We start from the raw sequence: 72089 nt of genomic DNA, 5'->3' as shown, positions 1-72089 counted from the left end.
ACATAAGGCAAATGCTAACAGCCATAAAAAGGGAAATTGACAGTAACACAATAATAATAGACATTAATTAACACCACACTTTCACCAATGGACAGATCATCCAAAATGAAAATAAATAAGGAAACACAAGCTTTAAATGACACATTAAAAAAGATGTACTTAATTGATATTATTAGACCATTCCATCCAAAAACAACAAAATACACTTTCTTCTCAAGTGCTCATGGAACATTCTCCAGGACTGATGATATCTTGGGTCACAAATCAACCCTTGGTAAATTTAAGAAAATTGAAATCGTATCAAATATCCTGTCTGACCACAACATTAAGAGACTATATATTAATTACAGGAAAAAAACTGTAAAAAATACAAACACATGGAGGCTAAACAATACACTAGTAAATAACCAAGAGTTTACTAAAGAAATCAAAGAGGAAATCAAAAACTACCTAGAAACAAATGACAGTGAAAATACAACGACCAAAAACCTAAGGGATGCAGCAAAAGCAGTTCTAAAAGGGAAGTTTATAGCAATAAAATCCTACCTCAAGAAACAAGGAACATCTAAAATAAACAACCTTACATTATACCTAAAGAAGTTAGAGAAAGAAGAGCAAAAAGAACACAAAGTTAGGAGAAGGAAAGAAATTGTAAAAATCAGATCAGAAATAAATGAAAAACAAATGAAAGAAACAATAACAAAGACCAATAAAACTAAAAGCTGGTTCTTTGAGAAGATAAACAAAATTGATAAACCATTAGCCAGACTCATCAAGAAAAAAAGGGAAGAGATTCAAATCAACAGAATTAGAAATTAAAAAGAAGAAGTAACAACTGACACAGCAGAAATACAGAGCAACAGGAAAGACTACTACAAGCAACTATATGCCAATAAAATGGACAACCTGGAAGAAATGGTCAAACTCTTAGAAAACCACAACCTTCTGAGACTGAACCAGGAAGAAATAGAAAATATAAACAGACCAAATCACAAGCACTGAAATTGAAACTGTGATTAAAACTCTTCCAACAAACAAAAGCCCAGGACCAGATGGCTTCACAGGTGAATTCTATCAAACATTTAGAGAAGAGCTAACACCCATCCTTCTCAAACTCTTCCAAAATATAGAAGAGGGAGGAACACTCCCAAACTCATTCTATGAGGCCACCATCACCCTGATACCAAAACCAGACAGAAGTCACAATAAAAGAAAACTACAGGCCAATATCACTGATGAACATAGACACAAAAATCCTCAACAAAATACAAGCAAACAAAATCCAACAGCACATTAAAAGGATCATACACCATGATCAAGTGGGGATTATACCAGGAATGCAAGGATTCTTTAATATATGCAAATTGATCAATGTAATATACCATACTAAAAAATTGAAGGAGAAAAACCATATGATCACCTCAATAGATGCAGAAAAAGCTTCTGACAAAATTCAACACTCATTTATGATAAAAAAAAAAACCTCCAGAAATTAGGCATACAGGGAACTTACCTCAACATAATAAAGGCCAAATATGACAAACCCAGAGCCAACATCATATTCAATGGTGAAAAACTGAAACCATTTCCACTAAGATCAGGAACAAGACAATGGTGCTCACTGTCACCACTATTATTCAACATAGTTTTGGAAGTTTTAGCCACAGCAGTCAGAGAAGAAAAAGAAATATAAGGAATCCAAATCAGAAAAGAAGTAAAGCTGTCACTGTTTGCAGATGACATAATACTATACATAGAGAATCCTAAAGATTCTACCAGAAGACTACTAGAGCTAAGCAATGAATTTGGTAATGTAGCAAGATACAAAATTAATGCACAAAAATCTCTTACACACCTATACACTAATGATGAAAAATCTGAAAGAGAAATTAAGAATACTCTCCCATTTACTACTGCAGCAAAAAGAATAAAATACCTAGGAATAAACCTACCTAAGGAGACAAAAGACCTGTATGCAGAAAACTCTAAAACACTGATGAAAGAAATTAAACATGATACAAACAGATGGAGAGATATATCATGTTCTTGGATTGGAAGAATCAACATTTTGAAAATGACTATACTACCCAAAGCAATCTACAGATTCAATGCAATCCCTATCAAACTACCAAGGGCATTTTTCACAGAACTAGAACAAAAAGTTTCACAATTTGTATGGAAACACAAAAGAGCCTGAACAGCCAAAGCAATCTTGAGAAAGAAAAACAGAGCTGAGGGAATCAGGTGCCCTGATTTCAGGCTAGACTACAAAGCTACAGTAACCAAGACAATACGGTACTGACACAAAAACATATATATAGATCAATGGAACAGGATGGAAAGCCCAGAGATAAACCCACACAGAGATGGGCACCTTATCTTTTTTTTTTTTTTTTTTGCGGTATGCAGGCCTCTCACTACCATGGCCTCTCCTGTTGTGGGGCACAGGCTCCGGATGCACAGGCCCAGTGGTCATGGCTCATGGGCCCAGCTGCTCTGCAGCAGGTGGGATCTTCCCGGACCAGGGCACGAACCCGTGTCCCCTGCATCAGCAGGCGGACTCCCAACCACTGTGCCACCAGGGAAGCGCCCAGGCACCTTATCTTTGATAAAGGAGGCAAGAATATACAAAGACAGTCTCTTCAATAAGTGGTGCTGGGGAACCTGGACAGCTACATAAAAGAATGAAATTAGAATACTCCCTAACACCATACACAAAAATAAACTTAAAATGGATCAAAGACCTACATGTAAGACCAGATAATATAAAACTCTTAGAGGAAAACATAGGCAGAACACTCTATGACATAAATCACTGCAAGATACTTTTTGACCCACCTCCTAGAGTAATGAAAATAAAAACAAAAATAAACAAATGGGACCTAATGAAACTTAAAAGCTTTTGCACAGCAAAGGAAACCATAAACAAGATGAAAAGACAACCCTCAGAATGGGAGAAAATATTTGCAAACCAATCAATGGACAAAGGATTAATCTCCAAAATATACAAGCAGCTCATGCAGCTCAATATCAGAAAAACAAACAACCCAATCCAAAAATGGGCAGAAGACCTAAATAGACATTTCTCCAAAGAAGATACACAGATTGCCAACAAACATATGCAAGGATGCTCAACATCACTAATCATTAGAGAAATGCAAATCAAAACTACAATGAGCTATCACCTCACACGGGTCAGAAAATGCCATCATCAAAATATCTATAAACAATAAATGCTGGAGAGGGTGTGCAGAAAAGGGAACCCTCTTGCACTACTGGTGGGAATGTAAATTGATACAGCCACCATGGACAACAGTGTGGAGGTTCCTTACAAAACTAAAAACAGAACTACCATATGACCCAGCCATCCCACTACTGGACATATATCCTGAGAAAACCATAATTCAAAAAGTGACATGTACCACAATGATCACTGCAGCAGTAATTACAATAGCCAGGACATGGAAGCAACCTAAGTGTCCATCGACAGATGAATGGATAAAGAAGATGTGGCACATATATACAATGCAATATTACTCAGCCAAAAAGGAAACAAAATTGAGTTATTTATAGTGAGGTGGATGGACCTAGAGTCTGTAATACAGAGTGAAGTAAGTCAGAAAGAGGAAAAACAAATACTGTATGCTAACACATACATATGTAATCTAAAAAAAACAAAAAAAAACTGGTCTGAAGAACCTAGGTGCAGGACAGGACTAAAGATACTGACGTAGAGAATGGACTTGAGGACATGGGGACGAGGACGTGCAAGCTAGGACGAAGTGATAGAGTGGCATGGACATACAGGTACCACCAAATGTAAAATAAATAGCTAGCGGGAAGCAGCCACATAGCACAGGGTGATCAGCTCCGTGCTTTTTGACCACCTAGAGGGGTGGGATAGGGATGGTGGGAGGGAAACACAAGAGGCAGGGGATATGGGGATATATGTATATGTATAGCTGATTCACTTTGTTATAAAGCAGAAACTAACACACCATTGTAAAGCAATTATACTCCAATAAGTACGTTAAAAAAAATTTAAGTACATATTGAAATTATACATCATGATGCATTCCATCAATTCTCAGCAAAATTCCAAGAGACATAATTTGATAGATGGCTCATGAACACCTAGAAAAGGAAATGGCAATCACCGAGAGCCACTTTAAGTTCACTAACAATAAATTATACCAAATTAATTAAATTATTTAGACATAGTGAATCTGCATTACAATGAGGCATTTAATGCAGTGTTTTCTTGATGTTTTTTTGGACAAGACAGAGGTGGAGAGGGTGTTTGTAAATTATGTGGATATGTGTTAGCTGAACAATTATTCTTAAACCATGATTATTACATGGCTTATTTTTTTAACCTGCTGTGATCCTTATTCACAATTTTGAGCTAAAAAAATGTATGTATACACAGAAAAGTTATGCATCAATTTGCATAAATAGCCAAATACAGAATAACAGAATATGATTGAAAAATCAGTATTTTTTTTCATTGTAAGGGTTGGAACAATGGATCAAATTGAGCAAGAAGGAATTCTAGAAGATAAAGTATAATACTTCAGTTTAAAAAGTAAACCTCACTCTCCCACAACTAGGGCACTTGCCGACTGCTGGTGGGGACCCTGATGCCCCAAGAGATGGGAGGAACTCCCAAGTGAACCAGTAGGGATGTGGGGAGACAGAGGGGGGAGGAGAAGTGGAGGCCAGACAAGATCAGTGCCCCTGAGGCTGGGGAGATCAGGAGAGGCAGGTGAGAGGGGCCCTCCAGGAAGAGCAGAGGGCGATCGCACAGACCACTCGGGCCCAGGGAGCCTACTGAGCTCCCAGGCTGGTACACCCCCCTCCAAAGACCCTCCAGGCCATGTGGGTCCTGGGGACATAGGAGGGAGGTCAGGGAGATCAGGAGAGGCAGGCAGGATTGGGGCTCCGGGAGTAGTGGGAGAGGAGCGGAAGGCATTTGCCCCGCCCAATCAGGCAGGAGAGACTGCTGAGCTCCCAGGTGAGGTACCCCGCCCTCTGAAACCAGGGTTGGGGGTCACACCTGGGCCTTTCTGTTCTGTTGAGCCTAATCCTCACCACCCACAACCCACAGGGCCTTTTCTAGCCCTGTAGTTCCTAAGCATATGCCCCACCCTCTGCCCAAACCTCACCCTTGCTTAGGCTCCGCCCTCCACAGCCAAGGACTTTTCCCTTTTTTTTTTTCTTTTCCTTCCTCCTTCTTTTTTACTATTGTGGTACTGTTGTACCTTCTGGTTGTTGATTCATCTATATTTTTATTTTTATATACTTTCTAACATATCTGTTAGTTTCCTAGTCTAATTTTATGTTTTACTTTGTTATTGTTCTCTCTTTTTTTTTCTTTTGCCACTGCACGTGGCTTGTCAGATCTTGGTTCACAAGCCTGGGGTCAGGCCAAAGCTCCTGTGGTGGGAGCTCTGAGTCTGAACCACTGGACTAACAGAAAACCTCAGACACCAAGGAATATTCATTGGAGTGAGGTCTCACGGAGGTACTCATCTCAGCACCAAGACCCAGCTCTACCCAACAGCTTACAAACTATAGTGTTTGAAGCTTCTTACGATCAGTAAGACAGGAACAGAATCTCATTCATTAAAAAAAAAAGAAAAAAGAGAGAGACAGCAAAAAAGTATGTCACAGATGAAGGAGCAAGGTAAAAATATACAAGACCAAATAAATGAAGAGAAAACAGGCAATCTACCTGAAAAAGAATTCAGAATAATGATAGTAAAGATGATCCAGAATCTCGGAAACAGAATGGAGGCACAGATTGAGAAAATACAAGAAGTGTTTAACAAAGATATAGATGAACTAAAGAACAAACGAACAGAGATGAACAATACAATAACTGAAATGAAAAATATACTAGAAGAAAACAATAACAGAATAACTGAGGCAGAAGAACGAATAACTGAGATGGAAGACAAAATGGTGGAAATAACTGCTGAGGAGCAGAATAAAGATAAAAGAATGAAAAGAATTGAAAACAGGGCTTCCCTGGTGGCACAGTGGTTGAGAGTCTGCCTGCCGCTGCAGGGGACGTGGGTTCGTGCCCCGGTCCGGGAAGATCCTACATGCCTCGGAGCGGCTGGGCCCATGAGCCATGGCCACTGAGCCTGCACGTCTGGAGCCTGTGCTCTGCAACAGGAGAGGCCACAACAGTGAGAGGCCTGTGTACCGCAAAAAAAAGAAAAAAGAATTGAAAATAATCTCAGAGACCACTGAACAACACCAAATGCAAGAACATTCAAACTATAGTGGTCCCGGAAGAAGAAGAGAAAAAGATAGGGTCTGAGAAAATATTTGAAGAGATTATAGTTGAAAACTTCCCTAACATGGGAAAGGAAATAGTCACCAAAGTCCAGGAAGCACAGAGAGTCCCATACAGGATAAACCCTAGGAGAAACACACCAATACATGTATTAATCAAACTAACAAAAATTAAATTCAAAGAGAAAATATTAAAAGCAGCAATGGAAAAAGAACAAAAAATAACATACAAAGAAATCCCCATAAGGTTATCAGCTGGTTTTTCAGCAGAAACTCTGCAGGCCAGTAGGAACTGGCAGGATATACTTAAAGTGATGAAAGAGAAAAACCTACAACCAAGATCACTCTACCCAGCAAGGATCTCATTCATGTTCTACGGAGAAATTGAAAGCTTTACAGAAAAGCAAAAGCTAACAGAATTCAGCTCCACCAAAACCAGCTTTACAATAAATGCTAAAGGAACTTCTCTAGACAGGAAACACAAGAGAAGGAAAAGACCTACAATAACAAATCCAAAACAATTAAGAAAATGGTCATAGGAACATACATATCGATAATTACCTTAAATGTAAATGGATTAAATGTCCCAACCAAAAGACACAGATAGCTGAATGGATACAAAAGCAAAACCCATATATATGCTGTCTACAAGAGACCCACTTCAGACCTAGGTACACTTACAGACTGAAAGTGAGGAGATGGAAAATGATATTCCATGAAAATGGAAATCAAAAGAAAGCTGGAGTAGCAATACTCATACCAGATAAAACAGACTTTAGAGTAAAGACTGTTACAAGGGTTTCCATGGTGGCTCAGTGGTTAAGAATCCACCTGCCAATGCAGGGAACACGGGTTCGGGCCCAGGTCCAGGAAGATCCCACATGCCGCGGAGCAACTAAGCCCATGTGCCACAACTACGGAGCCCGCACTCTAGAGCCTGCAAGCCACAGCTACTGAGCCCACCTGACACAACTACTGAAGCCCACGCACTTAGAGCCCATGCTCTGAAACAAGAGAAGCCACCGCAATGAGAAGCCCGCATGCCACAACGAAGAATCGCCCCCGCTTACTGCAACTAGAGAAAAGCCCACACGCAGCAACAAAGACCCAACGCAGCCAAAAATAAAATAAATAAATAAATAATTTTTTTTAAAAAAAGACTGTTACAAGAGATAAGGAGGGACACTACGTAATGATCAAAGTATCAATCCAAGAAGAAGATATAGCAATTTTAAATATTTATGCACCCAAAATAGGGGCACCTCAATACATAAGGCAAATGCTAACAACCATGTAAGGAGAAACAGTAACAGAGTAATAGTAGAGGACTATAACACCCCACTTTCACCAATGGACAGATCATCCAAAGAGAAAATAAATACGGAAACACGAGCTTTAAATGACACAAGAGACCAATAGATTTAATTGATATTTACAGAACATTCCACCCAAAAGTGGCAGAACACATTTTCGTCTCAAGTGCACATGGAACATTCTCCAGGGTAGATCACATCTTGGCTCACAAATCAAGCTTCGGAAAATTTTTAAAAATTGAAATCATATCAAACATCTTTTCTGACCACAATGCTATAAGACTGGAAATCAATAGCAGAAAAACAACTGTAAAAAACAAAAATACATGGAGACTAAACAGTGAGCTACTAAATAACCAAGAAATCACTGAAGAAATCAAATAAGAATTTAAAAAGTACATAGAAACAAAATGACAATGAAAACACGATGACCCAAAATCTATGGGACACAGCAAAAGCAGTTCTAAGAGGGAAGTTTACAGCAATTTGATCTCACCTCAAGAAACAAGAAAAATCTCAAATAAACAATCTAACCGGGGCTTCCCTGGTGGCGCAGTGGTTGAGAGTCCGCCTGCCGATGCAGGGGACATGGGTTCGTGTCCCGGTCTGGGAAGATCCCACATGCCACGGAGCGGCTGGGCCCGTGAGCCATGGCCGCTCTGCCTGTGCGACTGGAGCCTGTGCTCCGCAACTGGAGAGGCCACAACAGTGAGAGGCCCGCATACCGCAAAAAGAAAAAAAAAAAATCTAACCCTGCACTTACAACCACTAGAGAAAGAAGAACAAAGAAAACTCAAAGTCAGTAGAAGGGAAGAATCATAAAGATCAGAACAGAAATAAATGAAATAAACAACAGCAAAGATCAATAAAACTGAAAGCTGGTTCTTTGAGATGATAAAGTTGATAAGGCCTTAGCCAGACTCATCAAGAAAAAAAGGGAGAGGACTCAAATCAATAAAATTAGAAATGAAAAAGGAGAAATCACAGCTGACACTGCAGAAATACAAAGGATTATAAGAGACTACTACAAACAACTATATGCCAATAAAATGGACAACCATGAAGAAATGGACAAATTCTTGGAAAGGTACAATTTTCCAAAATGGAACCAGGAAAAATTAGAAAATATAAACAGACCTATCACAAGTAATGAAATTGAAACCATAATTAAAAATCTTCCAACAAGAAAAGTCCAGGACCAGATGGCTTCACAGGTGAATTATATCAAACATTTAGAGAAGAGCTAACACCAATCCTTCTCAAACTCTTCCAAACAACTGCAGAGGGAGAAACACTCCCAAATTCATTCTACAAAGCCACCATCACCCCTGATCCCCAAACCAGAAGATATCACACAAAAAAAATAAGGCTCCCCAACTTCAAACTAAACCACAAAGCTACAGTAGTCAAGAAAGTATGGTACTGGTACAAAACAGAAATACAGATCAATGGTACAGGATAGAATGCCCAGAGATAAATCCATGCACATATGGTCACCTAATTTATGACAAAGAATGCAAGAACGTACAATGGAGAAAAGACAGTCTCTTCAATAAAGGGTGCTGGGAAAAATGGACAGCTACATGTAAAAGAATGAATTTAGAACACTTCCTAACACCATACACAAAAATAAACTCCAAATGGATTAAAGATCTAAATGAAAGACCAGACACTATAAAACTCTTAGAGAAAAACACAGGGAAAACACTCTGACATAAACCATGGCAAGATCTTTTTTGACCCACCTCCTTGAGTAAAGGAAATAAAAACAAAAAGAAACAAATGGGACTTAATTAAACCTAAAAGCTTTTGCACAGCAAAGGAAACCATAAATAAGACAAAAAGACAACCCTCAGAATGGGAGAAAATTTTTGCAAATGAAACAACAAAGGATTAATATCCAAGATATACAAACAGCTCATGGAGCTCAATATCAAAAAAACAAACAATCAAATTTAAAAATGGGTGGAAGACCTAAATAGATATTCCTCCAAGGAAGACATACAGATGGCCAAGAGGCACACGAAAAGATGCTCAATATCACTAATCATGAGAGAAATGCAAATCAAAACTACAATGAGGTACCACCTCACGCCAGTCAGAATGGCCATTATCAAAAAATGTAGAAACAATAAAGCTGGAAAGGGTGTAGTGAAAAGGGAACCCTCCTGCACTGTTGGTGGAAATGTAAATTGATACAACCACTATGGAGAACAGTATGGAGGTTCCTTCAAAAACTAAAAATAGAACTATCGTATGACCCAGCAATCCCACTACTGGTCATATACCCTAAGAAAACCATAATTCAAAAAAAGACATGTACCACAATGTTCAATGCAGCACTATTTACAATAGCCAGGACATGGAACCAACCTAAGTGTCCATCAACAAATGAATGGATAAAGAAGATGTGGCACATACATACAATGGAATATTACTCAGCCATAAAAAGAAATGAAATTGAGTTGTCTGTAGTGAGGTGGATGGACCTGGAGTCTGTCATACAGAGTGAAGTAAGTCAGAAAGAGAAAAACAAGTACCATATGCTAACATATATATATATATATGGAATTCAAAAAAAATGGTACTGATGAACCTAGTTGCAGGGCAGGAATAAAGATGTAGACATAGAGAATGGACTTGAGGAAATAGGGTGGGTGGGGGAAGCTGGGGCAAAGTGAGAGTAGCATTGACATATATACACTACCGAATGTAAAACAACTAGTGGGAAGCAGCAGCATAGCACAGAGAGATCAGGTCAGTGCTTTGCAATGACCTAGAGGGGTGGGATAGGGAGGATTTGAGGGAGGCTCAAGAGGGAGGGAATATGGGGACCTATGTATGCATATGGCTGATTCACTTTGGTGTACAACAGAAACTAACACAGTACTGTGAAGCTATTATACTCCAATTAAGATTTATTAGAAAAATAATTTTAAAAATTTGAAAATTAAAAAACATAAAAAGTAAATCTCACAGCAAAGATTGTGAATAGGAAAGAAATACCCATGTCCTTTAAGGATTGGGACTATACCTCTTAGTTCAATATTCATAGATTCTAAGACAATTCCTGGAACAAAAAAGATGCTAAAGTTAGACAATTTTTTAATTAATGAGAGATTTAATATCAGCCAGTAAATAAGTGCTCACTTATATTTACATAAATACAGTATTTAACAAGGGATTCAACAATATCCTTGTACCTTACTTTGATTAGAACATCAGTGGAACACTGTGTTTGCTTAGGAGCCATATATTAATTAAGTGGAACACTGATAAATAGTAGTGATTCTGGAAGAAAATAAACAGTACGATAAACAACAACAAGACTCCTGTGTTAGTCAAAGTTCTCCAGAGAAACAGAATGAATAGGATGTATGTAACTATATCTATCTATATATATATATCTATACCTATACCTACATCCATATCTAATCTATATACAGAGAGGAAGAGATTTTAAGAAACTGGCTCATACAATCACGTGATTGTGGAAACTGGCAAAATCTGCAGAGTAGGCTGGGACCCAGGGCAGAGTTGATGTTGCAGTTCAAGGTGAAGGAAGTCTTCTGGTAGAATTCCCTCTTTCTTGGTGGAGGTCAGTCTTTTTCTTAAGTTCTTCAACTGATTAGATGAGGCCCACCCACTTTATGAAAGGCAATCTGATTCACTCAAAGCCTACAGATTTAAATGTTAATATCATCTAAAAAATATCTTTAAGCAACATGCAGATTAATGTTTGACCAAATATTTAGGTACCATGCCCTAGCACTGTTGACAGATTAAAAAAACCAAACATAATTCCACTGTCATATGATAAATCATTAAAAGGAAAAGAAAAATTTAACATTGAAAAGAGAAAATTTAGGAAGCTATGTGGCAACTGATTTAAAATATTTCAAATTTTAAAATAAAGTGGGGATTAAATTCAGCCTTTCTAATTCTAAAGTGTTATCTTAAGATGCAGGTTAAAAATTATATACAAATCTAAAGAATACTTTTAACAGTTAGACTATCTAATTTTAGATGAGAATTAGGATACACATAAAAAATATGTGGCAAGGTCTAAATCCTCAAGGAAATGTATAGTTGAATTGCGAAGAAAAAATGCAGATATTAATAACACTAATTCTTTCATTGAACAATGATTTGTTAATTACTTGTGCCAGGTAGTTTTCTACACATTAGCAATACAACAGCAAACAAGAAAATTCCCATGCCCTCATGAAGCTTATTTTGTAGTTAAAATATACAGAAAAATAATTAACATATATAATTGTAACCTACGGCATATTAAAAGTGGTAACTTTTAGGGAGATCAGGGAGTTTGGCTCCTGGTTAAAAACCTATGTGCTATTTTTCAGGCCTGACCATAGGCAATTATAAAGGCTTTATCTGGCAGGCCTCAGGGGGGAAATCTGCCCTCCCCACCCCAGACTTGGTGTACAGCCAATGCACTGCAATCAGAAAGGAGTTGTAGTCAAGGTCTCAGGTTCCCTTGGCCAGCCATTCTCTTATGCATATTCCCATTCCTAGCCCAGGCACCTTCATTGAAGGCTTTTTTTTTTGTTGGGAGCCTGCTGCCCAGGCTTTCTCCAGGCTCCTGTGTCTAAAACTCGTTATGGGAAATGGAGGTAGGTGACTTCAAAGACAATTTTCTTCTCTCTGAATTGGTACTCAGTACTTTTCCAGCCTTAATCTTTTTCTCCCTCACCCCATCTAACCCTCAGGTCCATAAAACTGCAGGAACCTTTTGTTCAGTGCTCCCTCAGCAGTGAAACAACCCCCACACATGTGCTGATCTACCTTACCCTAGACTAATGCATTTTCCATGGGGATGGAACTGGGGGAGTCCATGCTTTCTCCAGTTTAACTTCTTGCTTATGCTATAGCATTAAGTGATTAAAGATATGACTGTTACTTTCATTTTGGCTTGTAGTCTTAGTTGGCTACTCTGACACCTGATAGCTCAGCTCTCTCCAGATCAGCTGAGCCCCAGGGAGGTTATCTAGCTTCTATAACAGAATACCATAGACTAGAATGGCTTAAATGAAAATATTTATTTCTCATTGTTCTAGAGGCTGGAAGTCTGAGATCAGAGTGCAAGCATGATCTGGTGCTTGATAAAGGTCTTCTTCTTCATTTACAGATGGCCATCTTCTTATTGTATCCTCACATGGCAGAGAAAGAAATCACCTCTCCCATGTCTCTTCTTCTAAGGGTACTAATACCATTCATAAGGTCTCCACCCTCATGACCTTATTAACTCCCAAAAGCCCCATAATCTAATATCATCACATTGGGGGTTAGGATTTCAACATATGAATTTTGGAGGGAACACAACATTCAGTCCATAACAGAGACGCAATAAAATAATAAAGGAAGATAGGCATGGACGGGGCTGGGGTACAATAATGTGGTCAAGGACCCAAGAAGGTAATACTTAAAAGTAAATACTGGAAGGAGGTGAAGGAGAGAGCTTGGAGGATACCTGGGACAGAGCACTGTGGGTAGGGGAAACAGCGAAGGTGAAGGCCCTGAGGAGGATACAAGCTCTGCTAGATCCTGTACAGAAGTAAAATATTCAACTGTAATGGGATAGCAGAGGTCTTGCTTCCATAATTCTTCCCGTATAGTTAGAAAAAAGAAAAAGGATAGTTAGTTAGAAGCTAAAAAGAACATGCTGGCATTGGGGCACCAAAAATCTTCAGCAGAACTAGAGTGGAGAGTGACTCAAGGAGTAAAATGGTGAAATCAAGAGGTAAGCAGTAATTTATAAAAATTGTTTAAAGTCATGAAAATATTTTAAACAAGAAATTAATACAACAAAACCTCTGACAGTCATTATGTGATAAGTGATCATAGGGCAGCAAGGAAAACCAGTTATGAGGCTATTGTGAGACATATCTTATTGTCTAGGACTAAGGTCTTAAAATAGGGTTGGAAAAAGTAAATTCAGAGATAGCAAAGAGGGTTGGGAGATGATGAAATGTGGATGAGAGTGAAAAAAGTTAAGGATGATTGCCAGGTTTTAATTTAGACACCTGAGGGTGACATTTCTGAATAGGGAACAAAGGAGGACAACTAAATACAGTACACAAGATGATCTCCTTAATTTGGAAGTCATGCACTTGAAGTGCCTGCAAGAAATCCAAGTAGAAAAATAAATGGGATGAAATATTAACACATATACCACAAAAGGGTTCCTTGGTCAGATACATCTGGGAAATACTACATATTCTGTCCAGCTCTTGAATATCCATTCAGTTATTTATTCATTCAACCTATATTTTGTAGTTCCTACTTTGTACCACAGACTATGTTTCACTCTGGAATACAGAAATAAGGAAGATGAACATGGTACCTGCCTTCAAGGAGCTTACAACCTATGGGGATACACAAATTAAACAAATAATTATTTAAATTATAACTGGGATAATTCTACAAATGAGTAGAATAAAGTTCCAGGAGTATGTAAACAGGGGGCCTGAGGATCCTCCATGTTACTGCCACATTAATGTATTTAAATCCTACCATAGTGAAACCTCTCAAAACTATTTACATAAGAATTTCCAAGGGCTGTTAGATTTTTTTTTTAAAGCACGGAAGTTGTTCTATTTCCACTGCAAAAATGTCTACTCCATGTAAAGAGCAAACCTTGGAATGCAGTTTAGAAAACTCTTAGGAAGGAACCAAAGGCAAATTTAACAAGTAGTTGAGTCTTCATTGCTAAAATGTAGTTTTCTTTTCCGCAAAGAAAGAGCCAGACCAAAGGTATGGAGGCTGGATCTACAAGGCAGTTTTGGAACCCAGGAAGTAGAAGAGCCTGATTAGATAAGCAGCAGGCCCAGCTAAAGTAATTCCAATCAGTTGGGCACTAAGAGAAACTGTAGCTTACTTGGACTTGACCACCCAGATTGCCTCCATTTCCTACTACACACACTAAAAATGAGGCTATTCATTTTTCTATTTTTCTCCCATTCTAGGGACACAGCAAGGCTGTCATAACTCTGTTTAATGAATGAAAGAATGAATGAACTCTGATCTCTTTGGTATTTGTAATGAATAAAATATTATTGGTATTAATAATGAAATACAGTTATTTAACATCTAACTGGCACAGATTGAGATTTCATTTCTGACGTCTGGAACTGTGCTTTGAGTCATCAAAGGACTTTAAACCAGTTAAATGTTCAGACTGAATATATTTATATTATATTTTTTCCTTTTTTTGGTGGTGACTCAGCAATACTGGAGCTAGAAATATGCCCTGGGAGGATGTGAGGTTTAGTGTGCTCTCTCAAATTCTTTCCCTTCCCCTGATGCTCTTGTCCTCCCAAATATATTCTTCTAAATTCTTGACCAAAATTTTTACAAGACAATTTACTTGGGAGAAATTCTAGATACTGACCATTCATGGATCCACTAAATAAAGTAGAGTAATTAGATAATATACAATGATTAAAAATAATATTGCATTTAATGGTTTTAAGAAGACATTAAAATATTACACATAAAAATATGTATAAAAAGTAAAGTGTAAGCTCCCATTTCTATTTAAAAAATTAGTATGGGGCTTCCCTGGTGGCGCAGTGGTTGACAGCCCGCCTGCTGATGCAGGGGACACGGGTTCGTGCCCCGGTCTGGAAAGATCCTACATGCCGTGGAGCGGCTGGGCCCGTGAGCCATGGCCGCTGAGCCTGCGCGTCTGGAGCCTGTGCTCCACAACGGGAGAGGCCACAGCAGTGAGAGGCCCACGTACCGCAAAAAAAAAAAAAAAAAGAGTATGTACAGATATATAGTGTTACTTTCTTATGATTAAAAAAGTTTTCTTTTTTTATTCATCTGTATTTTCAAATTTTTCTATTTATTTTTTAATAAAATATTTGAAAATTAAATTATAAGTTTCAAATGCTTTTTAGATAAACATAGTTTGAGGTGATACATATACTTTTATCAATATGAGTTGTGTTGGATTTACAAGAATGTTTGAGTTTTATTCACTGTTAGCTTTATGTTTACAAGAATTTTTTCTGACATTTGGTAAATATTCTGCTCAATAATCTTTCCACTACCTCTCCAAACACCCTACTCTCACTAATTTTACTATTCACTAGCAAAGAACAAGCAGCATTGGCCACCATTTGCTAAGTTTCTGTGATTCAGGTAGTTATGTTCATCAAGAATTATCAGCTGCAGGCTGTACATTCAGAAAGAAACGGTCTTGGTGAAGGATCTAGGTGATAAGCCCTGAGCAGTGGAAGCCAGTTTATATGGGCATATCAAGCACTTACCAGCGCTTGAAAAGGGAGTTGATGAACAAAGCCTTTTTTAATGACTAACTCTGCATTTTTTTGCCAACTATACTTGTTCTATATAAAATAATTCATGTTTGAAAAAAGTGAGACATTAAAGTGCCAAACTAACTTTCATGAATCTATCAAGTCTCATAATAACATTCTGGAATTTTTTAATGAACACTATGTACTAACAAAAGAGAGAGAAAAATATATGTGTTAGGTGTGTGGTAAATGATGAAGTGAAGGATACAACTGGGAATAAAATTATTTCTGCTTTAGAAATATTTACAAAATAAAAATGGTTACAGACAACAAATCATAACGCAAGGTGGAATAAACCAATCTAACCCTTTGAGAATTAATGGATTTTCAGTGACAGGAAAGGAAGTAGGGAAAAGGTATTCCAAGTTCATCAGGACCAAAAGTATGAGGACATGAAAGCGTATGACATGCTTAGAAAAATGGCTAAAAGTTAAGCTTAATGGAAGAATGCTTTGGGAGATGGTCTGAACAAGCACACTGAAATCAGTTATAGCACCCTATGAATGCCATTTTAGGAAATCTGACTGTATTCCATAGGTAACACACAATCATCTAAGTTTTTTATTTGAAAAGCAATATGCATTCTAACCTACATTTTCAGAAGCTAATTCTGGAATAAGCATAAAAGGTAGAATACTATATTAAAAGGCCAAAAACAGAGATACCAATTGGAAAGTGAGTAGAATACTTTAGGTGTGAAATGCTGTCACTGCCTGCAGTATAAGAGGAACAATGAAATTAAATGACAAACTGATGAAACACTATTGTACAGGTAGAACAAACAGAACTTAGTAATTTTTCAGTGGTAAAGGTGAGGACAATGAAAGACACAAAGATAACTGAAGTTCCTTTTAAGGACTGGGAAGATGAAGTACCAGCTCTACTGGATTGAGTTTACCTTGGCTTTGAGATATCATGAAAATTCTTGGGAATTAAGGTTAGAATTTCAGGGAAAAAAAATGAAAAGTTAATAGTTATTGGCCAGAAGCCAAGGCAGGATATTTCTCAGGAAAAACAGTGTGTTAAACAATAAAAATACCGAGACCAGAAATACAGGGACAGATTACATATTTGAAGGTTAATCACAGGAAGCAGAAAATCATATATACATACAAGGCATGAGAAGAAAGATAATAAGATGAAAAAGACTACAGACTTTAAAATCAAGAATAAGAAATTAGAATGATATCACCAAGATGGCAACATAGGTTGTTCCCGACTTCACTCCCCTTCACAAGGATAACTAACAAGTGTCCAAAAACAAGATACCACGGAGAAAATACTAGAACACGGGAGTGTGGCTGAGGCACCCTCCACACACACCACAGAGACTGAGACAGACTGCATTAGAAGGTACGTGAAGCAGATACACTTTGACTACATTACCTCTCACCCAGGCCAGTGCAGCACCATGAAGAGAGGTCTCCTCTAAGTCTTCAGTTCCTCCAGTGGGAAAAGAGAACGCACAAGGGACAACCAGCTCCCCCAGTGTTGTGGGTCACTTTGCAGGAGCCACTACTCCGATCTCACACCACACTGATTGCAGGGGAATCTGCGGGGCACAACCACTGGGAATCTGACTGTGAGAGCAACAACCAGCACATGGATCTTGGCAGACTGAGTTTATAACTCTAGTGCCCAAGTAGTAATCCCAACTGGAGGTTTTGCTCATTCTTCAGAACCAAGTGGGAGGACACACTCTGACCAGTAAACTCAGAGGTGTGCCCATTTGATGATTCAGATCCTCAAACAAGTTTTGCTTAACCTAGAGCCTGGTTTGACCATACCTAGGCAAGGCGCTGAATCATAGCCCTACCCACTATGCATGGTGTCTTTAGCCCCTCTGACCAGAAGGACTAGTGACAACTCCAAGAAGCACTGCAGCCCAGTGATGCTCCAGCTGAGAAGAGGGTGAATAGAGCTGATCACCCCCAGAGCAAAGCCAGTGCCAGGTGTGGAGGCTTTCCCTGCTATACACAGGCAGGGGAATTAATTCATACCAAGGCTGAGAGTACCTCCCAGACCCTCTCAACTACAGAGCCTATTCAGAAAATTCAGAACTGCTTGGAGGGGCCCCTTCCCCTCCCAATCAGGCAAGGGAGCTAAGCTATAGCCTCAACCACTGTGGAAACTGTCTTCCAGCCCCATGGGACCAGAAGGGCTAGAGACAACTTCTGAAAGCTATGCAGCCCAGTGGCACTAGAGTTGAAAGACAGGTAGAGCCACAGTTTGCAAAGTAAAGTCAGTGGTCTTGTTTAGTAAGGGAACTTGGGGCATGGGTTGGCTTGAGTTAAGACAACACACAAAAAGTTTTACTGGCTTTAGAGTGGGTTCTCACTGAGCCTGGGGAGGGAATCTAATTCATAGCCCTCCTCATTATTGAATACAGTCTTCAGCCTGTCCAACCAGGGAACCTAACCAGAGAATACAGAAAGCCACATACCCCAATGGATAGCTTTATGTAAAGTGGCACCAGAACAGAAAGCAGAGCCTGTGGCTTCTCCTGTCTGCAGAGCAAAACAAATGGCCTCACCTGACTGGGGAATTCAGTGCATACTGTGGACTGATTTGAGTCCTAAAACAGTGAGCTGTATAGGCTCTGGGTCCTGTCCTGCTACCCTTCCAGGGCAGGAAATCTAATTCATAGTCCCATCCACTACTGCATATAGTACCAAGGCCTATCCATGCAGTAAACCTGATCAGAGAATAGAGGCAACTGTGGAGCCCATTCTACAGCCTCACTTGGGGAGGGAACCAAGCCAACAGTCCTATCCAGCTGTTCTTAGTCAGTAGCACACACCTCTCGTCCCATGCTCAAATCCTGAAGTGTTGCCTCACCCAAATATAGACCATATAGCAGGCTAAGCTACTCAAGGACATAACCAGCAGACACAGCTGGAAACCCAACCTGATCTGACGGGTGAAAAACTATCTCTGCCAAAGCAAACCTATGAAGTCTGGAAGAGGAGCCCCATTTCTCAAATGCATAGATACAAATGTAAGAAATCAAGACTCACAAAAAATAAGGTAAATATGACACCACCAAGGAAACTAATAAAGCTCCAATAACTGAGGTTGCAGAAATGAAGATCTATGAACTGTCAGACAAGAATTTAGAATAATCCTCTTTAGGAAGTTTAATGAATTACAAGAAAACACAAACAACTAAACTAAATTAGGAAAACATGCATGAACAAAAGAAGTCCAACAAGGAAACACCAACAATAAAAAAAACGTTTTTTAATAAAAAATAAAACACCAGAAATCCTTGAGGGGAAAAATACAATATTTGAACTGAAGAATTCAACAGACAGTTTCAAAAGTAGACTCAATCATACAGAAGAAAGAATCAGCAACCTGGATGACAGGACACTAGAAAATACCCAGTGAGAGGAGCAAAAAGGAAAAAAGAATGAAAAAAATTAAAGAAAGGCTGCAGAAATTATGTGACACATTGAAAATAAACAATATTCACATTATGTGAATTCTTGAAAGGAGAAGAGAAGAAGAAAGGGACAGAAAGTATATTTAAAACAATAATGGCTGAGAACTTCCACAACCTGGGGAAAGAAACGGATATCCAGATTCATGAGGCCCCAAAAACCCCAGACAGGTTGAACCTGAATACGGTTACACCCAGACACATTGTAAATTAATTGTCAAAAGTCAAAAACAAAGAATTTTAAGAGCAGCAAGAGAAAAGAGAGAAGTTAGATACTAGGGAACTCCCATAAAATGACTGGCAGATTTCTCAACAGAAACATTTCATTGAAGAAGAGAATGGGATGACATACTCAAAGCTTTCAAAGAAAATAATTGTCAAACAAGAATTTTATACCCAGCACACTGTCATTCAGAAACGAAGATGGGATGAAAATATTCTGGAAAGAACAAAATCTGAGGGAGTTCATAACCACCAGACCTGCCTTACAAGAAATGCTCAGGGGATTCTTTGATTGGAAATAAAGGAACATTAATTAACATCATAAAAACATGAAAAGGTAGTGTTAATCCCTTAGTAATGGTAAATATATAGTCATAGTTGGATTCTGCAATATGGTGAAGTAGCACATAATTCACTTAAAACTCTAGTTTAAAAATTTTTTTTAACAGGTAGTAAAAATAACTACAATAATTTGCTGTTACATAATATAAAAAAGCATGTAAATGATAACAGCAATCACCTAATATGTGTTGGGAGGAGGAGAATTAATAGTATAAAGTTTATGAATTCTATTGAAGTTAACTCGTTATCAGTTTAAAATAGGGTATTATAACTTGAAGATATTTTATATAAGCCTCATGATAGCCACAAGAGAAAAAATTGTAGTAATCACACAAAAGAACACTATAATTAGTGTTCATCAATGAATTTGGGAAAGTTGCAAGATACAAAATTAATACACAGAAATATCTTGCATTCCTATACACTGAAAATGAAAGATCAGAAAGAGAAATTAAGGAAACAATCCCATTTACCATCACATTAAAAAGAATAAAATACCTAGGAATAAACCTACCAAAGGAGGCAAAAGACCTATACTCAGAAAACTACAGATACTGATGAAAGATATCAAAAATGACACAAACAGATGGAGAGATATTCCATGTACTTGGATTGGAAGAATCAATATTGTGAAAATGACTACACTACCCAAACTAATCTACAGATTCAATGCAATCCTTATCAAACTACTAATAGCATTTTTCACATAATTAGAACAAAATTTTTTTTAATTTGTATGGAAACACAAAAGACCCCAAATAGCCAAGACAATCTTGAGAAAGAAAAACAGAGTTGGAGGAATCAGGCGCCCTGACTTCAAACTATACTACAAAGCTACAGTCATCAAAACAGTACGGTACTGGCACAGAAACAGAAATACAGACCAATGAAACAGGATAGAAAGTTGAGAGATAAACCCACACACCTATGGTCACCTAATCTAGGTGGCAAGAATATACCACGGAGAAAAGACAGTATCTTCAATAAGAGGTTCTAGGAAAACAAGAGAGCTACATGTAAAAAAACGAAATTAGAACATTCTCTAACACCATACACAAAAATAAACACAAAATGAATTAAAGACCTAAATATAAGACCAGATACTATAAAGCTGTTAGAGTAAAACATAGGCAGAACACTCTCTGACATAAATCGCAGCAAGACCTTTTATGATCCACCTCCAAGAGAAATGAAAATAACAACAAAAATAAAGAAATGGGACCTAATGAAATGTAAAAGCTTTTTCACAGCAAAGGAAGCCATCAACAAAACAAAAAGACAACCCACAGAAAGGGAGAAAATATTTGCAAACAAAGCAACAGACAAGGGACAAGGGATTAATCTCCAAAATATACAAACCGGTCATGCAACTAAATATCCAAAAGCAAAAATTCCAATCAAAAAATGGGGAGAAGATCTAAATAAACATTTCTCCAAATAAGACATACAGCTGGCCAAAAAGCACATGAAAAGATACTCAACATCATTAATTATTAGAGAAATGAAAATCAAAACTACAATGAGGTATCACCTCACACCAGTTAGAATGGCCATCATCAAAAAAATCTACAAACAATAAACGCTGGAGAGGGTGTGGAGAAAAGGAAACCTCCTACACTGTTGGTAGGAATGTAAATTGGTACAGCCACTATGGAAAGCATTATGGAGATCCCTTAAAAAACTAAAAATAGAGCTACCATATGATCCAGCAATCCCACTCCTGGGCTTATATCTGGAGAAAACCATAATTCTAAAGGATACATGAACCCCAATGTTCATTGCAGCATTATTTACAACAGCCAGGATGTGGAAGCAACCTAAATGTCCATTGACAGAGGAATGGGTAAAGAAGAAGTGGTAAGTATATACAGTGGAATATTACTCAGCCATAAAAAGGAATGAAATAATGCCATTTGCAGTGACATGGATGGACCTCCAGATTGTCATACTTAGAGAAGTGAGACAGAGAAAGACAAATGTCATATGATATTGCTTATATGCAGAATCTAAAAAAGTGGTATAAATGAACCTATTTACAAAACAGAAATAGAGTCACAGATGTAGAAAACAAACTTATGGTTACCAAGGGGGGAAATGGAGGAAGGGGTAAATTGAGAGATTGGGATTGACATATACACACTACTACATATAAAATAGTTAACTAATAAGAACCTACTGTATAGCACAGGGAACTCCATTCAATACTCTGTAATGACCTATATGGGAACAGAATCTAAAAAGAGAGTGGATATATGTATATGTATAACCGACTCACTTTCCTGTACAGCAGAAATTAACACAATGCTGTAAATCAACTATACTCCAATAAATAAATGAATAAAAATAAATAAATCAATGTTTTACCCTTGGAGAAAAAGTAAAGAACACAATAAGATGTCAAAGCATACTGATGCCAAAAGACATCAGAACATACACAAACAGACAATAAAATAAGAAAAAAGAAACAAGGGATCTATAAAACAATCAAAAAACAATTAACAAAATGGAAACAGTAAGTCCTTATCTATCAATAATTACTTTAAAGGTAACCAGATTAAATTACCCAAGTTATTATTATCTAATGGTAAAAAAAAGACAAAGAAAGTCATTATTCAATGACAAAAGGGTTAATACATCAAGAAGGTATACCAATTGTAAATATTCATGTGCCCAACATTGGATCACCTAAATATAGGAAGCAAAAACTAACAGAGCTAAAAGGAGAAATAAACAATAATACAATAATAGTTGGGGACTCTAGTATCTTATTCTCAATGAGTAGATCATCCAAACTGAGAATCAATAAGGAAATAGTGATTTTGAATAATGCTACAGACCAGCTGGACTTACAGACATATATAGAACATCCTGTCCAACAACTACAGAATACACATTCTTATCAAGCATACATGTAACATTTTCTATCTATAATAGACCATATTTTAGGCCAAAAACAAGTCTTAGAAAATTCAGGACTGAAATCATACCACATATCTACTCTGACAATACTGGCATGAAACTAGAAATCAACACAAGAGGAAAGCTGGAAAATTCACAAACATGGAAATTAAACAACACTCTTCTGAGAACCAACAGATCAAAGAAAAATTAAAGGGGAAATAAAAGGTTTCTTGAGAGAAACAAAAATGGAAATACAACATACCAAAACTTGTGAGATGTAGCAAAAGCACTTCTAAGAGGGAAGTTCATAGCATTAAACAGCCACATTAACAAGCAAGAAAGATCCCAAACACAGTAAGTCCCCTACATACGAACCTCCAACTTGCGAACTTTCAAAGATGCGAACATACGTTCCATCAGCGTCAGGTGTGAGTGAAATTGCAGCTTGCCCTCTGTCTCCTATTGCTGATGATCCTTCAGCTCTACCATTTCCCACCTCCTCTCTCTCCTCATTTCAGTAACTCTTATTTCCTGTTCACTCAATGCCAGCCCCTGTATGCCAGCTGTTGTACTGTAATTTTCAAGGTACTGTAGTGTAAGATTAAAAATGCTGTCTTTATTTTTGGTGTTTTTTTATGTATTATTTGTGTGAAAAGTATTATGAACCTATTACAGTACAGTACTATATAGCTGATTGGGTTAACTGAGTACCTAGGTTAACTCTGTTGGACTTACAAACAAATTGGGCTTACGAATGTGCTCTCAGAACAGAACTCATTCGTATGTAGGGGACTAACTATAAACAACCCAACTCTATGCCTTAAAGAGCCAGAAAAAAAAGAGCAAACTGAACCCAAAATTGGCAGAAAAAAAGGGAAAAATAAATATTAGAGCAAAAATAAATATTAGGGAAAAATAAATATTAGAGCAAATATTTAATAAATATTAAAGCAGAGAACAGAAAAGCAATAGAAAAATTAACCAAACTAAGAGTTGATGTTTTGAAAAGGTAAACAAAATTGACAAACCTTTAGCTAGACTAACCAAGAAAAAAAAGAGGATGAAATTAACAAAATTATAAATAAAAAAAGAAGACATTATAATGGAAATCACAGAAGTTCAAAGTATCATATAAGAAGCTACCATGAGGGGACTTCCCTGGTGGTGCAGTGGTTAAAAATCAGCCTGCCAATGCAGGGGACACGGGTTCAAGCCCTGGTCCAGGAAGATCCCACATGCCAAGGAGCAACTAAGCCCATGCACCACAATTAATGAGCCTGCGCTCTAGAGCCCACAAGCCACAACCACTGAGCCTGCGTGCTATAACTACTGAAGGCCATGTACCTAGAGCCCATGCTCCACAACAAGAGAAGCCACCAAGTGGGAAGCCCATGCACCGCAACAAAGAGTAGCTCCCACTTGCTACAACTAGAGATAGCCCACACACAGCAACAAAGACTCAACACAGCCAAAAATAAAAATTAATTAATTAATTAATTTTTAAAAAAGAAGCTACTATGAAAAACTACATGCCAATAAACTGGACATCCAGAAGAAATGGAAATATTCTTAGAAGAACACAATTTACCAAGACTGAATCAGGAAAAATATAGAAAATCTGACTAGGCCAATTAATAGTAAGGAGACTGAATCAGCTATCAAACATCTCCCAAGAAGAAAATCCCAAGACCAGATGACTGCACTGGTGATTTATACCAAACACTTAAAGAAGAATTAATACCAATGCTTCTTAAACTCTTCCAAAAAACAAAGAGGAAGAAACACCCCCTTTAACAGCTTTATCCTGAAACCAAAACCAGAAAAGGACACTACAAGAAAAGAAAACTATAGGCCAATATCTCTGATGAGTACAAATGCAAAACTTCTCAATGAAATACTGGCACACCAAATTCAGCAGCAAATTAAAAGGATCATTAACCATGACCAAGTGGGAATTATCCCTGGGATGCAAGGATGATTCAACATATGCAAATCAATCACTGTGATACATCACATTAATAAAATGAAAAAAAAAAGAATCATGATCATCTCAACAGATGCAGAAAAAGCATTAGACAAAATTCAACAACGCTTAATGATAAAAAAATTAACAAATCAGGCACAGAAGGAACATATTTCAACATAATAAAGGCCATATATGACACATGCATAGCTAACATCATACTACAGGGTGAAAGTCTGAAAGCTTTTCCTATAAGATCAGGAACAAGACAAGGGTGCAAGATCAGGAACAAGACTCTCAGCATTCCTATTCAACCTAGTACCAGAAGCCTAGCTAAACAATTGGGCAAGAAAAAGAAATAAAAAATATCAAAACTGGAAAGGAAGTAGTAAAACTCTATTTGAAGATACATGATTTTATATATAGAAAATCCTAAAGCTTCAACCAAAAAACTCTTAAGTCTAATCAGTGAATTCAGTAAAGTTGCAGGATACAAAATTAACATGCAAAAATCAGTACCACTTCTATACACTAACAACAAATTCAGAAAAAGAAATAAAGAAATTGATCCCATTTACAACAGCATCAAAACTATAAGACATTGATGAAAGAAACTGAAGAAGACACAAATAAATGGACAGGTATCCTGTGTTCATGAACCGGAAGACTTAATACCGTTAAAATGTCAATACTATCAAAAGCCATCTATAAATTCAATGGACTCCCTATCAATATTCCAATAGCATTTTTTACAGAAGTAGAAAAAAACACTCTTAAAATTTATATGGAACCACAGAAGACCCCAAATAACCAAGAAATCCTGAAAAAGAAGAACAAAGCAGGAAGCATCACATTTCCTGATTTTAAGCTGTACGATAAAGCTACAGTCATCAAAACAGTGTGGTATTGGCATCACAAGAAAAATACACCAATGGAGCAGAATCAAGAACCAAAAAATAAACCCACACAAACATGGTCAACTAATATTTAATAAGGGAGCCAAAAATACTCAATGGGAAATTATGTGTCTCTTCAATAAATATTTTAAGGAAAACTGGATAAACACAGGCAGAAAAATGAAATTGGATCCTTATATCACACACAGAAATTAACTCAAAATGGATTAAAGACTTAAATGTATGACCTGACATGAGGAAAACTGGGTAACTACAGGCAGAAAAATTAAATTGGATCCTTATCTTATATCACCCCCAGAAATTAACTCAAAATGGATTAAAGAATTAAATGTAAGATATGAAACTCCTAGTAAAAAAAAAAAAAAAAACAGGAATCAAGCTCCTTGACATGGGTCTTGGTAATGATCTTTTGGATATGATGCCTAAAGCATAGGAAACAAAATTAAAAATAAACAAGTGGGATTACATCACCCTAAAAGCTTCCATACAGCAAAAGAAACCATCAACAAAATGAAAAGACCACCTAGACAATGGAAAAAATGCAAACAATATATATGTCTGATAAGGAGTTAATATCTAAGATACAGAAAGAATTCATATAATTCAATTGCAAAAAATCAGATAACCCAAATAAAAAATGAACAAAGGACTTAGAAACAAGGAGCACTTTCTCTTTAAAGAAAGGACAATAACCAAGATATCACTGAGGAAATAAAAAAATACCTAGAAACAAATGACAATGAAAACACAACGACCCAAAAACTATGGGATGCAGCAAATACAGTTCTAAGAAGGAAGTTTATAGGAATACAATCCTACCTCAAGAAACAAGAACAACCTAATCTTACACCTAAAGCAACTAGATAAATAACAAAAAAAAACCCCAAAGTTAGCAGAAGGAAAGAAATCATAAAGATCAGATCAGAAATAAATGAAAAAGAAATGAGGGAAACAGGAGAAAAGATCAATAAAACTAAAAGCTGGTTCTTTGAGAAGATAAACAAAATTGACAAACCATTAGCCAGACTCATCAAGAAATAAAGGGAGAAGACTCAAGCCAACAGAATTAGAAATGAAAAAGGAGAAGTAATAACTGGCACTGCAAAAACACAAAGGATCATGAGACTACTACAAGCAACTATATGCCAATAAAATGGACAGCCTGGAAGAAATGGACAGATCCTTAGAAAACTACAACCTTCCAAGACTGAACCAGGAAGAAGTAGAAAATATGAACTGACCAATCACAAGCACTGAAATTGAAACTGTGATTAAAAATCTTCCAAAACACAAAAGCCCTGGGCCAGATGGCTTCACAGGCAAATTCTATCAAACATTTAGAGAAGAGCTAACACTTATCCTTCTCAAATCTTCCAAAATATAGCAGAAGGAGGATCACTCCCAAACTTATTCTACAAGGCCACCATCACCCTGATACCAAAAAGAGACAAAGATGCCACAAAAAAAGAAAACTACAGGCCAATATCACTGATGAACACAGACATAAAAATCCTCAACAAAATACTAGCAAACAGAATCCAACAGCACATTAAAAGGATCATACACCATGATCAAGTGGGGTTTATCCCAGGAATGCAAGGATCTTCAATATATGCAAATCAATCAATGTGATACACCATATTAACTAATTGAGTTGAAGGAGAAAAACCATATGATAATCTCAATAGATGCAAAAAAAGGTTTTGACAAAATTCAACACCCATTTATGATAAACTCTCCAGAACATGAGCACAGAAGGAACCTACCTCAACATAATAAAGGTCATATATGACAAACCCACAGCCAAATTCACTCTCAGAAGTGAAAAACTGAAACCATTTCTTCTAAGATCAGGAACAAGACAAGGTTGCCCACTCTCACCACTATTATTGAACATAGTTTTGGAAGTTTTAGCCACAGCATTCAGAGAAGAAAAAGCAATAAAAGGAATCCAAGTCGGAAAAGAAGAAGTAAAATTGTCATTGTTTACAGATGACACAATACTATACTTAGAGAATCCTAAAGATGCTACCAGAAAACTACTAGAGCTAATCAATGAATCTGGTAAATTAGCAGAATACAAAATTAATGCACAGAAATCTCTTGCATTCCTATACACTAACAATGAAAAATCTAAAAGAGAAGTTAAGGAAACACTTCCATTTAACACTGCAACAAAAAGAATAAAATACCTAGGAATAAACCTACCTAAGGAGACAAAAGATCTGTATGCAGAAAACTCTAAGACACTGATGAAAGAAATCAAAGATGTTACAAACAGATGGAGAGATATACCATGTTCTTGGATTGGAAGAATCAACATTTTGAAAATGACTATACTACCTAAAGCAATCTACAGATTCAATGCAATCCCTATCAAACTACCACTGGCATTTTTCACAGAACTAGAACAAAAAATTTCACAATTTGTATGGAAACACAAAAGACCCCGATTAGCCAAAGCATTCTTGAGAAAGAAAAACAGAGCTGGAGGAATCAGGCTCCCTGACTTCAGACTATACTACAAAGTTACAGTCATCAGAACAGTGTGGGGCTTCCCTGGTGGTGCAGTGGTTGAGAGTCCACCTGCCGATGCAGGGGACACGGGTTCGTGCCCTGGTCCAGGAGGATCCCACATGCCACAGAGCGGCTGGGCCCCTGAGCCATGGCCACTGGGCCTGCGCGTCCGGAGCCTGTGCTCCACAACGGGAGAGGCCACAACAGTGAGAGGCCCACGTACCGCCAAAAAAAAAAACAAAAAAACAAAAAAACAGTGTGGTACTGGCACAAAAACAGAAATATAGATCAATGGAACAGGATAGAAAGCCCAGAGATAAACCCATGCACCTATGGTCACCTTATCTTTGATGAAGGAGGCAAGAATATGCAATCGAGAAAAGACAGCCTCTTCAATAAGCGGTGCTGGGAAAACTGGACAGCTATATGTTAAATAATGAAATTAGAACACTCCGTAACAGCATATACAAAAATAAACTCAAGATGGATTGAAGACCTATATGTAAGGCCAGACACTATCAAACTCTTAGAGGAAAACATATGCAGAGCACTCTATGATGTAAGTCACAGCAAGATCCTTTTGGACCCATCTCCTAGAGAAATGGAAATAAAAACAAAAATAAACAAATGGGACCTAATGAAACTCCAAAGCTTTTGCACAGCCACGGAAACCATAAACAGGACAAAAAAACAACCCTCAGAATGGGAGAAAATATTTGCAAATGAAGCAACTGACAAAGGATTAATCTCCAAAATATGCAAGTAGCACATGCAGCTCAAAATCAAAAAAACAAATAGCCCAATCCAATAATGGGCGGAAGACATAAATAGACATTTCTCCAAAGAAGATACACAGATTGCCAACAAACACATGAAAGAATGCTCAACATCACTAAACATTAGAGAAATGCAAATCAAAACAAAAGACGCTGACGTAGAGCATGGACTTGAGGACACGAGGAGGAGGAAGGGTAAGCTGGGTCGAAGTGAGAGAGTAGCACTGACGTATATACACTACCAAATGTAAAATAGGTAGCTAGTGGGAAGCAGCTGCATTGCACAGGGAGATCAACTCAGTGCTTTGTGACCACCTAGACGGGTGGGATAGGAAGGGTGGGAAGAAGACACAAAACGGAGGGGATATGGAGATATATGTATACACATAGCTGATTCACTTTGTTATACAGCAGAAACTAATACAACAATGTAAAGCAATTATACTCCAATAAAGATTAAAAAAAAAAAAAGGACAAATTATGTGGAAACCCAGAAACAAATGCCACAGTCTTTCTACTCAGAATGGGACACAACTGGCTAGACTGTGGTCATACTGTCTGGATTCAAAATCCAACTCTGCCACCTTAGGTGTGACCATAAGCACAAGCAAATTAAATAAACCTCTGTGTGTCTTTTTCTTCAACGAGACTGATCTATAGGTTTGTTGTGAGGATGGAAAAACAGTGCATAATAAGAACCCATAAAACTAGTGCCATTGTCCTCCTCCTCTAGCTGTCTTCTTCCTTCAGCTCCCCTTTCTCTACTTTCTGCTCTGCCTCCTTCTCCTTTATCCTCATCTTTCTTCTACTTCACTATAAGTATTAATTCCTTCAACATATGTTCACTGAATATTCACTCTGTGTCAGATACTATGGCCTGGAATTACACTGATGAACAAAATACTGGCATACCTCATTTTATTTTACTTCAATTTGTTGTGCTTTGCAGCTAATGCATTTTTCACAAATCGAAGGTCTGTGCCAACCCTGCATCAAGAAAGTCTATTGGCACCACTTATCCAACAGCATTTGTACACTTCATGTCTCTGTGTCACATTTTGGTAACTGCTGCAATATTTCAAACTTTTTCATTATTATTATATTTGCTATGGTGATCTATGATCAGTGACCTTTGATGTTAATATTGCAAAAAGATTAAGACTTGCTGAAGGCTCAAATTATGGTTAGCAGTTTTTAGCAATAAAGTATTTTTTAATTAAGGTATGCACATTGCTTTGTTAGACAATGCTATTGCACACTTAGACTACAATATAATGTAAACATAATTTTTATATGCACTGAGAAACCAAAAAATTCATGTGACTTGCTTTATTGCGATATTCACTTTATTGAAGTGGTTTAGAATCAGACCACTGCGATATCTCCGAGATATGCCTGTACACATGATTCCTGATCTCTTTGAGTATACAAAAACACAAAGTTTTGCACAGCTCAAAAGCTCAAAGCTCTAGTTTAGAAGGAAAATGTTGAATAAAAAATATAAATATCTGACTATAAATTGTGAAAATTTTATTGAAAGAAAGTAACAAGGGGCAAGAAAATAGAATGATGTGAATAATTATTCCAACGTGGCGGTAGGTGAAGGACTCTCTGAAGAACCAACATATAAATGGAGTTATAAAAATCCCAAAATTTTGAAAGTACAAATATTATTTAATTTTCCAAAAACTGTCATCCAAAATATATTTATTCCCAGTCAATTCAAACATTACTATTTTAATTGCTTACAAATTATATACTTATCAGGATTTCTGTGCTGAAAACAGAAAAATCTTTGCTTGGAGTCTAAGATTGTTTCTATGGGAAAAAAGTTAATCAAATAAAAACTAGTAAATTCCAATTAAAAAGTCAACAAAATCGAAAAATGGGCAGAAGACCTAAACAGACATTTCTCCAAAGAAGACATACAGATGGCAAATAGTCACATGAAAATATGCTCATCACCTCTAATTTTTAGAGAAACGCAAATCAAAACTAAAATGAGGTATCACTTCACACTGGTCAGAATGGTCATCATTAAAAAGTCTACAAATAATAAATGTTGGAAAGGGTGTGGAGAAAATGGAACCCTCTTACACTGTTGGTGGAAATGTAAATTAGTGCAGCCATTATGGAAAACAGTATGTAGGTTCCTCAAAACACTAAAAATAGAGTTACCATATGACCCAACAATCCCACTCCTGGGCATATATCCAGAAAAAAACTATAATTCAAAAAGATACATGCATCCCTATGTTCATAGCAGCACTATTCACAATAGCCAAGACATGGAAACAACCTAAATGTCCATCAACAGATGAATGGATAAAGAAGATGTAGTGTGTATATATACAATGGAGTATTACTCAGCCATAAAAAAGAATGAGATAATGCCATTTGCAGCAACATGGACTGTTCTAGAGCTTATCATACTAAGTGAAATCAGAAAGAGAAAGACAAGTATCATATGATATCACTTATATGTGGAATCTAAAATACGACACAAATGAATGTATCTACAAAACAGAAACAAACTCACAGACACAGAGAACAGATTTGTGGTTGCCAAGGGGGTGGGGAGTGTGGGAGGGAAGGATTGGGAGCTTGGGATTAGCAGAAGCAAACTAGTTAATATAGGATGGCTAAACAACAAGGTTCTACTGTACAGCACAGGGAACTATATTCAATATCCTGTGATAAACCAGAATGGAAAAGAATATATATATATATATATATATAGTATAACTGAGTCACTTTGCTGTATAGCAGAAATTAGCACAACACTGTAAATTAGCTACACTTCAATAATTTTTTAAAGTCAACCAAAAATTAAAACAGACCTTTAAATGAGTATTACATGTTTTAACCAAATTTGAACTAGTCTGTGAAGAAAATACAACCTAAGGCTAAATTAACCAAATCCTTAACCTTAAGGAAAAAAGATATGAGAATCAAAAGGACAACTAATTATAGTTAATCTGTATAACATCTGTCATATAGATAATGTTGTCTGAAATGTCAGGAAAAGGTTCTTAGCAATTCCTGCTGATATAATATGGGGAGGTTAATTATAATTAGTCTATAAGACCTATAGAAACGTCATTGTTAAAACATTCAAAGAGAAGAGTTGGAAGACTATGGTGGTTTGAGAACGAGAGGTGAAATAGAAACCAGTAAAAGAAAACAAGTTTGGACAAAACTAGTGGTCAAAATCAATAAAATAAAAAGCAGAGATGTGAATCTGATAAGTCAAGAGGACTGATTTCCTTTTATTTAATCAGATTGTCAAAATGTAGGAGTTGGGAGAAGTAAAGCAATAAGCCATGGTTCAAACTCACAGCTCAGACTAGAAAAGAAGAGAAACTTTAGGACCTGACTCTACTTGGTGGATGTCTCCACTGCCATATGACTTGAAATATGCAAGTAAATGCCAACGTCATTGGCCTCACCTCACTTGACATTCATGATTACTGGTATATCAAGTTTACGAGATCTCATAAGAGTGAAACTGCTTTTATAAACCTTTTACTTTGATTTTCTAGCAGCTAACATGATTTCATAGAAAAAAGTGAAACAGTAAAATTTTGATGGGTATGTTACAGCTAATAATCGAACAGAGGCCACTATCCACAGCAAAGAAAAATATAATTAGGTAATTAATGACTGAGGTCACTTATGATTATGTCATTTATGTATTATTATCATGTGTAGTTTAAACAAGACACATATTAGCTGTAAAAAGAATATATAAAAGTATGCAAGATACTTTTTTCCCTACTATGAAAAATATATGCAGGATTCTTGGGGAAACAAATATAAAGACAAGAACCAGTTGCTCTAATGAAAGTAGATATTAGCTTCAAAGTAAAAATGGTTAGCTAAGCAACAAATGTGTGAGGTAGATGTACTGAAAATCTCCTTTTCATAAACTTATAACATTAGCTTGAATTCAATATTCACATGTGATATGCATTTTTCTACAATACAACTATTATCAGTTTATGATTGCCATATGAAAGAAGTAATCTTGGAGTTTTTTTTACCTGTACTTACCACCCTTCTTTGCAGGTACTGATTTTTAAATCATGACATCATTTCTTTGGAAAATTTTTAATTATAATTCATAGCTTTAAATAATTTCTATGCACTCCATGAATATTTCACTATGAAAAATTAACTTGGTGAGAATTCACTTTGGATGTTGCCATTTTAAACGATTCATAGGAGATATTTTTTGCTTTTACTAAATGGTATGAGAAACAAAAACTGTAAAATATTTAACAGATCTAAACTTTTTTCTTTTGGACCTTATACAAACCATATAAAGTTAGTACAAGGTAAGATTCTCAGGAAAGAAACAATAAATTCAAGATTATAACATTTCTATGTCGAAATTTAGTCCACAGTGATACTACACACATACTGACTTCTCACGGAGATGAATATCAATAAATTGATTGGCCTGGGAGATAAATATTGATTTTTATCAAGCCCAAGGTGTACACTCATATCAGACAATTATTCTTGATATTTCCTAGGATGCAAAATCAATAAGTGAATTGCACTTTTTATATTCTGAATAATTTCCCAAGTCTGCAGGAAAGTTAGTTTTTCACGATGTTATGGAGAAGTGCTGACCAATTTACATCTATATTCTGTGAGTACTTCCTAAAAATATCCAAATGAAATATCTCTCATATTGTTTCTCTAACATTTGACTCATTTTAATAACACTGAATATTATTCCAATTCAGTGCTATTTCTCATATTCAATATCTTTTCCATTTTCTAGATTTCTTTTTATATGTCACTACTATATTCAGGCTTCTTTGACAAGAGTCCAGTACATATAGCCTCTGAAGTTAGACCAACAAAAAATAAAATTAGTTACTGGAGGATGAAATATTCTGTGCTGATTGTTTGGCAGTAATTAAAATAAGCATACAGATGTTTGCATGATTTGTTTTTAACTTAAGTGAATAAAGGTTCTGGAATTCTATACATAAGCATAAGATTCCTTTCTGCATTAGCGATATTGCATTGTCCTCCATATCACCTAAGTTTTACGGCTTTGGTCTAGTCCAGAGGGACTGACAGCAGCACTAGGAATATGCCTAAGTTTTAAACAGGCATCAAGGCATCTGCTTAAAAGTAAATTCAGAGCCCTGATGATGATAGCCTGAATTTCTAAACCAGGAATTTGTTACTATCAACAGCAAGTCAGTATAGATAGTTAACCTAATATGTGTTTTGAACAGTGCTCCAAAATATTATCCTTTTGTTTCCGCCCTGAGTCTTGATTCCAAGGAAGGCAATATAGTATATAGTATATATAGTATATAGTTCTTTCTATCTCAACCTCCTGGAAGAATGTGGTGGTGTAACTGAAGATATATGAAGCTACTACAAATATAGCATATCTTTCTGGAATATCATTTTACCAGATGGTAGATATATTATATATCTATATATACTTGCTAGGGCTGCCATAACAAAATACCACACACTGGGTGACTTAACAGAAATTTATTTCCTCATAATTCTGTAAGCTAGAAGTCCTTGATCAAGCTATCAACAGAGTTAGTTCCTTCTAAGCACCCCTCTCCTTGGCTTGGAGATGACCACTATATTCTTCCAATATTTTCACATGATCATCCCTCTGTGTATCTGCCTATGTCCTAATCTCCTCTTCTTATAAGGACATCAAATCCTATCAAATTGAAGTCCACATCAATGACCTCATTTAACCTTAATTACCTCTTTAAAGAACATATCTCCAAATACAGTCACATTCTGAGGAGATTAGAACTTCAATATATGAATTTTGAGGGGGCACAATTCAGCCCATACCAGTAGGTAAGGAAAATAATTGTTTTTGTTTAAAATTAATATGCAAATACTATGAATAGAATACAAAATTTGCATGATTTCAAGATATACAAGTACTACACTTCTTCAGACCATGCTCCTAAGATCTTCAGGGAATAGTATTCTCTGCTCTGAGGATGTTTCAATGGAAATACTAAAGGCGTACTGGTAGTGATGAAATAATGAGATTTAAAATTAATTCTTTGTTCAAATACTGACTTCACCACTTGCCCATCTCATATTGTGGCAAATTATTTATGATATCTAAGGCTCAGTTTTTCCTCTTATAAACATGAATAATGATAACAACACCTACTTCATAGAGGTGGTATGATTAAGGAAGATAATATTATAAAAAATAATGAGCACAGTTAGATAGTTATATAAACATTAGATTTCCGTTCAAAAGTACTTCTATGTCTTTATTCAAAAATAAAATCTTAACATACAATCTTGACCTAAAAGACATTAAGAGGGAAGCTGTATTTGATAACATAGTAAAAATTGTAAGCATATAAGAACATTTAAAGATGCTTGCTTTAAATCTACATCTATCACAGAACTGCACCTCTGGAAGAAACAATACAGATGAGTGATGACTTATACTATTTTCCTAGCTCCCAATCTAATATGCTTTCCACAAGAGCAAGGTGCTTAGTGAACTGAAATAACTAATTGTACAGATCAAATGTGTTTTTGATGGGTCTCGAATTTCCAAAAAATTATTTGCAAAGATGCTTAATTACTGTTTGTGAAACCTATATGCTGTTCTGAGTTCTGAACTCTGACTACCATTTTTCAATTTTTGTTCCTCTCTTTTCTTTCTGTTTCCTTATACTGCCTGCTTTACTTCAGTATGCACAAATATTCCTGAATCTCAAATTAAACACTATATAACAGATTCCCTGAACCTTTCTTGGAAAGACATTAATGGAAAGTAGGATGTCAGTTTAATATAATTTGTCACTATTCGCCCCAAATCCTCCTTGGTGGATTCCCATAAGGAATCTTTCATGCACATTTACACATTTTTTTGTCTGGTCTGCTCACCTAACCTTTAGATAACTTAATTAAGTACTTTTAAAAGTAATAGCATATACTTCACAGAAATAGAATTTTCCATTAAGAGTTACCAAAACAAATGGTTAAGAACTTGCATAGTTATAAAGAAAGACAAAGTAAAGATGTCAGCTAAACGGAGATAAAAGATGAAAAGAAAATTACTGTGTCATCAAAAAGATAATGAAGTTTAAAAGAAATTTTAAAAGATGAGACATTTTGTAGGACATATAAAACAGTTTGACTAGAGCCAATAAAAAAGAAAGAAACTTTGGTGAAGGAAATATCACTAATTAGATATTGTTAAAGCCGAAATGAACATTTTATTTTATGCTTTTATAGGCTAACAAATTAAAAAAAGCGTACTTAAACAAGCAATATCAGATTTTTCCACAGATCAGGGTACAGATTGTATAACATTATCTCTACAGGAATACAACCTAATCATGTGGCGCTGTGACACCATGAGGCGATGTGAAAATACATATTGGAAAAGACCTTGAACTTGTGTGCCACATACAGAAGAAAGCAAATGCATTTTTGAATCACTGGAAAGGATGAAAAGGAAACTGCTCAGATATATGCCTTTGAAAGTAATCTACAAAGAAACAAAAAAACAATTCTATCCCAGCACTCTAACCTGAGTCTCACTATCGGCTAAAGTTAAAATAATAATTGTCATAAGTATATCACCTTATATTTTCAAAATATAATCTTATACTTCAAACAAGTGTAATAACAAGTAATGGTGAGATACCGCTGTCATAATCAGACTGACAAAGGTGAAAATATTGCCAATATCTAGAGTAGCTAAGGGTGTGGAGAATAGATACTGTAAGGCAGAGTTGGTGATAGTGCAAAATATGAACATCTTTGTGACAACGTGAGTGAAATGTTAAATGTAAATTTACTTTGACCCAACAGCCTTATTCTGAGGAGTTCATTCTAAGTAGAAATTATATTAAGGATAAAGATATATTTACAGCAGTGTTGTGTCATGTTTCCTGTCTGGGGCCTAGTTTCCAAGCTGTACTCTCAGGCAGGGTTTCTCATCCTTGACACTATTTACATTTTGAGCCAGATAATTCCGTGTTATGGGGCTGTTCCGTGAATTGTAGAATGTTTAGAAGCATCCCTGGTCTCTACCCACCAGAAGAGTGGCACTCCTCCAGTTATGACAATGAAAAATGTCTCCAAACATTGCCAAATGTCCTGTAGAGAACAAAATCTGCCCCAGTTGAGAACCACTGTCCTGCTACTTGTAAATATTTTCTCTCATTAATTTTACATGGTTAATATGCCAAAGTAATATAGAGTGAAGAAGTGAAGAGCACAGTGTCTGAAGTCAGAGTACCTGGATGAAATCTCTCTTTACCACTTAGAATTTACTTTTGACAACTTATTTAACTCATTTGTAAAATGAGAAGGGTAATACCTACCTCAAAGTGTTCATGAGGGAATTCATGTATATGAAGTACCAAGAACAGCATCATGCTCATTGTACACAATTTTGTAAGCGTAGCTCTGTTAATTATTACAGCCCTAATCCTACACCTGGAACTTTGAGCTGGTTCTTTGTTGACATATATAGGACTCTTTTGATTTGCTTCGCCCGGTTAACTACATATCAAATCTGAGTATACATATATAATATGAATAGCTATCCTTTGGAGGAAATTGTGGCTGTTTGTAAGGACCATGAGAACAGGAACCAGTTGCATGCATTCATTCTCTATATCTTCAAGACCCCAGCAGGAGACCTGGTATATAGCAGGCACTCAAGAAACAGGTAGGTGCTGATGTTTAGATCAACTAATGGAGGAATGATGTAGCACATTGGTAATTTCAGGTGTATTGCCTGAGATTCCAAAAAAGCCTAAAATGGGCTCTAGGTCCATCTATCTTGCTGCAAATGGGAAAGACTTATTATATATCTAATACTATCTAATATTTTTATGACAAAAGATACAGAAATTGTATATTTAAAATCATATCCATGCTTGAGAGTTTTACAAGCAAGTGTCTCTGATACCAGTAGTTATGAAAACAACTCCTTAGCCATATTTCTTGCATCACTGAGGAATAAGTAAAAAGAATAAAAAATTAATTTGTCTGCTTCTTCAGCCTGCGTCCAACTCTCCACTGTGGACATTAGATGCTTAAACTCCAGTGGAGCTATTCAAATATTCCCTCTCTCTCTTTCTCGCTCTCTCTATCCGTGTGTTGTGTGTGTATGTGTTGTGTATCCTTACCAAACAGCTCAACAAAGGAAAATGGAAAAGCTGAGAGAAGAAACTTGTGAAATACAATTCTCCCAGCAATAAGGATTTTTATTGTCAATCTAAAAACAGCTGACACTCCCTGAAAGTAGGACCATAAAATTAAAATACAGCACACATCCTCCATTTGCCTACACTTGAAGGAAATGAGAAGTTCTCACAATTGTTATGGCAGCTAATGTTACTACATTTGGTAGTTTTCAACAAAGGTAAAAGGGGGAAGAAAGATCTCCTGAGCCTTAGGATACCACCTTGCTTTTCAAATTGAAACAGTTTAAGAAGCTATACACTGAAAATACATCTTCATGATGAAAATGTAGTTCATCTTCTTCACAGTTCTTATTTGACAATCATTTTCTGCAATTATAGGACCAGAAAACCAATTCCTGCACTAAAATTGTTGGAGTCATTTTCTTTTCTACTTTCGAAACTAAAATTCTTCAGAGCCAAAACTTTTGATCCCCTCTCCTATTGGTCTCCCCGAACATTCCAAACCTTCACCACTCTTCTCAAGACGTCTACTCCTACCTCTGGAGAAACCTTTCTTCCTACTTCCCTGAAAAATACAGTCAACCAGGCATTAAGTGTCTCAATATTCCTCTTAAAATGTATCTGTATTAAAGATCTTCCCATATTAGCTATATCTGGTCTCATTCCTTTCATAGGGACAGTGATTCATCAAGTCTTCTTTTCCCTACCCAAACATACATTCTCTCCTTTCTCAATGGACTCTTTTCTTCAGAATACAAATCTGCTCAAATTTTTCTAATCATAAAAAACTTGTACCCTACAGTACCTCTGGCTTCCCTGTGGCTATTGTTCTATTTGTGCATCCCTCTGTAGTTATTATATTAAAAGAATAACCTGTGCTCTTTTTCACTGTTTCAGCTCCAACATGGCTCTACCCATTCTAACGTAGCCTCTGATCCTATTCACTAAATCTATTCTTGGGAAGATAAGCAATAAATCCCACATTTCCACAATCTATATTCCTCGTGTGAAAAATCCAAAACAATTAATTTGTAATTAGCTTCAGGCTTTCTTCCTCCCCAAGCAAAGCTTTCTGGTTCTCCCCTCTCTTTTCTCTTACCTTTCCTCTAAAGACAGTTTTCTCTTGCCAAATGGGTTTCTTTGGAATTTTATGATGGAGGGTCAGGAAGAAAGAGGCAAGTGTATAAGGATAAAAAGCAAAGAGCTAAAGATGTTGGAAGAAATTAGGGAGGACATTTTTTTTAAATGTGTCCAAAGAGTCATTACACTGAGTGAAGTAAATTAGATAGAAAGTGAGAAAGTTAAGAAATTTGAATGTGGTTATAAGTTTCCTCCATAACATTAGACAAAAAAAGGGAAAACTAAGTTGTTTAGAAATTACTATAATACTGCCTAAAAATATGCTTTTTATTATGACATTTCTCAGAGAATAGACAATTGTTACACTTAGTTTACCTGACTTCTCATCATTTTACATGGCTAATTAAACCCTCCTTCTTGAAGGTCTCTATTTTCTTCACTCCTATAGCTTTCTTGGACCTCGTTTTACATCTCCAGCACCCTTATTAATATCACACATGAACTTCTCTTCTTTCCTATCCAAGAAAGTCTATGATTGGAGACTAACCTCAATTCTTTCCTCTCTCTACCAAAACCATCCCCACCTTGCACTGAGAAGATACTTATCATGGGCTGAATTGTGTCCCCACAAAGTTCATATGTTAAGGTCCTAACTCCCAGTACCTCAGAATGTGACTGCATTTGGAGAGAAGGTCTTTAAAGAGCTGATTAAGTTAAAATGAGGTCTTCAGGATGCGCCTTAATCCAATGTTACTGGTGTCATAAGAAGAAGAAGTTAAGACACACAGAGAGACACTAGGACCATGTAACCAGAGGAAAGACCATGGGAGGACACAGCAAGCCAAACAGAGAGGTCTCAGAATGAAACCAAACCTGCTGACACCTTGATCTTGGACTAGCTAGCCTCCAAACTGTGAGAAAATAACATCCGTTGTTTAAGCCACCCAGGCTGTGGTATTTTGTTATAGCAGTCCTAGCAATACAATACTTACTTGTTTTGGTATTAGATCAAATAAAGATTAAGTCCTATTGAAGTCTGGTTCTAATTCTGTATTCTGAAACAGAATCATAGGATATTAAAGCTGGAAATGTCTTAGATATCATTTAGTTGAGTTTTTCATTTTTGTGAGGGTCACCAAATTCCTTTATAAAATTCATGAAGGACGGAGTCCCTTCCTCAGCAAAGTGAACATGAGAACACATACATAACTACTGCATATATTTTATTTTATTTCACTAAGAACTGATGTTCTTCACACAGGCAGAATATGTTTTGTTGTTTTGGTTTTTTTTTTACAAAAAACCCTTTGTAAATAAATAATTCCCACCCATTTTTCAGAAAAAAATTAAAAGTCACTTTCTAAAATAAAATAGAAATGAATGGCACTGTGGAAATAAAAAGAAAACTAATCTGGCTCAATAGTAAATTTCAATGAGAAACCTGATTTAAAAGTTTTAACTTACTTTAACATATCAGTATCTTGGATGTTCAATAGATTTGTGACTCGTCGTTTGGGGCAAGAGATAGTGAAAAAATCTAGCTTGCTTTATAAGATGGTATTGCCATATTATACAGAATTAGAATAACCATTACTCTCTTTGCCAGTCAAGGATAAGATTGTGTGAAGAAACAAATATTCTCCTAGACCCACTGGAGAAATTCTAGTCACATCATTTCCTCCAGTCAATAAGGTCACTTTTGGCAAGTACTGCATCACTGATCCTGCCTATTTCAGCAAGAAAATAAAATAAATCCATATTTCAATGTTAAGGTCATCGTTGCAAACTTAACTTTCAAAAAGTTTTTCACTACTTTGATATATCCAAAGATTTCTGCCAATGGATAAGATGACAAGAGTGTCATTCTCAACTCTGGGCTTCAGAAGCACTTTGCCTGGAACTGGAATGTGTATATATTTGTCAGCTCACATCCTCCTCTTACAGAATGAAAACTTGGCCAAAAGAGCTCCTTCTTTTCAACAGCATTCACAGGCAATGGAAGGGCCTTAAATCAGAAGATTTGTCTTATTCATTGGAGCAAAATATCTGCCAAGTGAGCCAATCCATAAATGGATTTCTCCCTGTCAAGTTTTTCTGTGACTGGGCTTTCCTAGTCTCTCAAAAGAAGTGAAACTTCTGCTTTAAAGTTTAGTCAACACTTAAAAAGGCGGCAAAATTCTTGGTACTCAAAAAGTTTGTTACGCTTGAATTTGTGACAAAACATCTTGAAAACACAATGATTTTAAAATCTGACCCTGAGGAAGTTGGTATGTTTCATAACAGGAAACAAAATTCTTTTCAAGATTGCTAGCTAGGTCTTTGACACCAGTGCATCCTCATGTCAAAAGCAATGAGAAGTCATAATAATGTGACTTCTCTAAAGCAGGAAATCCAGATGGATAGCCATGCCTGTTTATACTTTATTGGGACACAATAAACTAAGTTGTTGTTTTTTGTCCTCCTAGCCAAAGGCTTCCTCAGTGAAGAAAATTCTCACCATTTTGAAAGCATCTATGGTCACTGACATTTCTAAAAGTGACTCAGATATTAAAACATTACTTTTGATAGCTTTAGTGTGCACATAAATCAGGAAAACCAAGGTTTGGCAGCACAGAAAGATAACAGTAGTGTCATCTAGTTGTATACTGGAAGGGAAATGACACAGTTGTGACTTCCTCCTACTTCAGGGTATTAGAAGAAATGTCAGCAAGTCTGACGTATGTGATGTCATTTCTTAAAGACATTGTTTCTATTTTCTTCTGTGGCTTCAATCACAAACTAGCTTAATATTTAATATCCAAAGAATAAGAGGGTGCCAAGTGTCTTCAACTTTCTGTGACTTCTTGTGCTTAGCAGTTCAGTAAGTGAAATTTTATCTATAGAAGAAAGCCACAAACCTCATTCCCACATCAAAGAATCGCCAGGAAAGTATCATCAGGAAAGAGACAGCATGTGCTCATTAACAATCTCTTCTCAACCACCATGTAGTATTGGCCATTTTTCCCTCTCTGGATCAGACTCCTGCAGTGTTCAGTGGTAACGGTGTGACAGTGTTACTTATGCCTATCCAAGTCACGATGCCACTGCCCACACTGTGTGTGATGTCTGCCAGTATGTGCCAATGTGTCTCCTTCCAATCTAAAGGGAAATGACACCTGTACCAACTGGGTTTTTCTGCTGCTGCTGCCACCATATCTTCTGGAGCTTCTCTCCCCCTCACTGCAGAAGCTACTGGCACAGCCAGCAAGCACCAAAAGCAATCCAGGGCAGGGCTGTGTTCTCTGCCAAGGTGAATGAATCCCTTACACCCTTGTTCTAAGTTACACATGTGCTCTCAATACTCACTATAAGGTGAAGTATATACAGCCTTTCAGCTTTACCTGAACCTCTGGGACTGAGACATAAATACTTGGGGTTGAGACTAGAGAACTCTATTCAGTAATACATTACAACATACACAGAATTTGTGCCTCACTCTCCACACATCTGTTCCTCTCCATGTAATCTCTCCATATACCTGTCTAATCCTACGGGCAATACACTTTAGACTCAATAAGGGGTCATGTTATGTTGTTAACCTGGTTTAGAGTTTATTCCCTAGTTGACTCCTTCCACTTACTGTTCACAGCTTTTAGTTTAACACTATCAGAAAAATATTCTATAAGGAGCTAGACTTTACTGAACTTTAGACAAATGCTTCAGCAATCTCCATAAACTGACATTAAATAACACGGACTTAGTTCACTGTGTCTGCTATTCACATACACACACACACACACACGCATACAGAATCACAGAGGTATCTGTTCTCACAATACCTGTAATTGAACTCAATTCCATATTCTTTAATCACTTTAACCACAATCATTACAGAGATCTGCTCTACCTCCTAAGGCACTCTTTCAAGGAATGACACCACATCTACTCAGTCAGGAAATTAAAATCCTAGAGCCCCGGGCTTCCCTGGTGGCACAGTGGTTGAGAGTCCGCCTGCCGATGCAGGGGACACGGGTTTGTGCCCCGGTCCGGGAAGATCCCACATGCCGCGCAGCAGCTGGGCCCGTGAGCCATGGCCGCTGAGCCTGCGCATCCGGAGCCTGTGCTCCGCAACGGGAGAGGCCACGACAGCGAGAGGCCCGCCTATCGCAAAAAAAAAAAAAAAAAAGCCTTGCTCACTCATATCCTTACATGACTCTGATAACGGAAAGGACTCCATACATTTTTTGATGATCTGCAGGTTTATCGTAGAGATACAGTTACAAGGGTTCTTAAAATAGGCAAAGTGTTTCTGTTTAGAGATTTAAATTAGATTTTCTTATGTTTCCCGGAGCTGTGCTACTGTTTTCGTACGCACTTCTGGGAATCTCTTAAGCATTCAAGTGACTCGGTTTCCCTCTCTGAACAAAGTGTACGGTAGAAAGTTGATTGAAGATAAAGATTCTTGGTATCATCACTAGGATCAGAGAGGTTTCAAAGGTTCTCGGTTACTCTCCGATGGATGTTCAATAAGCCATACTACTTGTGTCACTATGCCTTTGCCCTAGGCTGTCTCCCAACTGGCCCACAACTTGGGTAATTGTTGTTACTGCTGTTACAGTGGCAGTGCTATTACGGCCATTGTTACTTTAGACATCAAATCTTAGAACAGAACATTCTTTTTTTTCCAAATAAATGTTACATTATTAAATAAAATTATAAATAGTTTACAAATTATACAAGGGTAAGGGCAATCTTAAGTAAGATATTGTATTTAATGCATGAAATGCTTAGGAATAGATGGTTCTTTTCAAAAATCAGTAGTTTCGGGCTTCCCTGGTGGCGCAGTGGTTGGGACTCCGCCTGCCGATGCAGGGGACACGGGTTCGTGCCCCGGTCCGGGAGGATCCCACATGCCGCGGAGCGGCTGGGCCCGTGAGCCATGGCCGCTGAGCCTGGGCGTCCGGAGCCTGTGCTCCGCAACGGGAGGGGCTGCAGCAGTGAGAGGCCCACATACTGCAAGAAAAAAAAAAAAAATCCTAGAGCCCCTTGAACAGTATTAGTGGCAGTTTGCATACGATTTTTTTTGAAGTGTAGTAAGTTTCAGCATACAAAGAGATTAAGAGGTCAACTTGGAAAGACTTAAGGCTCCTGGACCCACAGCTTCTATCTGCTAAGTGCCAGAAAACGCAGATCATTCCTCAGTGATTCTAATCAAATTACAGTGCTCCCCACATCCTACAAAGCCCCTGGCCATACACATACACACCACCCCAGCCACCACCATCGCCTCTACATTGTCACGTGGCACACGGAGATCTCTGCAGGCTGCCCAGGAAGGCACTGTAGGCCTCCGTGTATATCATAGGTAACTTCAGGAGAATATTCTGGATAAGCCCCAATAACCTAAAGTGGCTCTTGGAGCAGCAGCAAGTAGTTTTCGAGAGCTTGCACTTCCTGCCAGTGACTTGAGTCAAGTTTTGGAACACCTCCCAAGGGCTTAGAAACCTCTAAGAAAACCCTCCTTGGCATTTGCCAGCTTTGCTTACAATGCATCAATACGCTGTGTATCAATCCACTGTGAATTTGGAGGATACATGTTCATTTTCCATCTTGTTAGTCATTAAATATGCCTTCATTTTGGTTACAAGTTTATATGGCTTCCAGGTTCCAGCCCTGAATAAATTATTGGCTTTATTAACCTCTTTTTTTTTATTTTTTGGCCATACCATGCAGCATGCGGGATCTTAGTTTCCCCACCAGGGACTGAACCCTCACCCCCTGAAGTGGAAGTGTGGAGTCTTAACCACTGGACCGCCAGGGAAGTCCCTTTACTAACCTATTATTTAGAGCAAATATTCATATCTGTATGTATTACTCAGGGTTCTCACACCTGTACAACACTGATATATTTCTAAGACCTAAGGATTAAAATTCATGCTCATCCAGAATAAATGCACACAGGGCGTTATGCTATTTTACAACATGATGGCATGAGGCAAGAAGAAATTTTGACACTTGGCATAATTTATTCCATTGTTTTGCATCCAAACTAGTACTATCAAAAAAGGTATGGTTTCATTTTTCTAAAAAATGACAATTTCCCTGCTTTTATTTTACTTTCTTTAAACTTAAAAAATTAAATTTACAGAAAAGTTGCAGGAACTGCCATACATCCTTCACCCAGAAGCCCCATTCAACTTTCATCAGCTGTTTCCAATAATATCCTCTGTGAAACGGTCCAGTACAAAATCACACAATGCACCCAACTGTCATGTCTCTGGAATCTCCTTCAGTCCAGCATGGCTGGTGTGGGCTGCTTCCCTAGTCAGTCACCTTCCACATGAGCGTCCCTGCTGTGTCATGCCCTTCAATCACCTTCTTCCTCTGAATGAAGACCTCACATGGGACCACCTCTTTGTTCAAGCCCTGATTCCTCCTGGTTCCACAGCTACCTTCCTCACTCCAAACAGCCTCATGAATTTGGATTGAATTGTTTATATTATATTATCTCCCTTTAAAGGGTATTGAGTTCTGATCTGGCTGCCAGTTAAACTACTGGCAAGGCTTCTTGATCCTTTAGGGCTTCTTTTATGCTTTATTAAAGAGAGTCTATTTTGATTTTGTCCTTGGTTCTAGAATGTGGCCCTTACTTTATTTCCTAGCACTTATTCCTAAAACATGGCCTTTCTGGAGAATCAGCTAAAAGACTGAGTTATTCATCAAGGCCTCCCTACCCTACCTGGCCCTGAACACAAACATCCCCAGCACTGCATGACCTCTGATACCTCCCTTTAGCTATCAGCCTTGCAGCAGGTGCTCTCTGCTAGGCCTCACAGTCTTGCTCTGCACAAGAGGCAGCAGTGTCCCCATAGAGAACCCCATGCAGATTTCTGAGGCTTCCTTCCATAAAGCTCCCCTTCTCCTAACAAATTCCAGCCACTTGAACCATCCTAACTCTGCTCTCTACCTATTCAGCTTAGGTACTGTGGCTCTGCTAGGGGAACCTGTCCCTGCTCTGCAACAGTGAAAGTGCCCAAGGCACAGTGAAACTGGGGTGCACTTTGCAGATTCCCCTTCTTTCAAAGATCTGCATAATCTTTGGTCCAATCCCAGAAAACAGGTGCATTATATATTTTGTTCAGTTTTGTGGTTGTTTACAACAGAAGGGTAATTTTGCCACCAGTTATTCTGTCATGGCTGGAAGAGGAATCAGTCTGTTTTTAAAGGTAAAATTAATTTAACATGTGAAAATACAGTCAGATACACTGAACATAAATTAAATTGAAGTGCACGTTTGGAATTTTTTAAAGGGTCTTAGAAAGCAAAATGGATGAGAAAAGTTTTTTAAATAATTAAGTGAATTTGAACAACCACAGCAATACTTTATTTAGCACAGCTACCTAGTTATGGTTCTTTATAACACTGATCATCCAGTAGGGCAGAATTTGCTCTCCTGCAAATAAATGTTTAGCCCCTTTACCGCACTTTTCTCCATTTTCACGGCAGTTTCTAATCTCTTTATTTTGTTTACCCCAGAAAGGTCCCTTTCAGTGTTATTACATCCTGTTACCTGAAGAAACTGATTATTTTACAAAGAATAAGCAATCATGGGTTACAGTATGGGTTGTACTAAAACGCCAGTTTTACTATGAGCCTAGCAAGTGAATTCTCAGATTGAGGTAAATCATATGCCAACCCTAGCAAAATCTACCATTAGAACAGTTCTAAAGCATATGGAAACATAAAGTCACCAACCAATAAACACCTTATTGTATGCCGATTAATTTGAATAAATGATGTTGGGGATGCAATCCCTAGGGACTGTGCCCAGTTGACTGTGATAGCACTGATTCATTTAACACTGCCATCTCCTGGAAGGCATTCACAGTGCTAAGCTTGGTACAAATGGATTATTAGTAATGTATATGTTACTCTAAAATAATATAATCTTTAAAATCTATTAGATATTTACTTGAAGTGTGCTTAAGAAAGATAGTACAACTTATGGAGATTGATCACAACATCAGATTCCTATATACCTTATAATACATGCATAATTAGTGGTTTTTAAACATCAGTTTAATCCTATGCCATAACTGAAATGAATATTCTTGAGGCCTACCATTAGAAGAGAGTGCTAAGGACTGGAAGAGCGATGCTGGGTGGTTGCCCTAATTTAGCAAGGGGCGAGATATATATGTCCTCTTGCATACATATACCCTGAGATTTTTCACAATGCAAGAAGAAATTCTCCATCTACAGCTCTGATTATCCACATACTAGAGAAAACAGAAAACATTAAGGCAGGAAGGTCACTTTTCTCATATAACCAGTTAGGACTCTCAACTAATAGCAAATTTTCAGTAGGATGAAAGGGATCAAAACCACTGTTCTTTCAAGAAACACAGATATTACTACAGACTTTTCACTGAGACCTAGATTGGCAAAGAAATCTTTGTCACTCAGCAGTGTAGAATGTAAGCAACATGCAAAGAAGTCTCCTTAGAGACTTGAGAGGACATCTCAGTTGGGAATTACGTTCAGCGGTATTTGATGAAAATCTGATTAAGGTGACTTACCAAAATACAGAATGATTTTTCTCATGTAACTGAGGTACATAAAAAGGAAGTACAGTGTTGATTCAGCTGCTCAAGAAAGTGTTCATGACTTGCAGTAACAATGTTTATAAGAGAATTCCTGTGTACTATAAAGAGAGGGGTTTTTGTAAGTGAAGGGATATGTTTGCCATTCTGTAATTCATTTAGAGAAGTGTTTAAAAACACATGTAACACATGGAATATTATTCAGGGATAAAAAGAAATAAAGTACTGATCAATGGTTCAAAATGGATTTTTAAAAAAAGAAAAAAAAATTTTTAAATTGTTTTGCATTCCATTGGCTGTGTCTGGTTTAATCTTACTTATCTCTGCAAGATCAACTGAAATCTTGAATTTTATTGCCTCCCTATATACTCCAAATGAAATCTTGAATTTTATCGACTCCCTATCTACCTCAAGTTCCAAGGCTTCCCTGGTGGCGCAGTGGTTGAGCGTCTGCCTGCCGATGCAGGGGACACAGGTTTGAGCCCTGGTCTGGGAGGATTCCACATGCCACGGAGCAACTGGGCCCGTGAGCCACAACTACTGAGCCTGCGCGTCTGGAGTCTGTGCTCCGCAACAAGAGGCCGCAATAGTGAGAGGCCCACGCACTGCGATGAAGAGTGGCCCCCCTCGCCGCAACTAGAGAAAGCCCTCGCACAGAAAACGAAGACCCAACACAGCCAAAAATAAATAAATAAATTTAAATATATATATATATATATTAAAAAAAGAAAAAAAAGAAAAATTTTTAAAAACCACATGTATTGACAATGGTTATATGAATGTCCTGTACAAGGTACTTTGACAACAGTGTTATTTCAGGGAATAGATGTGATAGCTCTTCTATAATGTATTTAGAGTAGTATTTTAAAACACATGTCATAAAGATGTTTATAAGAGTTGTATGTGCAAGATATTTGAGAAGTGTCTTATTTCAGGGAATGAATGTGATAGCTCTTCTGTAATGCATTTAGAGAAGTATTTAAAACCACACTAAAGTTTCTATAAAGAAAATATTCCTTGTCCTAGGGTCTCTTCTCATACAAAAATATGGCTACTCCACTCCCCAGGATATGTGTTCTCTAAGCTGGAAGAAAGTGGAAGAATAAAGGCCAAAAAAGCAAGCAGACCTGTCCCTTTTAAAGCACTTCCTCAGAAACCTCTGCTCCTAAACACAGACTTCTGAATGCATCTCACTGGCCAGAATTATATCACGTCAACACCCCTAATGGCAAGGGAAGTTGAAAGATAAGTATTTAATTATACTGATTCTGTTATTAAGCAATGGGAGAATAGTTATTGGATAGAAAACAAGCAATGTCTGTCCAAAGGTCTTTTAAATTGTTTTGCACTCCATTGGCTGTGTCTGGTTTAATCTTACTTATCTCTGCAAGATCAATTGAAATCTTGAATTTTATTGACTCCCTACATACTCCAAATGAAATCTTGAATTTTATTGACTCCCTATCTACCTCAAGTTCCAAACTGGATACTACTTTGCCTCCTTACTTGGAATATTAGAAAATAAAGATAAATTAAAAGCTATATATGACACAAAATTTTATATTTAAATAGGTCTGACAATTATTAATAATAATAGTATTACTATTAATACTATTAGAACACTAATCATTAATGGTTTAATGATTATTAAAAGAATACTGTTGATTTTTAAAACTACAGACTTTGTACATTAGCTATAAAATCATCGAAGCAAGATAAGCCTTAAGAGAGTGGTTCAAAATTTATAGATACCCATATTGAACAAAGTAAAATCATAGTATTCATTCCACTGTTGTAACATAATACAGTGTATGTGAGCACTATCACAGGAATTAAAAACTCCATGACATAAAAGATTAATGAGATTGTTCTGAGGAGAGCATGCCCAAGACTTTAACTACACAAGAAACAACTAACTATGGCTGCATCCTCTGAGGAAGCTCCTCTGTATTGCATCAAATTATTTTTGGAAAGGATTACTGCAAGCAAAATAGATGAGAAATACTGGTTCCTGAGTTTATGGAAGCCTATATCTCTCAATTCATGTTGACCAATGGCTGTAGATCCTACACTACATGTCGTAGACACTGGATTATTTGCTTACTCCTTTCTCTTACTCCAGTGATTTTAAAGCTACTTGTCTCATGTCTTTTTCTGGTGAAATTTAGGTGTTAAGTGACCAGCAGTAAATTTTAAGCAATTAAAATAAAATAAACAGTTTGTGACATGATGGCACATGATGGTAAAAGTCTATCCTCAAAGAGTATCATCTAGCACCACAATTCTATTGATGCATTTCAGCTAAAGAGTTTATTCAGGCTAAGGACTGTTTAAGAGTTCTTAAGAAAAACATCTGGAAATTATATAAAAAATTACACTTATCCAATTAAAATACCATTAAATCTGGACAATAAGTACTTACTCACTTGTCTAAATTCTAAAATGAATCCAAACATACCCAGAGGAATTTAGATGGGACCGGTAGCTAAAATGTAAGTCTACTTTGCTTTATTTTTAATTTAATTTCCAAGGGAGTCTGTGGTGAGAAGTATAAAAGTCTTGATTTATTAACCACATATAAAAACTTATGATACATTTATAGATGGGGACAAAAGATTAAAACTGTCTGTGAAAGGATGATACCAATGAGAATCAACTTGATTCTTATTTTGATAGAAAATCTCATTTTGATAGCAAAATCCTGGAAAAGCTCATGATTTTGAAGCACTAGATATCTCTGAAAGCCAGAGTGAAGTGTGAGTTTGAAACCAAGAGGTGAGATTTGTTTCAGAAGTTTGAAACTAGATCCCCTCTCTCTTTCTGAAACTGCTGCTCCCTCACCTAGGAGGAACAGATCAGAGCTATGGACCTAGAGATATAGGGAAAAATTGCAGGCCAACGTGTGACCATCCTCAAAGCAAATGAATTCATGGAATCCTCCATTCTGAACAAGAGACCCCACTGTGGGATCCCAATCTACTGACAGCCAAACAAACCCCCAGAAAAAAGAATGGAGGCTTTGTCTATAAAAAATAATCAACCCAAGAGAAAAGACATATACATAGTAACATTTAGAGATTCCCCAATGTGAGAGTCTACTTTTCACCCAATAACCCTATATTGCAGCTATATAATGACAAGCCTCAGCCATACACACAAATTTCAAACAACTTTTTAGTGCCTCACTCTTAAAATTAAAATTATCAATTTAGTACCATTAGATATTCAAGGAAAAACTCTAACATGAAAAAACAGACTAAAATAAACAAAAGGCAAAAGGAACTTTAAGGAAGAAATAAAGTTTAAAAACATAAGCAATTAATGACATCAGAGAGATCATAAAAACATTGAATCAAAAAAAATAATATCAGGAGGATATAAGAAAAGAAAATATAAAAGATCAACAAAATAAGAGCTGCTAGAAATTACCACTATCAAAAAAAGAAATTTTAAAAATTTACTAGAAGAGCTAGAAGATAAATTCAAGCTAATCTGGAAAATAAAAAAAGAGAGAGGTTTTTGTTTTTAAACAAAAAGATTAAAAAATGAAAAATAAGAAAGAAATTATAAGAAAAACAGAAGGTCAGTTCAGGAAATCTAACCTCCCTCTCATGGAAGTTCCACAGAGAGAACAGATAAAACAAAGAAAAAAGAATTTTTGAAGAAACAGTACAAGAAAATGATTTAGAACTAAGAAAGTTTCTGAGTGAAAAAAATGAGATAAGAAAAAAACAATGAAAAATGATGCATAAAGCACAGTGCTGTAAAATTTCGAAATAAAAAGCAGATAGAAAAGACACTAAAAGCTTGTAGAGGTAACAAGGTCATATACAAAGACTCAGCCTTCAGAATAAAATCACTCTCGGCAGCAGCAATATTGAAGACTGAAGACATTGGAACAATGCCTTCAGAATTCTAAGGCAAAATTACTCCTAACCTATAATTAGTTACCTAGCTGAAATATCACATAAAAACAGAAGTCAGAATTATCATGTTTAGCCATGCAAGATATAAAAAATTGCTATGTTTATGTACCTACCCATTCTTTTTTTTTCCTTTTGCAGCTAATGCATTTTGCTTTACAAAAAATTTTCTATATTTCCAGTAGCTCTGAAGCATAAATTCTGCAATGCTCAACAGGCTTTAAGGAATGCAAAGGGTAGGGGTAGAGATAGAGTTGATGTCAAAATTCCTATCAGGATAATTTCCCCAAACAAGATTCCTAAGACAAGTAGAAAAATAGAAAAAGGCATAAGGTCCAGGAAAAAGATGATGCAAACCAGAAATTAGGCAAAGGGAATTCAGTGTAAGATGGTAAATGAAAATCCAAGGGTAATGGTTGTGCAACAAGCCCAGAAAACAACAGTTCAAATTGGAGCAAAAGCCACAAGCTTCCAGGAAGTTTTTCTCAAAAAAGGAAACAGTAGGAAGACTGATGTATTTAACAGGGTAAAAGAACTGTTCTTCATTCTATTGATTAGTATGGGTTGAATGTGTGCCTGAAAAGGAATAAAACAAAGAGATTATTATGTGGCAGACTTTAAGGTGGCCCCCATGATCCCTGCCTCCTAGTATTTACACCTTTGTGCAATTCCCTCCCCTTGAGTTTGGGTGGGACATGTAACCTGCATCTCACCAAAAGAATATGGCAAAGATGTTGGGATGTCACTCCTGTCATTACATTTTGTAAGATTCTGTCTTGCTAGATGACTTGTTCTCCCTCTCCTGCTGGCCTTAAGGAAGAAATAGAAAACATATAATAGAAAAGCATAAAATAGAAATTAAAAAACAGTGATAGGAAACATTGACTCTAGGAGGAAAAAGTTGCACAAGACAATAAATGTATAGTACACTATGCAACTTAGCCATGAATAATATTTATGGTCATAATAAGGTACGTTCTGAACGCCTACTCTACAAAAATCCTGAACTGAAAATGAGGGGAAAAGCATGTATTGGTAGAAAGGAGATTTATTTTAAAACCTAATTCCTCATCTTCGTCGTATAGGAATAACAAAATCAATTTTTGGATTTCCATACACTGTGCCAAGCACAAGATACATTATTGCGTACATTGATCAGCAACTTTATTCACCCTTCTCAGCTTTCTGAGCAGTCCTTCCTCTGGCTCTCTTCCCTACCTTCCCATCCACCATTCCTGACACTCTCTTACCCACTCCAGTCCTTTTTAACTACTCAGCTCCTGTAACTCCCCTGACCACACCCCTATCTTCCATTACGAAAAAGGCTGTACATGGACATGCTGAGTGAAGCCCTCTGGAGAGAACTAATCTCCCCAGTGAGAAGGAAAGGATTTAGACCACAGGTAACACCAACCCTCCTGGGTTATCTGAAAGAGAAATCAAAACTGCTGCTATCTAGAGCAGAGTATAAAGCAAAGGGCTTTTCCTGAGGTGGAGGTGTACAAAGTTCTACACAGGGCAGTTCAACACGGTTGAACTGCTGAAATTCTCCCCCAAATTCCAGCCATATCAAAATTAACTCTAAAGACATGATTGGAGGGGGAAGGGAGGAAAGAGCTGAAATCAAAGAACGTCATAGGAACATAGGGAGCAGAGATACATTTTATAAAATATATATGGATATTGATACTTAAAGTGTTTAACTTTCATTCATTAATCTTATTTTATAAAGTCTGAACATTTTTACCAGTTTTATTTTTTCAAAAACATGCTCAGGCTTCATGGACTGAAATATTAAGCAAAATAAATATTGAAATGCCAGTATTGTCATTTTGCTTAAGGAGTGTATCAATACATAGTAGGAAGCCAATAGATACTATCTAAAATTTTATAATAAAGAAATAGTCACAGAAACTCATTAGTTCGTATAGAGGCAAATACCAGAAGGATTTGGAAATTACCTCTTATTCTACAGACTACTGATGTCACAGTTCTATATAATATGGACACATATCATTCTTTTAATATGCATTTTGAAATTATAATAATTAGAATGGTGTAAGGTTGACCTAGGAGTCAATAAACAGACTGATGTGCCACTGAAGAAATTCAAACATTTTTAGAAATGAAGTTTGTGATAAAGCAGACTTTTCAAAGAAGCTAGGAAAGACTTGAGTAAATAATTGGCATACTAGGTAGATAATGTTGTGCAGATAACCACAAGCCTCATCTAGAAAACTAAGGCAAGATGATGCCTTATTGTAGAAAATAAAAGTCACATATGTTTAGTAAGTGGTGAGTACTGTTTTGGTGATTTTCAAATTTACCATCACATTTTTAGTGAAGAAAGCCTGCTCACAGCACTAACATAAAACCTACATATTCCTCACAAAGTATAATCTCTTCTTCCTTGAAAAAAGTAAACTTCTTTAAACCTCTTCTAGCAGTTAGATTCTGAGTCAGAGGTCCGACTTGAAGTCCCATCTCTGCACACCAGCTTTGGAACTTTGGGGAAACAATATAACCCCTTAAATTCTGCTTCTCTATTTTTTTTAAAAAAAGAGAGAATAACTGCTGTTAAAAACAGACTGTCTCATTTAATTTCATGGCAACCCTATGTAAACATGCTTTGAAAATGATAAAGCACCTACATAAGTAATTGACATTAGACTGATTATTGCTTAATAGGACAAATTCACATAGAACTCTTAAGAGAAAAAGAATATTTCCAGGACTTGGAAACAGATATATATATTTTTTTCCTACTAAGGGTCAATGTTCCTAATTAGAACTTTTTTATACTTCTATTTAGAAATAACACATTCCGGGACTTCCCTGGTGGCACAGTGGTTGAGAATCCACCTGCCAATGCAGTGAACACGGGTCCGAGCCCTGGTCCAGGAAGATCCCACATGCTGCGGAGCAACTAAGCCCGTGTGCCACAACTACTGAGCGTGAGCTCTAGAGCCTGTGAGCCACAACTACTGAGCTCGCATGCCACAACTACTGAAGCCCGCGTGCCTAGAGCCCATGCTCCGCAACGAGAAGCCACTGCAATGAGAAGCCTGCACACCCCAACGAAGAGTAGCCCCAGCTTGCCACAACTAGAGAAAGCCCGCATGCAGCAACAAAGACCCAATGCAGCCAAAAATAAATAAATAATTTTTAAAAAATAACACATTCCAAGAATAAATTACTGTATTTTACTGCTAAGAAGTACCTGAACTCAACTATAAAAAAATTAAAAATGGCAAAAGATCTAAACAGACACTTCACCAAAGAAGATATACTGATGGCAAATAAGCATATGACAAGATGCTCGACATCATATGTCATTAGGGAATTGCAAATTAAAACAATGAGATACAACTACGCACTTATTATTAGAAAGAGGAAAATCCAAAACCCAACACCAAATTCTGGTAAGATGTGAAATAACAGGAATTCTCATTCACTGCTAGTGAGACTGTAAAATGGTATTGCAACTTTGGAAGACAAATTAGCAGTTTCTTACAAAACTAACATAATCTTACCATATGATACAGCCATTTTCCTTATTAGTATGTACTAAAGAGAGCTGAAAATGCACATCCACACAAAAACCTGCATGTGAATGTTTACAGCAGTTTGATTCTTAATTATCAAAACTTGTAAACAATCAAGATGCCCTTCAGTAAGTGCATGGATAAACTGTGGTACAGCCAATGAAATATTATTCAGCACTAAAAAGAAATGAGCTATCCAGCTCTGAAAAGACATAGAGAAAACTTAAATGTATATTACTAAGTGAAAGAAGCCAACTGAAAAGGCTATATACTGTGTGATTCCAACTATATGAATTCTGGAAAAGGCAAAACTATGGAGATAGTAAAAGGATCAATAGTTGCCAGGGATTAGGAGGGAGGGAGGGATTAATATGTGGAACACAGAGGATTTTTAGGGCAATGAAGCTACTCTGGGAGAGCGGCCAAGATGGTGGAGTAGAAAGACCTTGACTTCACCTCCTCTCACAAGCACCCCAAAATCACAACTATCTGCAGAAGAACCATCCATGAAAAAGACTGGAACATAGCAGAAAAGCTCTTATACAACTAAAGACATAAAGAAGGAACCACAGCAAGGTAGACAGGAGGGGTGGACTTGCAATATAAGCAAATCCCCTACCATCAGGTAGGCAACCCACAAACTGAAGAATAATTATATTGCAGAGGTTCTCCCACAGGAGTGACAGTTTTGAGCCCTACTTTAGGCTCCCCAGCCCAGAGGTCCTGCAGTGGGAAGACGAGCCCCAAAGAATTTGGCTTTGAAGGCCAGCAGGGCTTAATTTCGGGAACAGGACTGGGGGAAACAGAGACTTCACTCTCAGATGGTTCACACAAAATCTCATATGCACCAAGGCCCAAAGAAAAAGCAGTAATTTGTTCCCTTTTTTTTTTTTTTTTTGGCCACACCACACAGCAAGCAGGTTCCCCAACCAAGGATCAAATTTGTGCCCCCTGCTGTGGAAGCGTGGCGTCTTAACCACTGGACCGCCAGGGAAGTCCTGAAAAAGCAGTAATTTGATAGGAGCCTGGGCCAGACCTACCTGCTGGTCTTGGAGAGTCTCCTGGAGAGGAGGTGGGGGGGGTGTTGCCTGTGGCTCATGCTGGGGACATAGACATGTGGTAGCAGACACTGGGGAATGTTCCACCATGTGAACACTGCTGTTGGCAGCTGCCATCTTGGTTTATTAGCACCAAACCTGGCCCCACCCAGCAGCCTGTAGGCACCAGTGCTGGGACGCCTCAGGCCAAACAAAAAACTGGGTGGAGACACAGCCCCACCCATCAGCAGACAGGCTGCCTAAAGACTTCCTGAAGGCTTCCCTGGTGGCGCAGTAGTTGAGAGTCCACCTGCGGATTCAGGGGACACAAGTTTGTGCCCCGGTCCAGGAGGATCCCACATGCCATGGAGCAGCTAGGCCCGTGGGCCATGGCCACTAAGCCTGTGCATCTGGAGCCTGTGCTCCACAACGGGAGAGGCCACAACAGTGAGAGACCCATGTTCCACAAAAAAAAAAAAAGACTTTCTGAGTACACAGCAGCCTCTAGACTGCCCCTAGACACAGCTCACCCACCACAGGTTCAAGACCAATCTCCACCCACCACTGGGCAGGCACTGGCCCTTCCCTCCAGAAAGCCTGCACTAGCGTCTGGACCAGCCTCACCCACCAGGGGGCAGACATCAGATACCAGAAAACTATAATTCTGCAGCCTGTGGATCCAGCCCACCTACAGCAGGCCAAACCCTAATCTGAAACCAGCTGGGTCCTGGCCCTGTCCACTAGCAGGCCAGCACAAGCTTTGGGACACCCCAGACTTCATATCCAACTGTGTCAGAAACCAGCCCCCTCACCACAAATGATTTGGAACGAGCTCTGGGATCCCTGAGCCCCACAGCCAGACTCCAGGAAACAGCTGTGCCTGCCAGTAGTCTGGCACAAACCCCAGGACCTGGCTTCACCCTCCAGTAGGTGGGCAACAGCTCCACGGTCTCAGGGGCCCTGAATACACCCATCAGTGAGGCAGCACTAACCCTGGGGCCCTCTACAGTTCTTCAACCAGCTGCCTCCTGGCCAGGCCCCACTAAACAGCAGCCAGCAGCATTTGCACAAGTCAGGACCTGACAAACAACCAGGCTAGGGGCCAACCAAGCCTACCAGACCGCACACATGGTCAGCCCACCACAACAGAAGGATATATGCAGCCCTCTTAGGGGAACCCCAAGCGTATAGCTTGGGTGATGAAAGTGGAGTACACTGCTGGGACACATAAGAAGTCTCCTACAGAAGGCCACTTCTCCAAGGTTGAGAAACATAACTGACCTACCACATACATAAAAATACAAATAGCAACTTAGATAAAATGAGGTGGCAGAGGAGCATGTTCCAGACAAAGGAACAAGATAAAACCCCAGAAAAAGAACTAAGTGAAGTAAAGATAGGCAATCTATTTGAGAAAGAGTTCTGAATAATGACTATAAAGATAATCAAAGAACTCGGGAGAAGAATACATGCAGAGAATGAGAAGTTAGAAATTTTTAACAAAGAGAAAATTTAAAGAATAACCAAACAGAGATGAAGAATACAATAAGTGAAATGCAAAATACACTAAAAGGAACAATTCCTATCATTTCGTCAGGAATATCAGACTAAATGATACTGAGAAATGGATCAGTGAGCAGAAAGACAGAGTAGTGGGAATCACTGCCAGTGAAAAGAAAAAAGAATAAAAACAAATTAGGACAGTTTAAGAAGTCTCTGAGACAACTTCAAGTGCATTAATATTTGCATTATAAGGGTCCCAGAGGGAGAAGAGAGAGAGAAAGGAACTGAAAAAATATTTGTAGACAAATATAGTAGTAATTATTATCATATTATTATAATTATATATAATAATATATATTATTATATTATTATTACTATTATTAGGTAAAAACTTTCCTAACCTTGAAAAGGAAACAGTCACCCAAGTCAAGAACATGCTGAGTCCCATACAGGATGCCCCAAAGAGGAATGCACGAGGACACATTGTAATTAAAATGACAAAAATTAAAGGTAAAGAGAAAATATTAAAAGCAGGAAGGGAAAAGCAACAAATAACATACAAGAGAACTCGCATAAGGCTATCAGCTGATTTTTCACCAGAAACTCTGCAGGCCATAAGGGAATGTCACATTATATTTAAAGTGATGAAAGGAAGAAACCTACAGCAAAGAATACACAGCAAGGCTCTTGTTCAGATTTCATGAAGAAATCAAAAGCATTACAGACAAGCAAAAGCTAAAACAGTTCAGTACCACCAAACCAAGCTTTGCAAAAAATGTTAAAGGAACTTCTCTAAGTGAAAAGGATAAAAGGCCACAACTAGAAACAAGAAAATTATAAAATGAAAAATTGCACTGGTAAAGGCAAACACACAGTAAAGGTAGGAAATCATCCACACACAAAGCTAGTAGGGAGGTTAAAAGACAAAAGTAGTAAAATTGTCTACATCCACAATAAGCAGTTAAAGAATACACCAAACAATCACATGTAAAATATGACATCAAAAACAGTAATAATGAGGGGAGGGGAGTACAAGTTCAAGGTTTTAAAATGCATTTGAAATTAAGAGTTCAGCAACTTAAAACAATTATATATACATATATATATGTGTGTGTGTGTGTGTGTGTATATATATATATATATGTATACAAAAACCTCATAGTAACTACAAACTAAAGGTAATAGATGTACACACAAAAAAGAATAAGGAATCCAAACATAATACTAAAAATAGACATCAAATCACAAGAGAACTAAAGAAGAAAAAAAGGGGGAAAAAGACCTACAAAAACAAATCCAAAACAATTAACAAAATGGCGATAAGAACATACATACCAATAATTACTTTAAATGTATACGGACTGAATGCTCCAACCAAAAGATAGAGAGCAGCTGAATGGATACAAAGACAAGACCCCTATATATGCTGCCTACGAGACTCACTTCAGATCTAGAGACACATACAGACTGAAAGTGAGGGGATGGAAAAAGTTATTCCATGCAATGGAAATCAAAAGAGAGCTGGAGGAGCAATATTTACATCAGACAAAATAGACTTTAAAATAAAGACTGGGGCTTCCCTGGTGGCGCAGTGGTTGAGAGTCTGCCTGCTGATGCAGGGGATACGGGTTCGTGCCCTGGTCTGGGAAGATCCCACATGCCATGGAGCGGCTGGGCCCATGAGCCATGGCCACTGAGCCTGCGCGTCCGGAGCCTGTGCTCTGCAACAGGAGAGGCCACAACAGTGAGAGGCCCAGGTACTGCAAAAAAGTAAAAAATAAAAAATAAAAAATAAAGACTGTTATTAGAGATAAAGAAAGACACTACATAATGATCAAGGGATCAATCCAAGAAGAAGATGTAACAACTGTAAATATATATGCACCCAAAATAGGAGCACCTCAATATATAAGAAAATTATTAACAAACATAAAAGGAGAAATCGACAGTAACACGATAATAGTGGGAACTTTAACACTCCATTTACATCAATGGACGGATCATCCAGACAAAAAATCAAAAAGGAAACACAGGCCTTAAATAACACATTAGACTAAATGGCCTTAATTGATATTTATAGAGCATTCCATCAGAAAACAGCTGAATACACATTCTTTTCAAGTGCACATGGAACATTCTCCAAGACAGATCACATGCTAGGCCATAAAACAAGTCTCAGTAAATTTAAGAAAATTGAAATTGCATCAAGCATATTTTCTGACCACAGTGTTATGAGACTAGAAATCAACAAGAAAAAAACTGAAAAAAATACAAACACGTGGAATCTAAACAATATGCTATTAAACAATAAATGGATCATTGAAGAAACTAAAAAGAAAATTAAAAATATAGAGACAAATGAACATGAAAACTCCATGATCCAAAACCTATGGGATGCAGCAAAAGCAGTTCTAAGAGGGAAGTTGATAGCGATAAAAGCTTACCTCAGGAAACGAGAAACACCTCAAATAAACAACTTAACCTTATACCTAAAGCAACCTGAGAAGAACAAACAAAACCCGAAGTTAGTAGATGGAAAAAAATCATAAAAATCAGAGCAGAAATAAATGGAATAGAGATTAAGCTAAAAGTTGGTTCTTTGGAAAGATAAATAAAACAGATAATCCTTTAGCCAAACCCATCAAGAAAGAAAGGGAGAGGGCCCAGATCAATAAAATCAGAAATGAAAATGGAGAAGTTACAGTCAACACCAGAAATATACAAAGCATAATAAGAGACTACTACAAACAACTATAAACCCATAAAATGGACAACCTAGAAGAAATGGACAAATTCTTAGAAAGGTATTGATACAATCTTATAAGACTGAACTGGGAAGAAATAGAAAATATGAATAGACCAATTACCATTAACGAAATTGCATCAGTAATTTAAAAACTCCCAACAAAACAAAAATCCAGGACCAGATGGCTTCACAAGTGAATTCTACCAAATATTTAGAGAAGAGTTAACACCTATCCTTCTGAAACTATTCCAAATAACTTGCATAGGGAGGAAAACTCCCAAACTCATTCTACAAGGTAGCATCACTTTGATACCTAAACCAGACAAATGTATCACAAAAAAAGAAAATTACAAGCCAATGTCAATGATGAACATAAATGTAAAAATCCTCAACAAAATACTAGCAAACGGAATACAACAATACATTAAAAAAGATCATATACCATGATCAAGTGGGATTTATTAAAGGGATGCAAGTATTTTTCAATATCTGCAAATCAATCAAGGTGATAAACTACCTTAACAAATTGAAGAATAAAAACCATATGATGATCTCAGTAGATGCAGAAAAAGCTTTTGACAAAATTCAACATCCATTTATGATAGAAATTCTCTAGAAATTGGGCACAGAGGGAACATACCTGAACATAATAAAGGCCATATGTGGCAAACCCATAGCTAACTTCATACTCAACGGTGAAAAGCTGAAAACATTTCCTCTACGATGAGGAAAAAGATAAGGATGTCCACTCTCACCACTTTTATTCAACATAGTTTTGGAAGTCCTAGCCACGGCAATCAAAGAAGAAAAAGAAATAAAAGGAATACAAATGGGAAAGGGAGAAGTAAAATTGTCACTGTTTGCAGATGACATGATACTATACATAGAAAATCCTAAAGATGCCACCAGAAAACTATTAGAGCTCATTGAGGAATTTGGTAAGGTTGCAGGATACAAAATTAATATACAGAAATATGTTGCATTTCTATACTCTAACAAAAGATCAGAAAGGGAAATTAAGGAAACAATTCCATATACCATCACATCAAAAAGAATAAAATATCTAGGAATAAACCTACCTAAGGAGGCAAAAGACCTGTACTCCAAAACCCATAAGACACTGATGAAAGAAATTATAGATGACACAAACAGATGGAAAGATATACCATGTTCTTGGATTGGAAGAATCAATATTGTCAAAATGACCATACTACCAAGGCAATCTACAGATTCAATGCAATCCCTCTCAAATTACATGACATTTTTCACAGAACTAGAACAAATGATCTTAAAATTTGTATGGAACACATAAGACCCCAAATAGCCAAAACAATCTTGAGAAAGAACAGAGCTGAAGTAGTCACACTGACTTCAGACTACAGTACAAAGCTACAGTCATCTAAATAGTATGGTACTGGCACAAAAACAGACACATAGATCAACAGAACAGAATAGAGAGCCTGGAATTAAACCCACACAATTATGGTCAATTAATCTACAACAAAGGAGGCAAGAATCTACAATGAAGAAAAGACAGTCTCTTCAATAAGTGGTTCTGGGAAAACTGGACAGCTAAATGTAAAAGAATGAAATTAGAACATTCTCTAACACCTTGTACAAAAATAAACACAAAACAGATTAAAGACCTAAATGTAAGACTGAATACCATTAAACTCCTAGAGGAAAATATAGGCAGAACACACTTTGACATAAATCACAGCAATATTTTATTGGATCTGTCTCCTAAAGTAAAGGAAATAAAAGCAAAAAATAAACAAATGGGACCTAATTAAACTTAAAAGCTTTTGCACAGCAAAGGAAACCATCAACAAAACAAAAAAACAGCCTACTGAATGGGAGAAAATGGGTTGGCCAAAAAGTTCATTCAGGTTTAACCCAAACGAACTTTTTGGCCAACCCAATATTTGAAAATGTTATGATCAATAAGGGATTAATATCCAACATATATAAATAGCTCATTCAACTCAAGATAAGAGAAACAAATGACCCAATTTAAATATGGGCAGAAGAATTGAATGGACCTTTTCCAAAGAGGAAATGCAGATGGCCAACAGGCACATGAAAAGATGCTCAACGCTGCTAATCACTAGGGAAATGCTTAATCAAAACCACAATGAGGTATCTCCTCATATCTGTCAGAATGGCTGTCATCAAAAAGAAAACAACAAATGTTGGTGAGAATGTGGAGAAAAGGGATACTGTTCGTGAGAATGTAAATTGGTGCAGCCACTGTGGAAAACAATATGGAGGTTTCTCAAAAAACTAAAAATAGGGCTTCCGTGGTGGCGCAGTGGTTGAGAGTCCACCTGCCGATGCAGGGGACACGGGTTCATGCCCCGGTCCGGGAAGATCCCATGTGCCGCAGAGCGGCTGGGCCCGTGAGCCATGGCCGCTGAGCCAGCGCGTCCGGAGCCTGTGCCCCACAACAGGAGAGGCCACAACAGTGAGAGGCCCGCGTACTGCAAAAAAAAAAAAAAAAAAAAAAAAACTAAAAATAGACCTACCATATGACCCAGCAATTTCACTTTTAGGTACACATCCAAAAAAGAAAAAAGAAAACACTAATTTGAGAAGAGACATACACCTTAATGTTCATAGCTGCACTATTTATACTTGCCAAGATATGGAAGCAACCTGAGTGTCCATCAACAGATGAATGGATAAAGAAGATGGAATACTACTCAGTCATGAAAAAGAAAAAATTCTGCCATTTGTAGCAACATGGATGGACTTGGAGGGCATTATGCTAAGTGAAATAAGTCAAACAGAAAAAGATAAATACTGTATGATATCACTTATATGGGGAATTTTAGAAATACAACAAACTAGTGAATATAACAAAAAATAAGCAGACTCAAAGATATAGAGAACAAATTAGCAGTTACAAGTGGGAGAGGGGCAAAAGATGGCTGGAGGAGAGGGAGGTACAAATTACTGGGTGTAAGATAGGCTCAAGGATGTATTGTACAACATGGGGAATACATCAAATATTTTGTAATAACTGTAAATGGAAAGTAATCTTTAAAACTTGTATTACAAATTTAAATGCAAAATAATTTTAATTAAAAATTAAAAAAGAAACTATCTGTATGATACTATAATAGAGAATACTACAATTATACATTTGGTAAACCCATAGAATGTACAGCACCCAAAAACGAACCCGAATGTAAACTATGGACTTTGAGTTATACTGATATGTCACTTTTGGTTCATCAATTTTAACAAATGTACAGCTCTGGGGCAGGATCTTGATAGTGAGGGATGCTAGGTATACTTGGGGGCAGCAGGTATATGAGAAATCTCTGTACCTTCTGCTCAATTTTGCTGTGAATGTGAAACTAAAACATCGTCTAAAAATAAAATATATATTTTTTAAAGTACTTGATTTCCAAACATATATATGATTTCATTTGCTAGAAACACAGATGCACAGTTAAATCATAAAAATTAAAATTGAGCTGCAACATAGGCTAGGCCAGGTTTTGGGGGGGATTAATTTTTTTTTAATAACACTATATTTAGAATTCTAAACATCTGATTTTTGATTTATTCTTTGCAAAGTTCAATATTACAACAAATCTTTAAATGAATTTTGGAGACCATAGACACCATTTGAATGGAGATAATTGGTTTAAAGTATTTAGATTAGTTCAGTTCCAAAATTCGACAATAATGGCTTTGAAAGAGTTAAATTTGGGATATTATCAACAGCATTATTTGTTTAAATTAATTTCTGAAAAGCACAGATCTTAAAGTCAAGCCAACCAGTTCACATAAGAGTTTTTTCATCAAACACCAAAAACTTGGAAAGTTGGTAAAACCTAGGCACACTTCCTACTAGGGAAATATCTATTAGAAAAGTATATTAGAGGAGTCTGAACCAAGAGGGCGGAGTAGAGGACATGCTTTCACTCCCTCTTTTGAGAACACCAGAATCACAACTAGCTGCTAGACAATAATTGACAGGAAGACACTGGTACTCACCAAAAAAGATACCCCACCTCCAAAGACAAAGGAGGAGCCACAATGAGACAGAGGGAGGGATGCAATCACAGCAAAATCAAATCCCATAACTGCTGGGTGGGTGACTCACAGACTGGAGAACACTTATACCACATAAGTCCACCCACTAGAGTGAAGGTTCTGAGCCCCATATCAGGCTTCCCAACCTGGGGGCCCAGCAACGGGTGGAGGAACTCCAAGAGAATCAAACTTTGAAGTCTAGTGGGATTTGATTGCAGGACTTCGACAGGACTGGGGGAAACAGAGATTCCACCCTTGGAGGTCACACACAAAGTTGTGTGCACATCGGGACCCAGGGGAAGGAGCAGTGAACCCAGGGGAGACTGAACCAGACCTACCTGCTACTGTTGGAGGGTCTCCTGCAGAGGTGAGGGGGTGGCTGTAGCTCACAGAGGGGACAAGGACACTGGCAGCAGCAGTTCCAGGAAGTACTCCTTGGTGTGAGCCCTCCCAGACTCCGCCATTAGCCCCACCAAAGAGCCTGGGTAGGCTCCAGTGTTGGGTTGCCTCAGGCCAAACAACAAACAGGGAGAGAACCCAGCCCCACCCATCAGCAATCAAGTGGATTAAACTTTTACTGAGCTCAGCCCACCAGAGCAACACCCAGTTCTACCCACCACCATTCCCTCCCATCAGGACACGTGCACCAGCCCTGTAGATATAGCCTCATCCACCAGAGGACACACAGCAGAAGCAAGAAGAACTACAACCCTGCAACCAGTGGAACGAAAACCACATTCACAGAAAGACAGACAAGGTGAAAAGGCAGAGGGCTATACCAGATGAAGGAAAAAGACAGAATCCCAGAAAAATAACTAAATGAAGTGGAAATAGGCAAGCTTCCAGAAAAAGAATTCAGAATAATGAGAGTGAAGATGATCCAGGAACTCAGAAAAAGAATGGAGGCAAAGATCGAGAAGATGCAAGAAATGTTTAACAAAGACCTAGAAGAATTAAAGAACAAATAAACAGAGATGAACAATACAATAACTGAAATGAAAACTACAGTAGAAGGAATGAATAGCAGAATAACTGAGGCAAAAGAACGGATAAGTGACCTGGAAGACAGAATGGAGGCATTCACTGCTCGGAAGACAATAAAGAAAAAAGAATGAAAATAAATGAAGACAGCCTAAGAAACCACTGGGACAACATTAAATGCAACAACATTCGCATTATAGGGGTCCCAATGGAGAAGAGAGAGAGGAAGGACACGAGAAAATATTTGAAGAGATTATAGTCAAAAACTTCCCTAACATGGGAAAGGAAATAGCCACCCAAGTCCACGAAGTGCAGAGAGTCCCATATAAGATTAAGCCAAGGAGAAACATGCCGAGACACACAGTAATCAAATTAGCAAAAATTAAAGACAAAGAAAAATTATTAAAAGCAGCAAGGGCAAAATGACAAATAACATACAAGGGAACTCCCATATGGTTAACAGCTGATTTCTCAGCAGAAACTCTAGAAGCCAGAAGGGAGTGGCATGATATACTTAAAGTGATGAAAGGGAAGAACCTACAACCAAGATTACTCTGCCCACCAAGGATATCATTCAGAGTCGATGGAGAAATCAAAAGCTTTACAGACAAGCAAAAGCTAAGAGAATTCAGCACCACCAAACCAGCTCTACAACAAATGCTAAAGGAACTTCTCTAACTTGGAAACACAAGGAAAGAAAAGAACCTACCAAAAAAAAACCCCAAAACAATTAAGAAAATGGTCATAGGAAGATATATATCAATAATTACCTTAAACGTGAATGGAATAAGTGCTCCAACCAAAAGACACAGGCTTGCTGAATGGATACAAAAACAAGACCCATATATAGGCTGTCTACAAGAGACCCACTTCAGACCTAGGGACAAATAAAGACTGAAAGTGATGGGATGGAAAAAGGTATTCCATGCAAATGCAAGTCAAAAGAAAGCTGGAGCAGCAATACTCATATCAGATAAAATGGACTTTAAAATAAAGAATGTTACAAAAGACAAGGAAGGACACTACATAATGATCAAGGGATCAATCCAAGAAGAAGATATAACAATTATAAATATATATGCACCCAACATAGGAGCACCTCAATACATAAGGCAACTGCTAACAGCTGTAAAAGACAAAGTCGACAGTAACACAATAACAGTGGGGGACTTTAACACCTCACTTACACCAATAGACAGATCATCCAAAATGAAAATAAGTAAGGAAACAGAAGCTTTATATGGCATAATAGACAAGATAGATTAAATTGATATTTATAGGACATTCCATCCAAAAACAGCAGATAACACTTTCTTTTCTAGTGTGCACAGAACATTCTGCCAGATAGATCACATCCTGGGTCACAAATCAAGCCTCAGTAAATTTAAGAAAATTGAAATCATATCAAGCATCTTTTCTGACTACAACGCTGTGAGATTAGAACTGAATTACAGAGGAAAAAACGTAAAAAACACAAACACATGGAGGCTAAACACTACATTACTAAACAACCAAGAGATCATTGAAGAAATCAAAAAAGAAATCAAAAAATATCTAGAGACAAATGAAAATGAAAACACGACAATCCAAAACCTATGGGATTCAGCAAAAGCAGTTCTAAGAGGGAAGTTTATAGCAATACAATCCTACCTCAAGAAACAACAAACATCTCAAATAAACAATCTCACCTTACACCTAAAGGAATCAGAGGAAGAAGAACAAACAAAACCTAAAATTAGTAGAAGGAAAGAAATCATAAAAATCAGAGCAGAAATAACTGAAATAGAAACAAAGAAAATAACAGCAAAGATGAATAAAACTAAAATCTGGTTCTTTAAGAAGATAAACAAAATTTATAAACCATTAGCCAGACTCATCAAGAAAAAGAGGGAGAGGACTCAATCATTAAAATTAGAAATGAAGGAGAGGTGACAACAGACACCACAGAAATACAAAGCATCCTAAGAGACTATTACAAGCAACTCTTATGCCAATAAAATGGACAACCTGGAAGAAATGAACAAACACTCAGAAAGGTATAACCTTCCAAGATTGAACCAGGAAGAAATAGAAAATATGAACAGACCAATCACAAGTAATGAAATTGAAACTGTGATTACAAATCTTCCAACAAACAAAAGTCCAGGACCAGATGGCTGCACAGGTGAATTCTATCAAACATTTAGAGAACAGCTAACACCCCTCCTTCTCAAACTCTTCCAAAAAATTGCAGTGGAAGGAACACTCCCAAACTCATTCTATGAGGCCAACATCACCCTGATACCAAAACCAGACAAAGATATTACAAAAAGAGAAAATTACAGACCAGTATCACTGATGAATATAGATGCAAAAATCCTCAACAAAATACTAGCAAACAGAATCCAACAACACATTAAAAGGATCATACACCATGATCAAGTGGGATTTATCCCAGGGATGCAAGGATTCTTCAGTATACACAAATCAATCAATATGAAACACCATATTAACAAACTGAGGAAGAAAAACCATATGATCTTCTCAATAGATGCAGAAAAAGCTTTTGACAAAATTCAACACTCATTTATGACAAAAAGTCTCCAGAAAGTGGGCCTAGAGGCAGCCTACCTCAACATAATAAAGGTCATATATGACAAACCCACAGCAAACATGATTCTCAATGTTGAAAAACTGAAAGCATTTCCTCTAAGATCAGGAACAAGACAAGGATGTCCACTCTCACCACTACTACTCAACATAGTTTTGGAAGTCCTAGCCACAGCAATCAGAGAAGAAAAAGAAATAAAAGGAGTCCATATCGGAAAAGTAGAAGTAAAGCTGTCACTGTTTGCAAATGACATGATACTATACATAGAAAATCTTAAAGATGCCACCAGAAAACTACTAGAGCTAATCAATGTATCTGGTAAAGTTGCAGGATACAAAATTAATGCACAGAAATCTCTTGCATTCCTGTACACTAACAACAAAAGATCAGAAAGAGAAATTAAGGAAACAATCCCATTTACCATTGCAACAAAAAGAATAAAATACCTAGTAATAAACCTACCTAGGGAGACAAAAGACCTGTATGCAAAAATCTATAATACACTGATGAAAGAAATTAAAGATGAACAAACAGATGGAGAGATATACCATGTTCTTGGATTGAAAGAATCAATACTGTGAAAATGACTATAACTACCCAAAGCAATCTACAGATTCAATGCAATCCCTATCGAATTACCAATGGCATTTTTTACGGAACTAGAAAAACAATCTTAAAAGTTTTATGGAGACACAAAAGACCCCAAATAGCCAAAGCAGTCTTGAGGGAAAAAAATGGAGCTGGAGCAATCAGACTCCCTGTATTCAGACTACAATACAAAGCTACAGTAATCAAGACAATATGGCACTGGCACAAAAACAGAAACACAGATCAATGGAACAAGATAGAAAGCCCAGAGGTGAACTCACGCACCTATGGTCAACTAATCTATGACAAAGGAGGCAGGGATATACAATGGAGGAAAAGACAGTCTCTTCAATAAATGGTGCTGGGAAAACTGGACAGCTACATGTAAAAGAATGAAATTAGAACACTCCCTAACACCATATACAAAAATAAACTCAAAATGGATTAGAGGCCTAATTGTAAAACCAGACACTATAAAACTCTTAGAGGAAAACATAGGAAGAACACTCTGACATAAATCACAGCAAGATCTTTTTTGATCCACCTCCTAGAGTAAGGGAAATAAAAACAAAAATAAACAAATGGGACCTAATGAAACTTAAAAGCTTTTGCACAGCAAAGGAAACTATAAAGAAGATGAAAAGACAACCCTCAGAATGGGAAAAATATTTGCAAATGAATCAACGGACAAAGGATTAATCTCCAAAATATATAAACAGCTCATGCAGCTCGATATTAAAAAAACAAACAACCCAATCCAAAAATGGGCAGAAGACCCAAATAGACATTTCTCCAAAGAAGCTACACAGATGGCCAAGAAGCACATGAAAAGCTGGTCAACATCACTAATTATTAGAGAAATGCAAATCAAAACTACAATGAGGTATCACCTCACACCAGTTAGAATGGGCTTCATCAGAAAACCTAAAAACAACAAATGCTGGAGAGGGTGTGCAGAACGGTATGGAGGTTCCTTAAAAAAGTAAAAATAGAATTACCGTATGATCCAGCAATCCCACTACTGGGCATATACACAGAGAAAACCACAATTCAAAAAGACACATGCACCCCAATGTTCACTGCAGCACCATTTACAATAGCCAGGTCATGGAAGCAACGTAAATGCCCACCAACAGACTAATGGATAAAGAATTAGTGGTATATATATACAATGGAATATCACTCAGCCATAAAAAGGAAGGAAATTGGGTCATTTGTTGAGGCGTGGATGGATCTAGAGACTGTCATACAGAGTGAAGTAAGTCAGAAAGAGAAAAACAAATATCGTATATTAACACATATATGTGGAACCCAGAAAAAGGGTACAGATGAACCAATTTCCAGGGCAGAAATTGAGACACAGATGTAGAGAACAAACGTATGGACACCAAGGGGGGAAAGCGGTGGGGGGGTGGCGGTGGGATGAACTGGGCGATTGGAATTGACATGTATACACTGATGTGTATAAAATTGATGACTAATAAGAACCTGCTGTATAAAAAAAAATGTGATCAAATGTATTCTATTGGAAAGAAGCAAAAATAGACCATATTTACTGTGTAAAATATATATATATGTGATCTTTGAAAAAAAGAAATCAACAGAAATTAAAAATTCACCTTTGACCTTACTCAAACCTAGATCCCTCTCCTGAGTTAACTACTGGTTTATTATGTAGCTTTTAAAGACCTTTTCTAATGCATCATATGCTTCTGAATCTTTGAAATATTAAATATTATTTTGTTTTATTGAGGTGGGTCTTTTCATAGGTATGTATACTATATGTATTTTTCGTAATTATTGAACACAGTTTTACTCTGTCTCAGATTGCATTTTAATCAATGCAAAAAGTTGAAATATTATAAGGAACAATGCTTGGAATACCATATATTTTTCTTTGATTTTTTTAATTGAATTTTTTATATGTAGAAGTGATTCCCAAAGTCACTTAAAAATGTTAGTGCCAGTTTGTACCAGCTTTCTAGCGGACAACTGGGTAATTGCAAGCATGGATGTCCAGACTCTGTAATTCTCAAAATCCTGGTTGCTTTGGGAATGTTTGAACTTTATTAAGTTGATGACAAGATAAACTGTTATTCACTGCATATTATTACACAGACATATTACTGACTTTATTACTCTATTATTAATAGTAGAATTGGCATTTTTACAATAAATATTATAGGGATTCATGTTAAGTAATAAGAATTTTCTTCTGGAAGCAAGAATTTTGAAGCAAATTATGATGTTATAGACAGAAATTATGTAAACCATTATATACTATCTTAGAATACTGAGGTGCTGAAAGGTGATTGTAAATAGTGTCGTAAATAAAACTGTTCACACACACAAAAAAGAAAAGTATATTAGTTGGGACACTTCAAATTTCAAATGACAGAATTCCAAGTCAAAATAATTTAAGGAAAGCAAAAGTTGGGAGATTTATACTGTTTGCTGGAAAGAACAGGAGTAAGTCCAGGTACTAGATTAGGTCTCCCTCTTTCTCCTTCCTTTGTCCTCAGCCTTAATGTGTCCCCAAATAAGGAAGGCAGAGAAAGAAAAAAAGAAGTGGGGAGGGAAACTGGGAAGAGTACAGTTCAATTAATATATTTAATTTGGTTAACGTTGATTAATGTACTTAATAGATAAAAATGCTGTTTTAAAAACAAAAGTCTCGAGAGCGGAGGAAGATGGCGGAAGAGTAAGACGCGGAGATCACCTTCCTCCCCACAGATACATCAGAAATTCATCTACACGTGGAACAACTCCTACAGAACACCTACTGAACGCTGACAGAAGACCTCAGACCCCCCAAAAGGCAAGAAACTCCCCACATACCTGGGTAGGACAAAAGAAAAAAGAATAAACAGAGACAAAAGGATAGGGACGGGACCTGCACCAGTGGGAGGGAGCCGTGAAGGAGGAAAGGTTTCCACACACTAGAAGCCCCTTCGTGGGCGGAGACTGCAGGTGGCGGAGGGGGAAAGCTTTGGAGTAGCGGAGGAGAGCACAGCAACAGGGGTGTGGAGGGCAAAGCGGAGAGATTCCGGCACAGAGGATCGGTGCCCGCAGGCACACACCAGCCCGAGAGGCTTGTCTGCTCGGCTGCCGGGGCGGGCGGGGCTGGGAGCTGAGGCTCGGGTATCGGGTTTCACTTGGAGTGCACAGAGAGGACTGGGGCTGGCGGCAGGAAGAGAGCCTGAAGGGGTTAGTGCACCACGGCTAGCCTGGA

This window comes from Mesoplodon mirus, assembly GCF_964341445.2.
Source record: "Mesoplodon mirus genome assembly, chromosome: 4".
Taxonomy (NCBI): domain Eukaryota; kingdom Metazoa; phylum Chordata; class Mammalia; order Artiodactyla; family Ziphiidae; genus Mesoplodon; species Mesoplodon mirus.
Note: the sequence above shows the minus strand (reverse complement) of the source record.